At 38.0% G+C, this 72,089-nt stretch overlaps 2 protein-coding genes across 2 annotated transcripts; one reads left to right on the plus strand and one right to left on the minus strand.

Moving 5' to 3' along the window:
- Positions 1-7,342: 7,342 nt before the first annotated feature.
- MFAP3 (microfibril associated protein 3) lies at positions 7,343-25,883 on the minus strand. Its single transcript, XM_079145650.1, has 3 exons — positions 25,828-25,883; positions 14,806-15,270; positions 7,343-11,519 (listed from the first exon to the last, which is right to left on the minus strand). The coding sequence occupies exons 2-3, from the start codon at positions 15,098-15,100 to the stop codon at positions 10,735-10,737; spliced, it is 1,080 nt and encodes a 359-aa protein (XP_079001776.1). The 5' UTR covers positions 15,101-15,270; positions 25,828-25,883; the 3' UTR covers positions 7,343-10,734.
- FAM114A2 (family with sequence similarity 114 member A2) lies at positions 25,850-58,437 on the plus strand. Its single transcript, XM_079145651.1, is given in 15 exon segments — positions 25,850-25,959; positions 29,755-29,978; positions 30,339-30,438; positions 30,805-30,897; positions 34,077-34,157; positions 34,160-34,167; positions 35,473-35,607; positions 36,101-36,259; positions 36,970-37,093; positions 42,567-42,646; positions 48,749-48,869; positions 49,540-49,681; positions 49,995-50,067; positions 54,768-54,821; positions 56,661-58,437. Coding segments are annotated over 14 exon segments (1,515 nt in total). The 5' UTR covers positions 25,850-25,959; positions 29,755-29,768; the 3' UTR covers positions 56,796-58,437.
- The last annotated feature ends 13,652 nt before the right edge of the window (positions 58,438-72,089 follow it).

Below are 72,089 nucleotides of genomic sequence, written 5' to 3' on the forward strand. Positions count from 1 at the left end.
ATAAGTACTGGTATGGAAAAATGTCCAAGATATAGGATCTGAACATATGGTCCCATTTGTGCTAAACATACACAATTAAATAGAATATGAATAGGAAGGGAGATGGGAAAGATGGTACAATATTTGTGTAAGATAAAGATAATTTGGGGGACTATATGGAGAAAGAAAGGAAAAGATGGAGAGAGAAAATTTCTTTAAGAATGTATAAAATACTGCTAATATACAAGGAGTAGAAATGTGGAGCAGGAAGTAGGAGGCAAAGAAAAGATTGTTTCTTTATTAACCTACAGACCTTCTGTAACTGTTCATAGTTTTAAACAATATACATGTATTAAACTTATAATTTAAAACCCAGTTATTTAAAAATAATAAGAAAATATAGGGCTTGTGACTTGTTATTAACACCCCTGGAGTCTGCAGAGATCAAAAAGAAACCATGGAAGCTTATTTCTGCATTGATGCTCAAATATTAAGAAAAATTTGGCTTTTGGCATCATGAAAGCTCAGGTTAATGTGCTCAGAATAGACTGGAGATAGTGGCACTGAACATATTCAAAAGCTGATAAAGATATTCCAGAGCACAAAACGTTGGGCAGATGGAGGCTCAAGATGCTTCCCCCAAATGTTACAAAGTCTCCAAATGATACAGAAAAATATAATATTTAACATGAATTCCTAATTTAAAAGGGCCCCTTTTGTTCATAAGGAAATAGTCATGTGTAATTTTTTTCCTCTTGCTTTAAGTGGGTAAGATATGAGCCATTAAATATTAAGCTAGAAAGTCACAGAGTGACTCTAATATTTACTGATGGTTTTTCCAGACCATTTTAGCCCCACAGCAACCTGATGAAATAGGGTTTTCACAATTAGGCAAACTGATATGCAAAGAAGTTAAGTTACTTGTTCAAGGCCATGGGTGAGTAGGTGGTGGTGGGGTCTATCTTCTACCCTCCTACTTGCTGTGGTAAGTGCACCTCAGTATTCTAGAGAGGGGAGGGTTTCTCAAGTACTATCTCAGTCTATAGATGGTGGCCAAGGTGACACTGGAACTTAGTGCTTGTACTTCTGCTCTCAGAATCTTCCCTGTAGGCCCTGTTCTTATAGCAAGTGTCTCAGATAATGTTAAGCCAAGCTACAAAAATGTAGCAGGTCTCCAATAATAAGGTTCCTTTCTGAAAGCTGCCCTCTTCATTCCTAAATATCCACTTTTTGATTTTTGCATTTTTTTTCTCTTCCCCTCAACATCACCTGTCAATAGTTTGTGGAAGGCAGATTACTGTGGCATCACTTACTTTATCTAGACCCAAAATATGTGTGAAAGCACAGTTTTATTGGTTGTTTTCTTCTAACACATATTTTTGAAGTGTAAAACTGATCACGTCACTTCCCTCTTTAAAACCATTTAATCTGTGCTTAGAATGAAGACAAATTCCTAGGCTGGGCTTGCAGGAGGCTCTGCAATCTGGCCCTGGTCGACTCGGCAGCATCGTCAGGAGCCACGCTGTTCTCATTTGTCTGCTCAAATGCACCTTGGCTCTCATGATCTTTGCATGTGTATTTCCATCTGCCAGGAACATTCTCCCCCTGAGTAACTCCTTTGTAGGAATCAGTTAAAAGGCCATTTCTTTGCAGTGGCCTTCCCTTGGGTAGGTCTTTGAGACTCTTGTCACATTTCCTCTTACTTGGTCATGCCATGTGTTCCCTTAGAAGATTCTGGCCTCTGGGAAGGTAGGGACCACATCTGTCTTGTTTTTCATTTTGAATGTAATGCTCAGCAGCTAGCCTAGGATGTGCTAGATGCTCTACAAATAGTTGTTGATTAGACATATGCGAGAAGAGAGAAAAACCTATATAATACACAAGGAGAACTCAGTAAACCTAACTGTTCTGCACACTTATAATTTCAGAGCTGATTACTCTTTCATATCCAAATATGATAACATATGCTTATGATGATGTTGCCACATTATTGATAAAAGGCTCAGTGTGCCCACCAGAGAAGGTGGCACTGCAATTTATTTGAAAACTACTTCCATTAAAATGTTCAAACATGAAAAAAGTCTTATTACAATGGGAATATTAACTACATGAAAAAACAAATCACTTAGCAAAATATCTCTTGATGCCAGAGAAATGGCTACTCTACTTTGATTTAATGTAAACTACACTTATGAATTTTTATGTTGTAATGGTTACATTTTATTTTCCCCTCTCTCACTCAGTCCTCAGGAGGTTTGTAAGAAAATATTAGCTTGTCATTGCTATTTTCAAATGACTCCCTGCCCATAGATTCCCATATTTTTCTCATCATCATTGCTAAAGCATTCAGCCTTCCCATTTGTCTGAACCACTTTTTTTGCATTCTGTAAGAGTCAAGTAGTGTATTACCTTCATTTTTACCAGGGAAGGAGGTAAACTGAGGCAAAGATGCTAAATGATTTCCTTAAGCTCACACAATCAGAATTCACTCATCCATCTTCGTCAGTGATGCTACAAATATTCAGTGACTGCCAACCTGTGCCAAGCTCTGTTTTAATTGCTGGTAACATAGTGGGAAATAAGATGGACAGGCCTTTTTCATGGGCCTGTTGTTCTAGATGAGGGAAATAGACAAATTGACAAGCTAACAAATAATCCAAAAAATCAAGTCGTGATGGATGCTATGATGAAATTAATAGGGACATGAAATGCAGGGTTATTTGACCTTAACCCTGACCCCAACCCCACCCCAATGTTGGAAGAAGCTACTTTAGTGTGTTCAGGGAGGCCTCTCTGAAATGGTGACAACTGAGCTAAGCTGTGAACGCCAAGAAGCAGCCAGCAAAGGGAACTTCTGGGAGATCATTCCCGGCAGAGGTAACAAGCAGGACCAAGTGGTTTGACATGGCAGCAGACTTGGTTGGTGTGTTAGAGGAACAGCAAGGCTAGTGTGGCTGGGATGTAATAAGTGAGGTGAAGAGTGGTAATGGAAAAGAGAGGAAGGAGCCAGGTCACATAGGGTCATGTGGGCCATGGCAAGGAATGTGGATTTCTTCTAGGATTTTCTTCCAGTGAGGGTAAGCACTGGTTTATTAGCAGAGAGTAACACGAGGGGCTTTATGTTTCTGAAAGTTTACTCTGGTGGCCTTGTGGAGAATGGATGACCTGGGGAGAAGAGTGGAAGCTGGCTGCTTGGTGGTGGCCATCAGATAATACAAGTGAGAGATGATGCTGTCTTGCACCAGCATGCTGGAAGCAAAGTAGTTGATGGATTGGGTAGATACTTTTTTGAAGTGGAATAGGACTTAGTAACCTACTGGACATGGGGAATAAGGCAAGCAGAGTTAAAGATGATTCAGGGTTTTGGCTTGAGCACATGAGTAGGACCATTTACTGAGAGAAGATGGCAGGGGGAGAAACTGGCATAGTCTTTTATAATCAGGGAAAGGAGCAAAAAAAAATTCCATTTTTAGGCATCTTAATTTTGAGATTGAGATGTCTGACCAACTGGAATTGCCAAGTAGGGAGATGTTAAATACCCAAGTCTGGACAGGAGTATTTGGAACTGGGGATAGAGATTTGGAAGTTACCTGTGTGAAGATTGTATTTAAAACTTTGAAAGTGGGTGATGTCACCAAGGAAAAAGGGTGGCCACAACTCCCAAGTTCCTAATCCGCACAGAGACCAACAGACATGGTCACATATAACACAATTCTACTACTCTGTTCCACTAACTGGAACAAAAATTTTTAATATCTTCTATATTTTAAGATGCTCTCCTAAGGAATAGAAGCTACAAAGATAGGTGACCAATATAATTTGATGCCATTCCTCAAGTTGCTCACAAACTGATAAACAGAGAGCAACTGTAATATAAAAGGTAGAATATATTAAAATATTTCTAAGAGAGTGAAGGGGATTATCAACATAAGCTCTGGAAGATGGGAGGGAGCAGTTCTTGGAGGGTCAAGAAACTGGATTTTTTTCCCCCCCTGCTCAGACAACAGGACACTCTTGAAGATTCCTGAGTTTCCCGATCAGATTAACACCTTTCCTTTCCCATGCATGTGTTAGTCATCCGTCCATATCTAGCACCTAGTCCACCTGTATTGTCCATTCTCCTACACAGTGATTTTTTAATCTTTCAGTCCTTCTGCCTTTATTATCTAGGGCGAATCCATTTGGCACTTACGATACATGATCTCTTTCAGGTGGTTAATTATATCTTATTTTTTCAACTGGTCTTTAGATTCCTTCTAAGCAGGATCTGTGACTTAAATCCATAGCTCCTGGCTCAGGGCAAGGAACATAGTAAGCCCTCAAGCAAAGCCTATTGTTTTGAGTATCACCTTTTCCCATCTCCAATCAGATCAGGCTCCTTTGATGTAGACTCTCATAGAACCTTCAGCACACTTCTGAGTTTTTAACTGTACATTGTCTTTGTGACTATTTCAATTGGATCTATCTCCTCACAGGCTGTAAGTTTCAAAGAGCAGAGACCATCTCTGGTTTTGCTTGTGGTACTGTTCCTATTTTGTGTATGACATTTATTAAAAAAATTGAATGAATAGAGCTTCCCTTAGGTGTGAAGACGTTATGAGCAAAGTAGCTTCAGTAATGATCTGTTGTTTGCGGTTTCTGAAAGGGCAATGAAATTCACACTGCAACACTGCACCACACAGGGAGTTCCTTTGGAATACCTCCCTCCTGCTTAGGGACAAACTACATCCCGGAGGGTGGCTCTTCTATCCAAAGGAGGCCCCTTGAAAGCTGACTTGTCATCACTTAGGACACTTGAGTTCTCCCTTTCATGAAGCTGAGTAGGAGACAGAATGTTCTCAATGATCAAAAAGAATAAGCACGCTGCCGGCGGCCACAGATCCTCTAGGCAGATGGAGTGACATATGTATATTTACATATATATATATATATATATTTCCTAATCAATAGGTTCCAGCAAAAACATGAAAACTCAAGAACATGACTGGAATTTAAGGAGCTTTGAAGGAGTTTATTTCCTCAAAGAATATCAGTACAATTGTTTTTTGGCTGCAGGTTACTTCAGGAAAAAGCTAATAGTATTATTGAGTGATGATATTTTCTCCCTTAAATACGTAAATCTCCTTTTTTAAATTAGGCACTTCTAGTATTTCTTCTAAGAAATATATTTCTGGAATCAACAGAGAGAAAAAAAAAGGGGAGAGATTTGAAGTCTTCTACCCATATTTCTGGCCTCTAGCTGCTTTTCTGTCTCCTTTATCCACCCATGAGCCTATTTCTTTTGTTTTTGTTTCTTCAATAGGTCAAACTGGCCATTTCTCTTTCCTCTGCCTGGCGTGCCCCTCCTTTGAATCTTTCCATGTCTGGCTCATCATTTGAGTCAGTAGCACTATGTCCTCATTGGAGAGGCTTTTCTGGTAAAGACACACCCTGTGCCACTCTGGATCACTGTGCAGTCTGTCTCATGAGGAGCATGTGGCATAGGGTGGGTGGTCAGTAAATATCTGCTCAAGAATAAATAGGGCAAGATAAGCCAGTTATACCCTGCAGAATTCCATAACTTATCCATTGTTTAAGTCAGTGGAAAAGCTGGGAACAATTTAAGCAATGGTTTGAAGATTTAGCTTATGACTCATTGCTTCTGATTCTGTTTTTCATGCATGTGATCATCCTCAAGAACATGGAGGCAATTTTATCCACCACAGAATCACATTTTGCTCTTGAGATTTGTGTGAAGTTGACCTCATTTCATACAACCTGTTGCCTACAATTTGCATTCTTCCCTCCTTTCTTAATAATGGAAACTCAAACAGAAAAAAATGTATCCGGTCAAAAATACCCACTTATCTCTTCATGCTTTCTAATGGCTACAGAAGGTAGCCATGTAACCTGGTTCTGGGTGCTGAGGAGCCCATATTGGGTGAGGACTTGGGAAAGCTATTGCTTTCTTGATAAAAAGGTAAAGACTCAGCTGCTACATGTCTTCTGTCCTTTGACCTTCCACTGTTCTCCCTGCCTAGAGTGTGGATTCGATGCTGGATGTGTAGCAGGCGCTATCCGTGCTCTGCCCGCAGCTCCCTGACACTCACTATTCCTATATTTACCACAGCTTCCAACATAGAGCTCCTGTAAATCTCTATGGAGAGCTTTTGCTAGCTACAGGATCATGCTTAGTCTGTTCATGGAAGGCAAGAAGTGCCAGAGATTTAGTGACCTTGGGAGCAACCTTAACTAATACCAGATGAGACTCAAAGGAAAACGATCCTAGCTCCCTGGCCTCCAGGGGGACAACTCTGAGGCATGAGAGGCAACCAGTGGGATGGAAGACTACTTGCTCATGGCAGTAACCTACTCATTAATGCATCCTGATTGTCTTTCTTCTCTTTCCAGCCTCACTTCCCCTACCATTCTGGATCACCTCCAAAATAAATTACTTGCACAAAAATCCTTGTATCAGGAACTTCTTCCAGAGGAAGTCAACCTAAGACATCCTGTAATCAGGAGAATGAAAACCATATGCTAAGGGCAGAGAGGAGTCTAGAAGCCTGGTCTGAGCCACTATACCAGGGCTTGGACTTCTTATCTCTGGACTTTGTATTGAGAAAATAAATTTATCTGGGTAAGCCACCATAATCAGGTTTCTATGGCATACAGCCAAGAGGTGTAGACAAATTTTTAGTTTATACAGATGACACCAATCATCAGCTGGATTTGGCTGCTAGCAAAGCTGACACTGTGGCTGCATTACTACCCCCTTACACCACATAGCACATTACAACTAATTGTTTCCTTAACTGTTGCTACATTTACTCCTCATGTCAATTCTGTGAAGTAGGTATTATCAATTCCATTCTAAAGCCCAGAGAGGCCTGGAGAAGCTGAGTCACTACTTGTTCATGATTACAAGGGTAGTAAATTCTATCACACAAGGCAAGGGGTAGAGTTAGGACTCCAAGTCCAGCAATCCTCTGCCACTAAAAGACAGGAGCAGGATTTTCATTTTAAGGAGTCTGTGGCATTTAAGTTATTAGTCACACCTCCCACTTGTTCCCTTTGCCTTTCTCCTAAGACCCTGAGATTTTCTACACTCATTTTCTATTACCAACTTTCACACCTATGGGACTCCTAGCTGCCAAAGCTCATCAAAAACTTTTATATACTAATTAACATGCTCTCTGAAACATGTTACTGAATCTTCTTATCTCTAAGCCTTCGCCCAAGCTCTTGTCTTTGCCAAGAATGCTTTATTTAAAAAATAGGACACCATAATGTTTGGGCTTAGGAAGGACAGTCTGTTATCTGTAAGGACTGTTGTGGGCAGGATGCCCATCCCAGTAGAGCTCATAGACTAAAAATACACAGATGCTTAGTAAGTATATTTAATATTGAAATGGATAGCTGTAATGGAATCTTAAGTTGAATTCAAATTTAATCCTGTTTAAAATCATTAACATCAAATTCCATCACACAAAAATGAAATATACCATAGATTTCAAATGACATATACTCCACTGAACATTTAATAAATTAAAGTGTAACTTTTTTCCTAAAAGACAAAATTATAATGCTATTTATTAAAATGCTGAGAATTTAAACATCATCTGAATCATATCAAATATCATTTATGTTTGCAAAGTATGATAATGAGAACCTAGGAGTTTTTGTATAAGGCTGAGCATTTTCAACATTCCTGGCCTGTATGAGAAAAGATTGTGTTCTCTTATTGGTAACTCTGGAAATACAATACACTTGTGTTACCATGGCTGGTGTGTGGAGACAAGGCTAGCACCCATGACTAGCTGGACTCTAGAAAACAAGCATGCAGTACTTCTGTGCCACTCTGGGACCGGATAAAGTTTGATCAAGGGTGATACTACATGCAGGATCAGACTGGACTAAGGAGCTCACGATGGCTGGAAGGGAAAACAGCATGCAGATAGTGCTCTGACCTTAAAACAGAAGTTGAGTGAAGCAAAGAAGCAGCCAGGAGCCTTCTCACAACCATCCCAAATCAGCAAGTTGGACGATGTTTATGTCAAGCTAGTGAGTAGGCCTGACTCAAGAACGAAACCATTATAACAGATAAAACTTTGAGGACAGGGGGCTATCACACTGCCTATAAGCACGAGTCACTCAGAGGATGCCCATCTGGTTTCAGTTGACAGGGAATCTATATAGATGTTTATGTGTCAAAAAAAGCTCTGATTTCATTTCTTAAGAACAATAAGGTTCATTAAATGACAATACAAAATTTACAAATGAGATAACAGAACTATTTTAAATACATTTTGTTGGGTAAAGGTATTTTTTTTTACTAACTACAAAATTAGGTAAACAAAAAGATAACACCACAGCTACTATCAAAAGACAGAGACTGTAGTTCAAGTTCAAAAGGTTAAGGATATTACAAAAGACCAGATTGCTGGTTACACATGAAGAGTACTTAACTAGATACAGAAAATATTAGTGTATGGTTTTCTTCTTCTTGAAATCTGGCTTTACCAGCGTCTATTAAAATTTGACCTACTTAATGGTACTATAACCAGGAAGATTCAAAGTAAACCAGTTATTTTTGCCACCAATTAGGTAACCATTATATTTCTAAAAAAAGGTATCTAGGATACACTGGAGTAGCCTATGCTTATTTATTATATGGTATTGTGCAAACTTACAGATATTTTTCAGTATTCCTATGTTTTTCCAAAGTTGTTTCCTAGGGCACTGATCATTAAGAATATTTGTTAGGGTTCCAAACACTAATGTCTACTCTGAGAATATGTGGGATGACACCCCTCTCCTTAATGTAGCAAGTTATATCCTAAGAAATAATCCAGGGCAGGGCTGGAGGTACTAGCTGAAGATCTGAAGATCTGAGGAATATTAAGGAGATTGACATACACAGGGGCTTTAAACTTTTTTTTTTTTTAAATTTTTCAAGAGAAACATTGTAGGAAAGGAAAAAGTGCTTCATAATCTAGGGTATGTTTAAAAGCCCTTGCTGTCCTAGACAAATGTCCAAAAACAGTTTTACTTCAAGAAAACACCTCTAAGGGCCAAGGTAAGCTTTGGCTAATTGATTGGTAGCATTTGTTTGGCTCTGGAGGTTTCCATGGAAACAGCCTGAGAGACAGAAAAGGCAGCATTATCATCTTTATCCATAATGCCATCTGATAAAGCTGCACATTGATTCATTCATGCTGTCCAGAGCAGATATATTACCTTTGGTTAAGTCTGGACAAAGGGAGGCATGGGTTCTACAGGTCACACTTTACATTTCCTGTCATATTGTTTGAAACCTTAAATTAAAATCTCGATAAAACCCTGTTTGAACATTTCCCTCAGAAGCTTCTAGTTCAAGGAACGCTTCAATAACCAGAAACCAAATGAAGAAATATGAAGCATCAAATGGAGCTCCACTACTAAGTTCTTAAAATTATTTGGCACCAAGCTTCCTGGAGCTGAAGAAATTATTCTGAAGAGTATTTACAATTCCATTATATCAGATCTTAGCCAGGCAAGAAATGCCATGTTCAGTGTTTATTGTACACAGTTGAACCAGGTGGCATCATTCATCATTTCTCTCCCTCTGTCTAGATTCTCTCTCTGTCTTAATACAGTAACACACCAAACACAATTTTCTAACCTTATTTCAGGTAAATGCTTCTTAGAAAGGCCACAAAAGCAGACCTAGCTCAAAATTACACATCTGAAATACACAAAAATATCAACGATAAAATATATACAAATAAGTAAAATAACGAGGCATGCAACCATTAGCACCATATTTAAGACCACAGAGGGCAGGAGTGTTGACAGAGGTCTAAAGAGGAATATAAGTTCTAGAATAGTATCCCAAAGATAGAACCTACTTCTTGAGTCCAATACTTTTAAAAAGGGAAAGCCTGAGAAATTCTCAACAGAAATATAAAAATTCATGATTTAACAGAGACAATGTGATATTATTCTTATTTTAAAAGCAGTGAAAACATTATTCCTTAGGAAAAGACTGCTCATTTTGGGAGACCAGTTGGGAAACCACTGCCAGCCTCCATGAACTAAATGATGTCTCAGTAAGTTAAAAAGACGTGATATGGCCACAAGAAGGACCAATTTACTCATGGCAAGCAGTTTGCTAAAGAGCAGTTAGCTCCCCAATATCTGTACAACAGTCCACGTGATACATTAAAAAGATTCAATCTGGCACATACAATTGTACATCCATAGGCAGAACAGTTGAAAAATGTCCACACTTCTGTGTACTATGGGATCAGTGTAGAAATCTAGAGCATAAACTCTCAGCTTGGTCCTTTCCAAAAGAAAAGGTGGTGGTGGGGAGGACTAAAAGTCTAGGGAAAGGTTTATCTAGTGATGTAGTGAAGATTTTTATGATTTAAAGGTGCTCTTATCTATTGCAAATCCCTCATCTAACTGATGGGAAATTGAGAACTCAAGTGTCACATCTGACAATGGAAGAGGAGCCATGGGACAGTTAGTTCAGTCTTTTTCCATTATACTTATCTCTCAGGCTCCTTTAAATCTTAACATGCATCATCTAATTAAGCTCAAGGAAAAATAACTGAGATATATCAGATAGGAAAATGCTGCATTTTTTGCAAAGATTTTGGCAATTCATGTTCTGATGTGCTTAATTTAAAGGGAAAATCCCAGTCATCTTTTGGTTAAAATGTTATTTCCTCCAAGAAACAGGTCCTCTCCTGAGAGATGTTTTGTAGTTACTGGGACAGTTCACAGCTGTCAGTTTTCATATGCCCCATCTTTGTAGTTAGAGCTGGATTCTGCAGATCCTGTATCATCAGGTGGGATGAAATGATTGCTGTCTTGAGAATCTGTATCAATACTTTTGGTCTCTGACTGAAGGTGGACAGAAACCTGAACCGCTATCTCTTGGCCTTGCTCATTCAGAGAGCCATCATCTGAATCTCCTCCTGGTGAGTTGCTCCGCCCCATCTCTGGGTTAATGACATAGATGCCACCTTGAGCATCCAAGGCAGGTCTCTCTTTAATTCTTTCTCCCATGTCGTCAGGGTCATCCACTCTTACAGCCTCAAACATCTCTTCAACAAAGGCCCGACAGTTTAGAATAAGGGGTGGAAGAGGAACACTTCTTGCTAGTTCCTCAATGTAACGAGCAAACTCCATGGTCTTAAACTGAGTGACTTTGGCGAGTTCGAGAGTCTTGGCTGAGGTGATGATGGGGATGCGTTTTGCAATCTCAAAGGCCTTCTGCAATTTCTCAGCCCCTTCAGTTCTGAAGAACTCATTGATGGCCTTCTCAGTCTTGCGGAGATGGCTGCTCATCATGCACAGCCGTGTGACATTCAAGATGAGAGTGATTGTAAAGGCAATCAGGCACACAATCATGTAGTAGATACTCATGTCTCCTGAGGTGAAGATAACGCGTAGGGTGACAGAATAGGAGGCACGAACCGGAGAGGTGACAAAGCATGTGTAGAGCCCACGGTCATCAAAGGCTACATTGGTGATATTTAGGAAGTTATCAGAAACCAACCATTTTCCACCTGATAATTCAACAGAAATAAAAACAATTACAGCACAATAAATATTATTACTAAATAAACCAACTGCCTTATCAATATTCTACCACTTCATGAAAGTACTTTAACTGTGAGATTTTGCTGTTTGTTTAAACCATGTAAAAAAAGGCAGACTGTTGTATCCAGAGCAGAATTTAATCTGGAACTTCCAAAAAGAAATCCAGATTTTCTCTTCCGATGCTAATGACTAACTGCCATCATTTCCTTTTCACTGCTTGCCATAAAATATCTTTGAGGCAGACAGGTGTATCCAAACAGTACTAAATGACTACTCATTAAAAAGATGTTTATATGTAACATGTCTATACCACAATCACTGTCTATAAGCGTTTTAAATACTTTCTATATTCTAGAAGGATATGCCTCAGAAACATAAAACAATGGTTATCTTCAGGATAGTAGGTTATAGATAATTTTTATTCTTTTTCTTTTTTTTTTTTCAGTACTGGGGATTAACCTCAGGGCCTCACACATGCTATGACTGAGCTACATTTCCATATCTTTTTAAAATACTGATACAGGATCTTGCTAAGTTTCCCAAGTTGGCTTCAAATTTGTGATCTTCCTGCCTCAGTCCCCTAAGTAACTGGGATTATAGTGTACCACCATGCCTGGCTATTTTCTTCTCTTTATTTAACTGTGTTTGTTCATAATGAACTTATACGACAAAACACAAAAAAGTTATATTTTTTAAAAAGTCTAGCAATTTAATGCATTTATTCAATTGCTAACTGGCTAGTCTGGCAAACCTTGCACATGTTAACTTGCTTTCTTAGGAAAGGCTTGTTGATGACATCTTGATTTTCTGGCAAAAGGAACTGAAGCACAAGCCAAGAGATATATCTCACAAGACAGGGTAAATGAGCAGCTTGGCAAGGAGAATCAAGCTGCCCTTAGAATGCGTATGCTTCTATTTAAAACCTACAACATGGTGCCTCTGGTCCATGCATGAAGATATATTCCTTTAGGGAATGTGTATGCAAAGAATAAAAGTGCACAAGTAAACAAAGCATACTGAGCACTTGCACTGATTCAACATCCTTTAATAACATGGCTTACCTCAAATATAAGATGGATGGACTAACTGGGATTGTGTGTGTGTCCCAATGACTACAGGTGGTGTCCTGGGGAGACTGGGTGAGTGTATGTTAAGTATCACCTGATTAACATTCAAAACTGCTTTCATCCCTGAGGTTCTATGGTTCTGGATTAAAATAATCCACTAAAATAGTAGCAAATAAATTAGTAAGCACTTTGGATTGTGACCCTTTTTATCATCATTAAAACTGATTTCAATTCTACAGCTATATTTATTTTTAGGAGTCATTACTTCACTAATGTAAAAGAAAAATATGTAGCTAGGAGCTTTGCCATTATTCCAAAGCTTCTGTTCTATGCACTTGGAGCTATGAAAAGGACACCCTTTGAATCCAAGGTGTGATGAACTACACAGACTCCATTAATCAACCAATGCACTACGAACATAATCTAAACTCTCTAGCTCACTTGCTGATAATAGCTCAAGATTTATGAACCTTATATTAGACTGACATGCTCTTTAAACTCCTCTCACTTGAGATTCATAAAATTTAATACAATTTTCCAGAGCTGCTGCTGAAAGCATCAATGATAGATGTTAGTAGTCATCAAAGTAAAGGGAAAATAGGAAAATGAAACTGCAATTCCACTTGGCTGGTTTTGTCCTAACCTAAGGCTTTGTTTATGCAGTCAGTCTGTAATGATCACACTGAATAATTCAAACTCAGATGTGTCTGTTCAGGACAGCCCAGAGGAGAAGAGTCTAGTTCAGTGGGTCCAAACAGAGAAACCTAAATCACATTAAAAATACATATTCTGATTTAATAGGTCTATATTTTTAATAAGCTGATTAAAAATACTCTGTTCTTTCTAACAATATAAACTCTTTAATTCCTTGGTGATCAGTTATTTTATCTGTAGTAGGTTAAGATGTCTAGTATATATATACTACATATACTTTTCATCCTTTTTTTTTTGGGCAATGCTTGTGCACAAATAGCAAAATTAAGTAAAAACCTATTAAAAAGCAGAATTAAGTTTAATTATCATTTGTTTGTGTGATTTTTAAGACTGAGGAAACTCAGGTAAATTAAGGTATTGAATAGGAAAAAAAAATAAAGTGAGAAAGAGAAAGAACTAGAAGGGCTTATAGATTTTCACAGTATCCTTCTAATTCTCAGAGGTACTCCAAGTGTTATGCACAGATGAATACAGTAGGTCTCTAGTATCCATGAGTTCTACATTCTTGGATTCAACCAACTGCAAAGTGAAAATAGTTAGGGGAAAATTATATCTGTACTGATTTTCTTCTTGCCATTTCATAAACAACTACTTTCATAGCAATTGCATTGTATTACTTATTATAAGTAATCTAGAAATGATTAAAGTATATGTGTAGGTTATATGCAAATACTAGCCATTGTAGTTAAGGAATTTGACCATCTGCAGATTTTGTTACTTGTGGGGATTCCTGGATCCAATGCCCTGGGAAACCAAGGGATGACTTAATTCATTTAAAAAACATGCTGGATTTCCTCTAATATTTACAGTAACTCATTCTGGAACAAGAAATTTTTGTTTTTATAGGTCTAGCCAAAATCCTTCCTGAGGTATTCACATGGGGCTACTTCACTGGTCTAGTCACAATTAAGTGTAGGCAAATGGTACCCCTGGAGTTGTACATATACAACTACACAGTTGTAAGTAGCAGTACTCATGTCATCTATTGTCAATGAAGGAAACCAGCTCACCAAGAGGAAGGAAAAGAGCTCATGGCAATCATGTGTATACCTTTTAAATTTATAACTATTCTTTGCATTTTTATTCTTCTGGTTAAATAATTATAATTATTTATTTATTTATTTATTTATTAATTTTTGTACTGGGGATTGAGCCCAAGGGTGCTTTACCAGTGAGTTACATTCCCAGTCTTTTCTATTTTTTGAGACAGGGTCTTGTTATATTGCTGAGCCTGGCTTCAAACTTGAGATCCTCCTACCTCAGCTTCCCAAAGTGCTGGGATAACAGGTGTGTACCACTGTCCCTGGCACTTTGCTCCTTTTGATAGGCATAACAGTCTAGGCTTTTCAAAAATTGTAAGCTATTCACCCTCATATCTCATCTTTGATATTTCTTGTTAAATATGTCATGAAATCAGGAAGAATGGACAGGAAACGAGTAATTGGATTAAATTACAGCTCGACACAATTACCTCTGCCTCTGTCATCCAGTTGTTGTCCTTTTGAGTTGTACCAACGGACATCTTCGTAGTGATCAGCTGTGAGAAGACATTTAATTGAAATGCTAGTTCCCTCTTTGGCTATGATGACATCATCACCTGAATGGGAACCTGCTGTGAGTTCAAAGGTTGGGAGAAATGATGCATTGGAAGTACTCTGATTTGCTCCCAGTGGGGCCATTTGGTTGAAGTCCACATCTTCCACAACAAGAGCAGCTGGCACAATAACAATCACCACTAAAGTGAATAAGCAACAATGTGGATTCATGGGAAAATGAAAGAAAATCTTGTTTAGACACAGAAAACTCAAAAGTTGCTATGCTATAACAAGAGCACAGTGGGTGATTTATTGCTTGGTAGAAAAGTTTTCCAAAAAAGTGGTAGATCCCAGTATATTTTGAAGTCTTCAAGATTAAAAAGATGTGAGTGGAGATCAACCTAAAAGAAAGACAAATATAAAGTTTAACCAACTGAGACTCATAAGGGCGGTATGTTCCCGAAATGAATAGACATGAAATTGATTAAAATAATTGCTGCTGACATCAGGGAGTGATTAGAGAAAACTGCCTAAAAATCTCACACAGAAATGGTAGAAAATGCACTGAAAGAGCAGACCTAGATTTCGGTCCTAGCTTTGCTTACTAACTAGCTGTACGACCTTGGCAAGCAGCATTCTCTCTGGGATTCTGTTTTCTCATCTGTCAAATGAGGGAGTGGATAAGATAATCTCTAAGGACTATTCCAGTTCTGAAATGCTATGATTCTATTTCACTTTGACAAATTCTAGGCAACAGGGAGCCAGTGAAGGCTAAAATATTTAGCTTAATGATCCTTTATTTCAACCTGTACCACTGCCATCTGTTGTTATATCAATAATGTAAATGAAATGGTACATCATAATCATAACACAGGGCTCCAAATTTGAGTAATTCAAGTTCATACATATAGTAAATATAAATAATGCAGAAATACTTGAGGTAGTTTTTTGGTCTTCATATTTGAAAGAAAACTGCATTAACTGCATATACATAAATCTCAGAGGTATGGATCTCTGAGGCTATAGAACCTCTCTCTTGGGCAAAAACCTTACATGAAAGAATTTTCCTTTAATAGTTTCCTCAACATTAAGAGACAAAATACAGTGTATTAAGTAGTTTGTAAGAATACCAAATTTCTAGCTCAAACTCTAGTAAAATTAGCTAAGGGGAGAACTGACATTTTAAATGTGTAGTTGGTAGAAATGAAGTAAAAAACTCCAGGGGAAAAATATTAGACAAATTAAAAGAAGAGCAAAATATCATGAATAAAAAACAAAACAAAAGCTCAGTTTAAGAGTTTTAGTGTTTATGATTATTTTCCTGCTAATTTGATTCCGCTTTTAAATTACTGACTCTCAAGGAAAAATTTCAATTTATACTTCTATAAAATACAGATGAAATGCCTAGTTTTATTTCTTATAAAGGCTCAAGATAATTAGTTTTAGAAATGACATTTACTCTCCTTTATACTCACATGAAGACTGCTTGATCACAGAACATAAAAAGCAATGGATCATTGTATTTTGCCATTAAACTCCTCAAAGTCTGAATTACAAGAAGTTGTAAATGACATTTAATTTTTTATGAGCCCTTGAAAGAATGGTTGAATAATGACTACAAATAATCTTCCAAATCTTTAAAATTTAAGGATGGATTATTTAAAATAAAACAAAAAAATTCAGACTTTAGCTCTACATGATAGATTAAACATACATGTTTATTTCCACTTCATTTTAAAACCCTCTAAAATGACAGTGAAGGAAACAAAGACTTGGGTATTGGAGGGGGCCTAGTAGGTGATTTTATCTAATCTATAAACTTCACAGTGACTTGCTCCTTAAGATTAAGTCAGAAGTTAGTAGGAGAATCCAGATGAGCACCTAGTATTTTCTTCTTAGGAAGGGAGATGGGCAGAAACAATGGAAATAACATTTCTTGACTGATGGCCACAAGTCAGGCACTGTGCTAGGGACGTGACAAGCAAGCTCCCAAGTTCTTTCTCATCACAAAATATACAATAACCAGTGGGCATGATTTTGCCTCTTATTCTAGAGTAGTGATTCTCAATAGCAATAGGCTATGTGATTGTGCTAAAAAAGTGCTTGAGGCTCTCCTGGGACTTTGATAAGAAGTTCCTGTGGTTTAAGACAGGATTTTAAAAAATTAATTTGCTCCCTCTACTGTTTTTGCTACATCTGGGTGGGTACCAAATCATTACTAATCATGCCTTTTCTAAAAATCAACATTATTTTATGATAATACATTTTTTTTAAAAGGAAATTCTATATCATTTTTGTGGATAAGAGTAACTCTACAAACAAGCACAAGGAAAGCAAATAGTGTTAGCCTCAAAAGATACTTCCTGAGCTGGAGGTGTGCCTTCTTTGTAGGGACACTAAAACCAAACAGAACAAAAATTCTAAGACCAACTCATTCCTTATCCTATCATCTTTTTCCTCCTTTCCCCACCACTCAGTTTTAGACAAGAGAAATATCAGTAACATTTGGTGAGCACCTACTACGTGCCACTCTATTATCCTATAGACATCATCTCTGCCTTCACAAAGCGCAGTCTGGAAGTGGATATAGACACTAACTAAATATATACAAAACATGCTTAAGGCTACCCAAAGGGAAATACAGATACTACATGAGGACCTAACATGAAGGGAAACCTCATTGCAGGAAGCCTCGCTGAGAAAGTGAGGTGTACAACAGGACCTGAGAGATACAGAGAAATCAAGACTGGAAGTGCTTCAGATTGAGGGCCAGGGTACAGGGAAAAAGCAGAGGGGTCAGTGGTCGGGGGCATTCAGGAAGAAGAGCTACAAGTTGTGTTGGAGACAGGCAGATCTCATTACCCACCTTTCAGGTGGCCAGAGAATGCTGGGCTTGGTACCTGATTCTGGAGGGGAATGTACTGGGCTAACGGTGAAGTAAGAGATGGATTTTAGGAACTATAATGACTAAAGTGAGTAAAGGAGCATCTTGTTCAAGATGAAGAGGTCAAAGAACTGAGTGTTCAGAAGTGGGGGAGCTCACCGTGGGGATGGTTATGCGCCCTCACAATCAAGGCAGCTAGTGTAGAAGAAACTGAAGTAAAGGACATGGACTCCTTGCTGTGAGATTCAGGAGCACTGGGAGGATGAAGAGCCTCCGTACAGGGTTACTGGGCAAGCAGCGTCCTCACAAACAGAAGGCTTGGCACAGCATTTCCGCTGCAGACTCTTCAAGCAGTGCTACAGAAGCTCCTTCCGAAGCTGGCTGGTCTTTCCAATGGAGCCACACGGCACACCCAACCCCTGGACATGCCACACCCACAGTCCTCACCCTGCACTGGTATACGCTGCTCTGTACTGCTAGGTAGCTTACCCATCTCACCCCCGAGCCTCTTAAACACAGGGACTATATATATTTTTTTACTACTACGTGTCATAATGGCACATGCTCAATAAACATTTATTGATGGAGGTTAGTTTAAATTTGATAAAGCATGTGATAGATTTTTATAAACTGAATAATGTTGTGCAACAGAGATCATAATCACTCAAACTGACATATTTTACTAGCACCTATTATATTCCCTGGGACAAAAACAGCGAATGTCAACAACTTTCAAAGGACCTCAAAGGTGCCTACCTACAAGCTTTCTTCAAACTGACTCCCAAACCCTAAAATCTTCATTTATTTTCCTGTCCTAGAAGATAAGATTATGGTGGGAATAAAAGATCACTAGTTCAGAGTTTCCAAACCAAGATGAATGTCAGTTACCTAGAGAGTTTGTTAAAAACAAAGGATTCTGGGTCTCACTACAGACCTACTGAGTAAGAACCTCTGGGATTGGGTCTTAGAATTTGTTGTTTTTCAATTAGATCCCTGGGTAATTCTGAATGAGTGGGTCCATGGACTGGTATGGCATCCAAGGGTAACTATAATATTTCCTATTTGAAACCCTGACTAATGGTGCTCCAGATTGTTTGAACATGCTGGTAAGAGAGAACTAATCAGTCACACTTCATTCTGAATTTAAATACTCTGGAATGGTGCAACTCAAAGTCTCTGATAAAGGCAGGGTAGCACAGAGATTCAGAGCAGATTCTGAGGCCAGATTTTCTGGAATTGAATCCTGGCTCTCACTCTAACCAGCTTTGTAACTTTGATAAATGGTTTAATCCCTGTGCTTTCATCTTTAAAGTGGAAAAATAATAGTACTTCTTTTCATAGGATATTGTGAAATCTAAATGGAAGTTTATATATAAGTGTAGTAATTGTAACTACTGTATATGCTCTAGTTGTTATTATTGTTTTGTTCAGATATTGTGTTAAAATATACACCAGTTAGTTATACTTGTAAAGCACTTTCACTCAGGATACCACGTAACCATTTAAATATCTTGTGTATGTGTGGGGGGACACTATCATGCAATTTCATTTTTTAACTTTAAATTTCATATTTTTTCCTTTTTTCAATGCAAATAAATTTTCTGCAATAACATGGCACAAACAGGCATTATAAACTGAGTTTGGGTCTCAACTATGATGTTACATTAATTTTTATGTGTCCTGAGTTTGTAGTACAGAACATTCCTTGTGATCTACCCAGGCTATTGCTTCCTTTTGTGAGTCCTGCTTCTCTCTTTGAGGGTTAGGGTCATTTGAGAAAGAGGAGGAACACAAGGGGCTAAGGCAGTCACATCTGGATCACATACAAGGAGAAGCCTAGGGATAGGACAATGGGGATAGCACTGATAGAAGGGAGAGAGTGCTAACAGTGTGGGAGAGAGAGAAGGGCTGCAGGGAAGAGAGAGTCACACATGCTGTGCTGGCTCCTGACAGAATTCAACTTCCTGGCTCCAATGACTTTTTTATTTATTTTTTATTTTTAAAGAAATAAATATCTTTATTCAATTTTCTTTAAAATAATACACCCTACAAAAATGAAGACTGAGTGTACGAATAAGGAAGCAAATGGGAAAATGGATTAACTTCACCAAAAGTAACTGAAAAGTAACTGTGCATCTGGCTACCAGGCAATCCTTATCAAGGATCTCTAACTATCTCTTCACACACTGGAGTAGTGCAGACAAACTGCCTATGTGTCAATATTTGTCTCTTCCAGAAGTGCAAAGAAACCTACAAGACTGAGTCTAGAAAAACCTTACAAATACCCTGAAACTGCTCTTAGGCTAAAGGTGGGCAGAAGCAGCCTGGTATGCTGATTTCATGCCAGGAGAGGAACAGGTCTGATGATAGCCTTACACGTCCAGTCAATACTAGGTACCTCAGGTTCGCACCACAGGCATCCTGAACAAACAGAACTTTTGCTGTTAAGATTCACAACCCATAGGCAGTTAAGAGGCTATTGAGCAGGTGGGAGGGAAAAACTGGCAAAGTGTGTGCCCAAGGTGACAGAAACAAAAAGGAAGAGGAAATAAACCATCCTTGGAATCAGGATCCCTTGGCTTATTTCCTCATACAAAATCTCTTTTTACTTGTCAGCTTTAGTAGGTTTCTGTTATTTGCAACAAAAACTACATCAACTATAACCATCCTTTTCCCTGCTCTCTGCAGCAGCACTGATAAAGCTAAACAACTATGACCCTTCTGCTAATTCTAGCTTGACTTAAAAAAATCAGTTAAATCAGGGACCCATAATGTGCATGTTGGAGTACTAGGTGCCACCAGGATGCTCAGGAATTCACAAACTAGTTTGGGAGTTAAGGGCAGAAATAGCTAACTAGATACAAGGTAGTGTGAGAAGTCCTGAAGAGAAGTATAATTATGCTGCAACTGCAAGAGAAAGGAGAAATTTATGAATTTTAGGAGTGCAACTCACTTTTAAGTTTGAGACTTCCTATTTTGTATATAATATATACACACATACATGTAATATATCATGCCTGCTATCTCAATCCAGCTGAAGCTGAAGAATAAAAAGTTCAAAAAGGAAAATCAAGTGTCACCTTCCTGTGAATAATAAAAAAGGGTATATACTCTGCTCCTGGATGAAGTTACTTGGTAGAATTCTATATTACCTTTCTTCAACATTAATAAGAATGTAACAAATAGTACAATGCTCAAGCTGAATACAACTCCTTTTTCAACTTTTTGGTATGTAAAATGTTAAGCTTTGCTAGGATCATGAATAATCACAAATGTAGATGAGTTTACCCTAGAAAACCATTCTGAAAACTGACTATATTATTCTAAAAAAGTGAAAGAAAAGTGCCTATAGCTGTCATCCCTAACAGATTGCCTTGTTGCTGCTTCTGCCAACTTCTGAGAGAAGAAATATTTCCATTTGGTTCCAATTTTCAACATAAGTAAATAAGGAAGTAATGTGGCTGATTTCCGTTCTAGTGGCTCAATATTAAGTTGGCTGAGGAAACTGTTTGCAGAAATAGTTCTGGGATAACTCAAAAGAGGAAAAATACCGATGCCCAGATGGTATTGTTTTTTGCTCCAATTATACTGGGATATTAATGCTTCATTCCCCACAGTTAAGTGTGCTCCAGGCTGTATTTACAGCTTATCCACTCTTCCCTGCCTGCACTGTCACACTTAGAAAATGGAGGAGTTCCTATAAACTAGCACACAAATTGGCAAAGTGGCATTCTGAATTGGCAAGGAGCACAAAGAACAAATGAAGAGCAGATTGTTAGCACTACTCTATCCTGTGCAAAGAACAAACACAAAGTTGTTTTGCTTATAATCCAGCATTGTTATAGAGATGTGTAACATTTACAAAGTTACTAGTATTAAAACAGAAATCACCATTTTGGGGGCCATTTACTTAACAAATTTCGAATTCAAATAACCCTTATGCTTCTAGTAGTTCTCTTGGAGCCATCACACACCTCATAACTGGCCAATTGGGCAGTTTCAGGTCAAACTTCCACATATTTTCTGGCACACTAAAAAACACCTTCTGTACTCACTGTATCTTCTGGATTATATTATTTAGAGTTTTGCTTTCAACCCAGAATTACATCAGTTATACCTGAGATTTTCATCCTTTTTGCCATAAACATTTGCATATTCAGTTACTAGAGGTAAATGACAAAAATAGAGAGAGGCAGGCTTAGATTTAGCATCTCTCTGCCCCAACTTTTTTTCTTTATAGTCTGAAACATCCTTCAGTATCCTAAACTCAGTGTATCTGAACAGAATTCCTCACTTTTAGCCTCAGATCCACTTTTCTAACATATGCATAGCTTCGATGATAGCACACAATTCTTCCAGTTTCATAATATCAAAATTATAGGAACTAGGCTCAGTGGTTACGAGAACAGGTCTCAGAGTACCTAACCCTGGGTGAATCTATAAGTTTGAAAGGCCTTAATTTTCACAGCTGCTGACTAAGGTTATTACAGGGTAGTTGTATGGATTAGATAAATGGATGTGACTAAATTATAAATACATGTCCTTATTATTCCACTTCCTAGATGCTTTTCAATTAAGTCCTTCTGTACTTGCCCTAGGTCACTGTCCTTTCATCTCACCTGGGTATCACACTATCTTAATCTCTAAATGGATCTCTATAATTCTAATCTTATTTTCAAAAACTGCCTTTCTCAGATTGGTTCTAAAGATAAATTCAAGCAAGTCCAGACAATTTTAAAATCTATTAGTGATTTTTCCTCAGGGCATGAGAAAAGCTAAAATTCCAGTCTGGCATCCATAATTCTCTATTAGTGATTTTTCCTCAGTGCATGAGAAAAGCTAAAATTCCAGTCTGGCATCCATAATTCTCAGGAACAGATTCAGGTGGCACATCAGAAGTGATGGGAAGGAGCCCAACAATGTCCATATGGGTGAAAACTGTTTGTTGCATTAATACATGGATTTAGAAATTAAATAGGGACTTTAGTTGCACCTCTATCACTAATCAGCTCTGATGTTGTCTTGTGGCCTCAGATTCCTCATCAGGAGGTTGATTATCATTTCTTTCTTTACTCAAATCCTATAATCTTTTCAGCTTTCTTGCCTAGGCAGAAAGTCACAACAATGTTTGGTTTAGTCTTTAAATACTTTTTCACATTAAGTTCTGCTTTTAGTTATTCCTTTTGCTTAAAAACCCTTCTGTCCCTCCCCATTGATATCTTCTTGTGAAAATTCTACTCTCTCTAAAATATGTAATTTTCACCTTACTCAGGAAGCCCTCTCACCTAAACTCTCACCTTGCCCTCTTTATTTTGGATGAATTTCTTTTGCTGTCAATTTTCTAGAACATTGAGAGTACCCTACTGGAAGACTTACTGCAGTCTCCCTAACAGTTTTTTTTTTAAAATCTGTTCAAAAAGACTGTAAGTCTGAAACCTTTCTCAGTCTTCAGCAGAGGGCCATGGCCTGTGTCAAGTGCTCAACATTTTGAGTTCAGATACTCAGCAACTTTGTAGTCAAAAAGGTGTCTGGGGCAAACTTCTTACTAACATCCCAGAGTTTCAGGCTCTGGGAATGTTAGTTAACAGATTTGAAGGCAAGGAAACCCAGCTTTTTAAAAAAAATATAGTATGCAGAACACTCTAGAGAATTTGATTTATAACTGGTTTCTCAAACTGCAACTTTTAGATCAGTTACATCAAATTAATTTGTGGTGCTTGTTACAGATGTGAATTCTTGGCCCTACTCAGACATACTAACTTGACATCTCTAGCTAGGAGGATCTGGAGATAGATATATGTATAAATATATATATATTTATAATATATAATATATATATTATAAATATATAAATACACACACGCATATATATATATATATATTTTTTTTTTTTTTTTTTTTTTTTTGGCCTGGGGATTGAATCCAGGGCTGTTTAACCACTAAGCCACAATGCCAGCTTTTTAAATTTGGGACAGGATCTCACAAGTTGCTTAGGGCCTTACTACATTGCTGAGCCTGGTATCAAACTTGCAATCCTCTTGCCTCAGCCTCCTAAGAAGCTGGGGTTACTGGCAGCACCCATCTTGGACATCTGTATTTTTTAACACGCATACAGTTTTAGTGATTTAAAAGTCAATCATATATTCGATTGTCCTATATTTCTTATGACAATATCATAATTTAGCAATCCTTGAAGTATTGTGCAGAACTTCTGGGTGTCCCTGGGACTTTTTTTTTGGGGGGGGGGGCAGGGAGGCATTGAATCCAGGGGTGCTTAACTACTGAGTCACATTCTAAACCCCTTCTTAAAAATTTTTTTGTTCTGAGACAGGGTCTTGCTAAGTTGCTTAGGGCCTTGCTAAATTTCTGAGGATGGCCTCAAACTTGGAATTCTCCTGTCTCAGCCTCCCCAGTTGCTGGGATCACAGGTGTGTGCCATCATGCCCGGCTGGCTGTCCCTGGAACTTTGTCAAGACAAAGTGTTGGCCTTTTTCACTTTCATTCTCATAACTTGGTGCAATTTTTCCAGAGGTTTTGTGATGATTGATACTGAGAGAATGTGGAAGAAATGAGAATCTAGCTATTTCCTACTAAGAGGGACATTAAAGAAATTTGTAAAAATGTGAAACACTGCTATTCTCAATATTTTTGTTTTGGAAAATATCCTTTATAAAAATGCTAGTTATGTTATTATGTAATGGGTTTATTATTTTAAAAGGAAACATTTTTTAAAAGTTGTTTTGATTTCTAGAATGGTAAACATTGATAGCTATAATCCCCATCCCCCCAAAAAAAACAACTCTTTGAAGTTCTCAGTAAATTTTAAAAGTGTAAAAGATTCTAAGGCCAAAATGTTTGATAACTGCAGTTATAAGTAACAGCAGCTTTTTTTTTTATTAATAATTCTCAATTTATTAAAAAGAGTTCTACAACTTTACAACCAGTGCCAGACTAACACCAATATTTTAAAGATTAATATATTTAAGCCATTTATCAAGGTAAGGTAATTCCCAATTCTATTCATTTTGCATTATAACAGAAAAAGAAGAGGCAGCTATCCATTTTATACTTATATGGTTTTTGTTTGTTTTCCAATTTGGAGCAGGGATTTGTAACAAGCTCCCAGGTGATACTGATGCACCTAAATTTAAAGAACCGTCATCCAAAAGCAAACGAAAATATCTGGACTTTAGGAAGTAGCAATTATTATATCTGGACATTAAGATAATTCTGAAGGCACTAAGTGCAGGTGGAAGACCTGGATTCTTAAAAGCCGAGTCCCCACCCGGTATTCAGTTTTCCACATCTTTGCAATAAAGATGACTTTAATGCATTTCTGGCTCTGTCAGTCAGGGTTTCATGCATTCCTACTGCTCAAGGGCAAATGAAAAGCTGCATCTTTCTGATGAGGGTGAGAATAATCAAAGACAGAAATCTGAGTATGTCACTCTTCTGCTTAGAAACCTGCAATCGTTTTCCATTGAGTTCCAGACAGAAGGGAATCTTCTTACCCTGGCTCCTAGGCCTCACAAGATTTGGTCGCTAAGTCCATGACCTCATCTCCCTCCTTCTCATCCTGCTCGTTCTGCTCCAGGATGTGGCCTTTTTCCTCTTCCTTGACTTGGCTAAGTTTGTCCCACGCACATGGCCCCTGCACTTGCTATTTCCTCTGCTTGGAATGCTCTACCCTAGGTCTGCAAGCGGCTTATTACTCCCTCACTTCGTTCCATTCCATCACCTGTCTAAATTTCTTTAAAGCACTTACTACCATCTTAGGCAATCTGTTTGCTGACTTGCTTATGCTCTGCTTCTCCCACCAAAATGTCAGCGAGCAATTTGACTGCGGGGCTTTTGCTAGTTCACCAGTGGGTCCCCGGCGCCAGGGTCGTGCAGGCAGGTATTTGGCGCTCAGTAAATATTCGGTGGCCGAACTCATACGCCCAGGCCAGGCCTTCAAAAGAAGGGCGGACATCCCCGACTCCGTCACATCGGATCACCGCGCACCGGCTACCACCCACGACGCGGCGACCTCAAGCACTTCCCTCCAGGCTACCCGGCCCGACCCCTCACTCACCGAACCCGAGCGGAGCTCCTTCCGCCTGAGCGGATAGTGATCCGGAAGTGTTCTCGGGCAGGCGAGCCCGCCTCCGAGCCGAGGGAGCACTTCCGGGGCAGTAGGAGCGGCGAGTTGGCGGCCGTGGCTGCGGTGAGGGTGGCGGCGGGCTGGGCGCGGGGCTTCCCGGGCTGAGGCAGGCAGCGTGGGGTCCCGGGCCTGGTCCCTCTCGGGGGTCGCTGGGGCCGAGGTGGAGGCGGCCCGAGGGCGGGAGGCGGGCGCCTCGCGGCCGGGTGCGGGGCCGCGGAATGGCTTGGGTTGGCTGCGTTGGTGGGAGCGCTCCCGTCGGCGTCGGGGAACTTCGGAGCGCAGGTTTACAGCACACCTCTGGTTTGGGACCTGCTGTTGCATGTGGGAAGAGGGAGAGAGCTTGTCTGTCCATCTAGAGCAGCCACATTAATACCGATAGTAAGGCTGCAATCTGCCGAGTCCGCCGCGAATACCGACAGCGGCTGTTAACCTGCGAGCCCGTCGCTGCAGTCGCTGGTCCAGGCCCCTCGCCTGCGTCGTGGAGTCTTTAGAGGAGTGCATAGCCCCGTTTGACAGACGAGGAAACGGAGGTGCAGAGCAGCGAAGTTACCTCTGGACAGGGTCAGAAGAGTCGAACTCAGGAGCCAGGGCTCTTAGCTCTTAAGCTTTGCAGCTCTCCATTTCTTTAGTGGAGGTGGGGGCCGCGTATACATGCGAGCACGTATTTCTGTTTCTTAAAAATGTGGATCAACTCTTTAGTTGGGATGTTTCTCTTCCAATTTTGAAAATAACACACTTGTTATTTATACCTGGAAAACCTAGTAAAACATTAAATAGTGTAATTCTATGTACCTATTATTTATTCTTGTGTGTGTGCGTGCGCGCACGCGAGTGCTTTTCCTGCTAGATTTTCAACCTATTGAGAACCGGGATGGTATGGCCATTTAACAATGAGAGTAACAATATAAACAACCATCACCACAAAAACATTATTTTTTGGCTTAGCCTAAATGTCTGACACATTCTACATGTTCGTTAAATCTTTGCTGCACAAATGAGAAACTAGGGATAACCTGCGTTTAATATTTTGCCTTAGTCTTTTATTACATGAATTGTTTAAGCAATATGTATGTCACTACTTGTAATATGCTTTATAATAGTTAATGTGTTGTAACCTGGAGACAGTATAAGGAAAAGATACTAAAAAAGGCATTCAGCTGCAAAAACGTTGACGTTTGTGCAAGCCCTGAGTTGTCTTTCCTCCTAGGCCCCTGAAACAAATGAGGCAGAAACTGCCTTACTTACTTCCAGATAAATTGCCTTCTTTATCTCCAGAACTTGGTAAATAGTGGGAACCCAAAAGGTCTTTGCAAGTGAATGAGTGAATGAGTATTTCTAAGTTGAACGTCAATTGGTAGTTGTTTCTGGGTTGTTTTTTCTCTATTTTTTGGGAAAAAAATATATATATATCTCATACCCGCATATCCTAGGCTCCATGGCATTGACCTACCTTTCTAGACTTGTGCCTCCCTATCATTCTTAATATATTAACTACTCCAGGTAACTGACTGTATCCCCTGTGCATTTGAGCTCTCTCATATGTTGTTTCTATAACCTTGAATTCTCTCATTGGCATTTTTGTATGTCAAAATCCTAAGTTCCTTTTATGTCAGGTATTGCAAACTCAGATGTCTACAGGGGCTAACCATGTTAACGTAAGTGAGTGAAGTGGATTTAAGTGGAGATTGTGGGGCATAGGAAAGCACTGCGCTGTCTCAGAGGGCCTAACAGCTATTTAGCGTGAGGCAGTTACTATGCCATCAAATGTGGGCCCAGTGTTGCCAGAACTTTGAATTTTACAAGAGAAATTGGAAACATTTTTATATGAAGTCTGAGTTTTAAATGTTAGCAATTCATGTTTTTAAAGTTTAAACACTGTACAGATCAATTAAAAACATCTATAGGCTGGGTTTGGCACTCAGTTTGTAACCATTGCTATAGGCTCATTTCAGATATTTTGTTGAAGAATCAGATTCCCTGATTCTTATAGACATCTTTATGTTTTAGAACTTTGCATGCACTTCAATTATAGTGTTCAGTCTGAATATGTACCCAAGTGGAGTGTTTGTGTGGGGGGCGGTATGTGAGAGAGAGTGAGCGAGTGCGTGTGTGCGAGAGATTTATTTCTTCCCTGATGATATTTGGTTAACCTGGAAACTAGTGTCTGCTCTTTGTAGAAGTAGCAATGGTATCTTGGCTTCAATTGCCAAAGAGCTCTACTTCTGGAAGGAATTGAATTGGGTAACATTGCTATTCAAAAACTGATCTGACAAAAATGTTATCTGATGACTTAAATAACTGGAAAAATTGAGTTGGGAATGATTAATGATAGGATTTTTGAAGAACATTCAGTTAAAAGGAAAAATTGACAACTGGGACCTCATCAAAATGAAAAATTGCTCTGTGAAAGGCTATAAAGACAAAATCTACAGACTGGGATAAAAATATTCATTAACTATATATTAGAGGACTTGAATCTAGAATATATAAAGAACTCTCAAAACAACACTAAAAACAACAAATATAATTAGAAAATGAGCAAAAGATAGAAATAGATATTTTACTGAAGAGGATATTCAGATGGCAGGTAAGCACATGGAAAGATATTCAACATCCTCAACTGTTAGATAAACGCACTTTAAAAGCCACAGAGGGTTGCGACCACATACCTGTTAGAATGGCTTAGATAAAAAATAATGACAAACTGGTGAGCATACAGAGAAGCTTGATCACTTACTTACATGTTGCTGGTGGAAAAGTTAAAAGCTATACCACTGTGGAAAAAAGTATGACTATTTCATAAAAAACTAAAGGTGAGCTTACTGTAGGTTCTAGTTGATTATGATCGTGGTCATTTATCACAGACAAAAGAAAACTTATGTTCCTTTATGAACCTGTATGTGAACTTCCGTAGTCATTTTATTTGTGTAATAGCCCCCAAATAGAAATGGCCCATATAACAGTTGGTAAATAGTTCAGTTGTGATATGTTCATACCATGAAATACTACTTAGAAATAAAAAGGAACAACCTATTGGTACAACCTAAGTGGATCTGGAGGAACTCATTGCCGAGTCAAAAAATTCTCAAAAGAACATGTTATGATTCCCTTTATGTAACATCTTGAAATGACAAAATTTCAGAGAAAAAAATCAGTGATTGGTCACTTACTATGGGTTGGGAGAAGTATGGGAACTGGATATGACTAAAAGATAGCAGAAGGGATTCTTAATGATTGAACTTTTTTGGTATCTTGATTGTGGGTAATGGCCACAAACATCTATGCAGGTGATGCTTCAAATGCATGGGTTCCACATCTATAGATTGAAAATATTTGGGAAAATATATCTCTACTGAACCTGTACAGATTATTCGTGTCATTATTCCCTAAACAATGTAGTTTAACAACTACTAACAGCATTTATATCAGCTATTGTCAATAATCTAGTGATGATTATATGAGAGGAAGTATGTAGGTTATATGCCAATATACGATTTTATGTAAGGAACTTGATCTTTACTTTGTTATCATCTGGGGGTCCTAGAACCAGTTCTCCAAGGATACTAAGGAATGACTGTATATGGATAACATTTTGTAAAACTGTGTACACACAAATTAGTGCCTGTAAAACTGGCGAAATCTGAACATGATTGGTGGGTTGTATCAGTATCAGTTTCCTGATTGTGATATTATTCTGCACTTACACAGGTTGTTACTAGGAAAAGTGAACGAATGTATATGGAATCTTATTTCTTACACCACATGTGAATCTATGAAAATCTCAAAAGATCTAAGTAAGTAATTTATATCAAAACATCATATATAAGTAAACTTTTTCTTGGGCTTTTCTTTTACTAGGTGATGTTCTAATCATGTCGGATAAAGATGATGTTGAGAGTAAAGTGATAACTGAAGCAACCCCCATCCTTGAAGATGGAAACTGTGAGCCAGCCAAGAGATCTGAGTCAGTCAACCAAAGCACTAAGCCAGAGAGTAAATCAGAACCTGTAGTGTCCACTCGGAAAAGGCCAGAGGTCAAACCTTCTAGTGACCTTGAAACTTCTGAAGTTCTCCCTGTTCAGGTATTACAGGCTATAGCCGAAGTAGAATATCTATTAAAATATTGGGATTTTAAAATGTTGAGGTTAAAAGTGACTTGGATTTAATGCTAATTTAAGGTAGCACTTATCTTTTTCTTTGTAGAACCATAAAGTGCATTTTTCTCAATTGTATAAATGCCTTTAAAAGTTCTTGTCTTTGCTGCTTGGTGCTTTCATGGTGATAATATACATCTGTTAGTAAAGCAATATATTTGTTCACTCATACTTTTGCTAATAATTAGATATCTTGTCTATACTCTGATTAATTTTCCTATTTTATTTTTTTCTTTTTATTTTTTCCTATTTTTTTCTTTTGTTTTTCTTCTTAACTGGGAAAAATAGGAGCCCATTTCCAAAGATGTACCCCAAACTGGATGGGGGTATTGGGGAAGTTGGGGCAAGTCCTTACTTTCTTCAGCCTCAGCTACAGTAGCCACAGTAGGTAAGTTGTCAGTAGTTTCATTATTTTATATGTGCATTTTGCTACAGATTTATGTTACAAATGATTTTGATAATAATCCTTCCTTCCATGATTACTCAGAGACTTTATAGTTTGATGGTGATTAAATGATGGTTTGGTACATACTGCCACTAGAATTTGAAGCATTTTCTCATTAGAAAGTTGAAGTCTGGGAATTGTTAATGTAAATATATGAGTTAATTTTTTTATATTAGTTTTGTATTGTTGTTATGTATTGTTAAAATAACATGTCCTATGACCATAATAATTTTATAAATATGTAGGTATGATTTTTGGCTTGTTTCTTCAGTTTTGGTAACAAATAGCAAAAAATGTTTTTCTTGTTAGGACAAGGTATTTCAAATGTCATTGAGAAAGCAGAGACTTCTCTCGGGATCCCTAGTCCCAGTGAAATTTCAGCTGAAGTCAAGTGCGCAGCAGGTTAGTAGACAGAAACATTAAAGCCTAGGATTTTGGATTAAAATGGAACAGTTGAACTAATTTTTCAGTAGATGTTTATTGAACATCTAATGCTCAGGGCATAATGGGACTGTGGCATGAAAGAGGATTTGGAATCTTTAGCTGCCTGTGTCCTTTAACCAATCATGTGTCTCTTCACTTTCCACATCTACAAAATGATTTCAAAAGACTGTTATAACCATTTAATAAATAAAGCCATGAATATAGAATATGAGAATTGTTTAACATTTTTCTTGGTATATTTCAGTTAAGTGACCAAAGAGTTGGCTGAATTTAAATCTATCAATGGCAAGAGAAAAATATTTTAATGGTTAGTTTGGGGTTGAGTTTTTTTTTGCATTTGGATTTTAATGAAGGTGAAGTTTTATTCTGGAGACTTGCCTTGATCAAAGGAAACATACTCTTACTTAAACCATAAAGGGCAGGATTATCACCAGGAATCAGGAGGGCCTGGGACCAAAAAATAGAAAGGTTTTCAATACCTAGTTTGCTTTCTCCATCTGTCAGGGACCTTATTTTTTTCTCATTATTCTCTTTGCTCATCTATGTCATTTTTCTTTCGAAGCAAACTGATTCTCTGTGCTTGTTTTCTCCAGTTCCAACGTTATAAATGAATCCTGGTATTTATGCCCATCAGAGACCAACTGAAATCAGTTATTTCTGAGTTCTTAGGAGAGGCAATTAGATTGGCCTAAACTTGGGTCAGTTGTCCATGGCCAGGAGATGAGATCACATTATACAAACATGTCTGTAAAGGACTGTGTATGTGAGTTTGAGGCATTGTTCTTAGTGGTGTTCTTAAGACTACTCTGCTGAAAATAACAGAATATGTGACTAAGAGTGAGTTTATTTTTCTCACTGAAGAACTCCAGAAATACTCTGTTGCAGAGATAGTTCATTGATGTTAGGGTCTGGGTTGGCTTCTCTCCTGTTTTCTTTGTTGGTTGCTTAATGGCTGCCAGATAACTGAAACTCAAAGTATGATTTTCTAAAACAAAAATGCTCTCAAAGTCAGGAATTAAGTGGAAAGGAAGTATCATTTCTCCTTCTGCATCTCTTTCTTTAAATGAGTAGTTTTCCCAGCAACTCTGAGCATACTGCTTCTCAGATACTGTTGACTGGAACAGTGTCTGATGTTCATGCTGTAGTAGAGAGTGGGTTTTGGCCATTATCAGAAACTTCCATATCAGGAGTTGGATTCAGACAAGGAAAATAAGAGTTATAAGTGGCTTTGGATATGGAAATAGCAGTGTCTTCATAACACCTGGAAGAGGTTTACCACACAGGGCCATGAAAAACTGGAGTGAATCCTGAAAAGTTTGAACTGTGTGATGAAATATCTACAGTTACTGTCTTGGAAAGTTGAAGATATTATGGGCATTAAATATGAAAATCTCAGGAAGAGAGACTGAAAGAATATTGTGGTTCTTTTTACATCTCTGAAGACTAGGGCAGAGAAGAGGGCTTATGTTTATTATTTGTGGCTCGTGGGGAGGGAATGAGTACCACCCAGTGAACATTACATGGACTTCAGTTTTAGTTTTAGAGTTTGATGGTGAGAAGTTTCCCAAATTAGAATGGACTGCTTTTTGACAAGTCCTTTCTATCTTTTAAAGTTCCTAAGGAAGGAGGTGAATTCCACTGTTAAGGATATTGTCACTTTAAGCAGAGCCTGCAGGTGAACCTTATTTGTTCATCTTTTAGGGATTTTGCTGTTTCTTTAAAGGTTGTTGTCTTTGGTTGTCCTTTTGTTGACAAAAGGACAGGTAGTTACAGGTAGCTTTTCACTATTAAGCTTGTTTAGGGTGAGTTAGAGTAGCCTTTACTCTGGTGAAGGACTTGTATTAACTTTACTGCTAAGGCCTGACTTCTGAGGTTTTTACTCAATCCCCAGTTGTTTAAAGATGTCTTTTTACTTTGGTTGGTTGAAATTCAAATATCTCTGCTCAACATGCACTCTGAGATGGTTTAACTTACCACTCCATAGCAGCCCCCCCCCCCCGCCCCAACTTTGTGGAGTCTCCTAGTGCTTGAGCAGTGTAGTGTTCGGCTGAAGACACAGGGCACACCTGTGTAAATTCTTGTAACTCTTTAACATATGTAGCTGCATCCTCTCTAGTTTTTTGACTTTCAGTTTCCAGCTGCTTCAGTCTTTTCTGGCTCCAGTCTTTGTTCTACTCATTGTGATTGCTGTGCTCTGCTTACTTTTCCCCTCCTTGTGTTGTGGTTTGTTTAGAAAGTTCCTCTAGACAGTTAACCCAGTTATAGGGTTCATGTTGTTTCTCTTTTCTCCTGTGCCAAAGTCTTGTACTGCCTCTTGTCCAGTATCTGCAAAAGGTTGTTTCTTATGTTTTGTGCAGCCTTCTAGTTGCTGTGGTAGGAAGGCAAGTCTAGTACCAGTTAATTCATTGTAGCTAGAAGTAGAAGTCCTCCCTATAATAGAGTATTTGATATAGTTAGATTATTTGATGTAGCTGCTCTCCTTAAGATTTTTAAAATTAATAAAATAGAACAGTTTATTTGAAACATAATCTTTGTAATCCATGTCTGATTCCTATTAATGGGCATGATTTTCTAGGATAAGGTTGAGTTATAAATTACATACAAATTTGCTTTTTTTAGCTATGTAGATTTTTGTGCTTTGAGAGGTACAGTTATGTTTGTATACTATGTAATCATGGTACCTTGTGGTTATACAGATACAGCATATTTCCTATGTCAACATAGACTATTGAGGTATAAAAATATTTTCAATGAGCAAGTTCCTTCATGCCCCTTTGTAGTCACTCCTTCCATCTGCTATCAGTCCTTGGCAAGCAGGGATCTGTTTTCTAAAGCTATAGTTTTACCTTGTCCAGAAAATCATATCGCTGAGATTATTCAGTATGTAGTCTGATGTTATGTAGAATCAGTATTTTGTTCAGAAGATTGGATTTTATTTTTAAAATGAAATGAAAATTTAAAAAAAGATACCTATTCAAACTTTCAGTTAAAATGGGCAAATTGTTTAAAATAATGAAAAGACCTAAGGTCTTGAGTTTAGGAAACTGAGTCTACATTTTAAAAAGTCACATAGATGCTAGTAAAGCCAAAACAATTAGTGAACCTTCCTTTCATGTTTACACGTTTCCTCCCTTTAGGAGAGACAAATGCCAAAGAGAATGAAAATTCCTCCCCAGCGACTGGGCCGTTTGGTGTATTCTCGACCATTTCTACAGCTGTTCGAGCACAGTGAGTAAAAAGTGCATGGTAGCCTACTCTCTTCTATTTTATAATGGGTTTGCTTATCTTTCTCCTTTTTTTCATTGAAAAACCTTGAGAACTAATTATTCTTAAGGGAATCCGAAATAGAGTAAGAGCTATGTGAAGACTTTCTTTAAAGAAATAAAGGAATATAAGATGAAGAGTTATGTAATATGCATGATATTTATTTTTTCTTTTTTATTTGTACATAATATTTTATGGACCAGGAATTCTTAGTTTGGTGACCCTAGGAAATGTCTCTGCTTTTACAAAAATAATTTTTCTCATATTTGTATCTTAAGTGGGCGGGGGTGGGGGCTGGAGGTAGTGTGTGATCTTTATGGCAGATACTAGTAAAACTACAGATGATAAAAAACATTTAAAAAAGAATAATATAGGACACTATGTTTCTTATAGGAGGGTAGATAGCTAGTACATTTTTAAAAACTTTTTGTTGAAATATCGCATGCATACAGAAAATAAAATTGTAAGTGTTCTGTGTGAATGTTCACCTTATGAACATACCCAGCCCCCCCACCAACTTGTGCTCTTTCCCCCTCCAAGGTAATCACAGTCTTATACTATCATAGGTTAATATTGCCTGCTTTTATGCTTTATAGAAATGGAAGTGTGGAGTATATACCTGTTTGTGTTTGGCTTCTTTCCCACAACATTATGTTTGTATATTTTATTCATGTTGCAGTTTGTATAGATTTTCTTTGCTGTATTCCTTTTTATGACTGTCACTTTTTTGTTTTTCAATTCCATCATGGTAGACACTGGGGTAATTTCCAGTTTATAGCTATTACAAATAGTGCTGCTAACATCATTCTTTTTTTAAATTATTTTTGTTCTAATTAGTCGTACATGACAGTAGAATGCATTTATACATTTCGATAGATCATACATAGAGTGTAATCTCTTATTTTTCTGATTATACATATTGTAGGATCACATCAGTCATGCAATCATACATGTACATGAGGTAATAATGTCTGTTTCACTCCACTATCACTGTTCATATTTTCTGATGCCTTTCTGTACATATTTCTATTAAGTATATAACCATGAGTGGAATTGGTGGTTCATGCAGCTGTAGTAGATATTGAGCTATAGTTTTTCAAATTGGTTACACCTATTTACATTTCCACAAGCAGTGTATAATTGCTTCACTTGTTCCACATTCTTCTCAATCTTTGTTCCACAGTCTTCTCAATCCACTACTTTTCAATAACTGAAATATGCAAATATATTTTTATAACATTGCTGTAATGAAGTTTCTGTGTTTTCTAGGGAAAGAGTGTTATTAGTGGGGGTTTGGATGCCTTAGAATTCATTGGAAAAAAGACAATGGATGTAATAGCAGAAGGGGATCCTGGGTTTAAAAGAACCAAGGGTCTGATGAACCGGAATTCTACACTATCTCAGGTACTGTTTTCTTTACCTGTTTGATTCTTGTTTCTGTCTTGATTTGCATTTTGCCTTTGCTAACCTGGGGCCTTCTTGGTGTTTCCTTTTGAAGAATTTTCAGTGATTTTTTTAAAAATTAAAGCTACTGGGGTAGGGAGGCAGCCAGTGAAAGCTTGAATACTTAGAAAAATGCCCAGCTCTTTTTTTTTTTTTCCTCCTTTTTTCATTCTGTAGGAGTTTCTTGTCAGTGAAATGCTAAACCCTGTCAAAGTTGTTTATTAGATTAATGTTTAAACCACTTTGGGAGAAACACCTATTCCTTGGGTGTTATTTACACTGTCTAGCATCAAATTATGTTTTTTTTTCCAGCATCTCCTGAGCCTGTTGGATTTGAATTGCAATGCTAAGAATGAAAGGGCAGTGCTCTGTACTCAGCTTTGCTTCCCTCCGCTTTCAGAACTCACCCTTGAGCTCTCATTTGCTGCAGTGTAACGCCTCCATCTCTTTTCAGGTTTTACGAGAGGCAAAGGAGAAAGAAGAGCTATGGACCGCCAATGAGGTTACCATGGAAACAGACAAGAAAACTCATTATGGGCTACTCTTTGATGAATTTCAAGGCCTTTCACATCTAGAAGCTCTGGAGATGCTTTCCCAAGAAAGTGAAATAAAGGTAAATCCAAACTAAAAATCCCAACTGAGAAAAGTCTTCAATAAAGGAATGTTACATAGCTTTTTTCTCTTTGCACATTAGGAAGATGAAATGTGTTTCCAATGGAGACTTGAGACCTCTCTGGAAATACTATACCAGAACAAACAAAAACTGATTTTGAACAAACTGCTAGAAAGAAATTGGATGAGTCCAGTGTTTCTGTAAAATTACATGAAAAAGGGCATATTGATAAAGAGGTCTTAATAACACATCTGCTATTTTTCCTATATCTCAGTCTTTCTTTCTTTCTTTCTTTTTTTTTTTTTTTTAACCTTGTTTCTTTGGCTTTAGCTGCCAAAAACCTATTGACTTAAGCTGTTAATTTGTATACAGTTACCTGTTAGCTTTTAACTTATTTAAAACTAATTTGTATACAATTACTGATAGCTTTTAATTGATTCAAAATGATCTCATTTTCCTCCCTGATTTTTAAGTTGTTTTTATTAACTAAACTTCCAGATATCTCTGGCCTTTGTTACTTTTGGAAGTACAGATTCTCCCTACCTTCCTGTAATAATTAGCCTCTTGTGTTAAGCTTCTTAAGAAATAGCTTGTGTTTACTGGTGAGCTCATAGTTCTGACTTCAGTTTGATCTATTATTGTGTCTTCTCCCTTTGAGAATTTTTTGTCCTCTTCATATTCCTACAATTTTTAATCTTAAATCCATTTAGGTGAAATCTATTCTTAATTCTTTAAGTGGAGAAGACTTAGAGGCACTAAAGCTTGAATTAGAGCAACTCAAAGAAGCATTTTCCTTAGCAGAGTTTTCTGAGGAAGATGAAGAAGAGAAAAAAGGTAATATGAAAATTCATTATCTGAATGTAGAGGATACAGTGTGTTTGTATGCAGTGCTTTGCCCTCAAGATAAAATGTTTACTCTCTAATTTTACTAGTCTGATTTTTTTCAGTCAGAATTTTTCATGCAAACTCCTTTCTGCAGCCTTTTCCCTGACTAGGCATTGAAATGGGCAAGTTATTCTCATGTCCAGGCCTTCTCTTCTCACTACCAGACTCTTTGGAGCTTCTCCAAATCTTTTGTGTGTGTGTGTGTGTGTGTGATAGTAAGGATTGAACACAGGGCCTCATGCATGCTGAGCTATGTTTCTGGTCCTTCCAAGTCTATGCTGGCAGAACACATCTCTCTCTCTCTTTTTTTTTTTTTTTTTTTTTTTTTTAACAATTAGCGATGCCTTTGTCAGATTCCCTCCTCAGTTTGTCAGGCCCATCCTTTTGAGCATCTGTATCTCTAGGTACTTTACCTATGCTTCTCTGACTTCTGTGACCCCTGTCCCCATCTTGAATTGAAGCCTGCAAGATGGCAGTTATCCAAAATGAGGATTTTTTTTTTTTACAAAGTTTGTCTTAAATTTTAGTATTTGCATTCCTAGGGAAATATAAATGTCGAAACTACTCATTATTGCAAAATTATCAGGAAATGCCATAGTTTACATAAAGCACAATTTCTAGATAACTGAATCTTAAGCTCTAAGAGTCGTTTTTAACATTTTTAACTGGAAATATTTCTAAGATATAAACTGCACTGACTTCTTTTAGAAACTGGAATGAATTAATACAGTTTTGTCTTTTCTTGATGAAGCAATTAATTATAAATATTATTGAGTAGAAAAATTCCCTTATGGTTCATCAAAATATAAAGGGCCAATTATCCATGTGGTAGATTAAATCAGTGGTTCACGAAGTATGATCTGTGCATTCTTAAGTCCTCAAGACCCTTTAAGGGAGTTCATGAGTCAAAATGTCATAATGATATCAATATGTAACTTAATTTTACAAATTTTTGTTTTTACTTTTCTCTGTTTTGATACTTTTACTGACAATGAAAGGCAAAAATGGATGAAATTCCTGGTGCCAAAACATGGATCAAGATAGTCACATCTAACTATACTAAGATTTTCAAAGCCAGGTACTCATTGTAAAAAAAAATAAAAGAAAAGCCAGTTTCATTTAACCTTGTGTTTAGTGAAGTAATAAAATTACTAATTTTATTAAATCTTAATCCTAAAGTATACTTACTTTAATATTCTCTGATGCATACTGAAGTATGATGGGTCCTCTCAGGAAAAGCATATGTATTGTTCGAACTATAAGCTGAATTATTCTTTTTAGCAGAATATTTTGTTTGTATTTTGTCACTCAAATCTCTAATTTTAATACATGCTGACTTTTGACTTAGGTTATTTTTTATGAAAAAAGTTTTTACAAAGCAACCAGCACAATCTAAGAGTCACAGGTCCCAAATCACATGAGCTACTGATAATAATGCAGATTCTTGGACCCTGAGCTGAACTACTTTTGTCATGGAATACCATTTTCACTTAGAAGTGTAAATAGTCACACAGATTGTTCAGAACACAATATTGGGTCACTATTTTCTTGAAAATTAATAAAATTAGCTTTTACTTCAAGGAAAGCAACTATTAATGACTCATGATAGAAACTCAAACTAAGTCAAAGTTAGAATTTTGTAAAATGTTTCTCTGTTGAGTTTGACAGTTTTCCAGTGCTGTTTACGGATTCTTCTGATGAAATCTGTAGTTATAAGTCTAATAATTTTTGAATGTTTTACAGTGAAGTGTGTGGGCATTTGGAAAATCTGCATAAATCAGAGAACCAGTATTTTTCTTATTGACTAATGTGTGATGTTATAAAATTACATATGGGCAAAAGATAGACTAATGGATTTTAATTTAATATAAATAAGTACAAAATTTTATGATATGGTTTTAGGTTTATTGCAATATCAATAATTGCTACGACCCTTTAAGAAATGACCCCTTGAGTTTTGTTGTAGTATTAAAGAATATCTAAAGGCAATCTTTAGATTATCTGAAAAAGCTATTAAAATAAGAATATATCACAACAGACTGAGTGTCAAAACTGCTATCTTCTCTTAAGCTAAACATTAAAGAGATTTGATACATATGTAAGGTAATGGTATTGTCACTAATTTTTTTTTGTTTTGGGAAGATGTGATTATTTTTCTTCAAAAGTATGTTAACCAGTAGTGAGTTTATTATGATTATCAATGACCTAATACTTTAAACATTTGTTTAAATTTTAATATGATACTATCTCTATTTATTATAACTTATATTGAAAGAAACTCTTTGGAATTCTCAGTTTTAAGGATATAAAGAGGTCCTTAGACCAAAATGTTTGAGAACTGCCATATTAAATTACCCTAAACCGCAGTGCTTTTAATAATGTCTGCTTTTGAGAGTTGCACAACTTTATTTCCTTCAGTGTGTTAGTCTCTCCATCTTTTATATGTCTTCACTATCAGTGAACTTGCCTGAGTCTCATTTGGTTTTTATTTCTAATTTATATGAGTAGGAACCCAAACAAAAGTAGTTTTATTAAGTTGTCTGTTGAGAGCAAAGAGCTCTGAGTGTAAGTTTTAGGGTCTTGTCTGTGAGAGGAGGACAAAAAATTGAGTCTGTAGATTCTGCATAGACAAGGACTTTTTCTCTTTTGTTTCTTTTTGTGTTCTATATTGGGTTCTAGGTCAAGGTGGCTGGTTATGTAACATCTTGCTAAATCATACCTTATTCCATGTAAAGGTACTTTTTTACTGATTAGAAAATGGTTTTTAAATGTAAGTTTTTAAAGCTGTGCTGAGATATTGAGATGGTGGTTTAGCTTAATGAATAAAAGAATGACTTTCTGGGTTATACTCGAGTTCGAATTTACTAAACCATGTAACCTTGAGAGATTACTTAACACCGAACTTCTTTTTCCTGATTGTAAGAATAGGATTTAATTCCTCTCAGGTTGTTATAAATATTACATTTAATGTGTGGCATATTAGTAAGCATCCAGTAAGTGATGGTTATTATTATGTTCATTATTAGGAAGATATAAATAAAAGGATTTTAAAAGTCTCACTTAGCAGGGAAGCAATAGCTTAATTTTGATTTGTTCCATTTGCTCCACTGTTCCATGCCATTGTATGACATTTCCCAGTTATTTATAGACTTCTAAGTTATTTGCACATGTATTAACAGTAGTTGTTCAATTTAGTCAACATCTGGCTTTACATATAATTAGAAATTCCAATCTTTATATGCCAGAGGACTCTAAGGAGTTTTATAATCAGATGGTTTTGTATCTCTGATACTTTACCCCTGCCTGTATGCCAGAGATCAGATCTTTGAAAATAACAGCAGTGAATTCTAGGACCCCCATCCCCTACCCTGCCTCAGCCCTCCTCATTAATTTTGATTGAGAATGCAATAGTGTCTTTTGTATTTAATTATAGCTTAATGAAGTTGTTAAAAATAATGGAGGTTGCATATAGGAGAGAAAAATCATAGAGTTTGGTTCTGGTGATGTTGGTCATCTTTGTTTTCCATCAGTATCCCTAACCCTTGCCCCTGATGTGTCTGATCCCTTTACATAAATAGGAGTCATCTTGCTTGGGGAGAGTCCAGCCTTTCTCATGAGTTCCTCCAAAGCACCAGCCTTGTCTCTTTTCCATCTTTACAGAATTTTATTCCAATGTAACAACTACTTTTTTTGTGTTCATTTCTGTGGAGAGTATGTGACTGTGATCTCTAAACCCTTTTTGATCACAAATCTTGCCAATAAAAGTTCATAGACATAATATCCATCTTTACACACATAAAGATACATATGTATAAATGTTTATAAATTAAATACATATAACTACCATATTATTTACATTCTAAATTATATCCTAAATTAGAATTTTTAATAGCATAAGATGGATATCCATAAATAAAAGTCCATAATTTTTTTCCTCTATGCCTTGGGATTATTTTGGGAACCCTTTAAGATTCAGATTTGGAACCCCTGGATTCAGATTCATTCCCTGCACCCCAAAAATTTAGAGCTTAGTTGGGAAAACACAATGCCTGAAAGTCAGATTTTAGATTTTTCATAGTAGGATATGATTAAGGGTTTAGATGAGCTATATAGGTCAGAGTTGTATCAGTGAGATCAGCTTTTCCCAAACCATGTTGTACTTGAGATTATTAAATCAATTTAATTCTCTACCTTAAATGCCAAGAATGAGGGATAAAATAATAGTGGATGAAGAGAGAAGAGCCAAGATATACTCCCCCCGGGGATTTTGGGGAGAAATACCAGGCATAAATTTGGTAATAATTTGATCTTTTAAACCATTGACTGGTGCTTTGGAAATGCTCATATAGATTCTAAGTGCTAAAGATTTCTTTATACAAAAGTTCTCTTTATAAAGAGTTTATTTCATGTTGCTTGGGGACTTGGGCTGAACCTCAAAGGGGAGAATGAATAGAAATTTGATGGGTAGAGAGGGAAAGAGATTCTTGCCATTCATTTAGATATCTTGACTCACCCATTTGTTTGTTTCTTAAGCATAGGTGTTCCGTATTCCCATCAGCTTTCACCAGGCTAACTCCAACTTCTTCCTTAACCATCTTTCCAACATTCTGGAATCCATTTTTCTTTTCTTTTTTTTCAGGGTCTACCATTATCTCTTTACTGGATCATATGTTATTACCTCAGCCTTGTCTCCCTTTTTGTTCCCCTTCTTATCCATTCTTCACCTAGCAGCCAAAGTAATCCTGTAATTTAAATTTGATCATATCTGTTTGCTTAGAGTCACTCAGAGGTTCTTCACTCCCTCAGTATAAAGTTTGAGTTCCTCATCATGGCATACAGGTCCTTTATTATCTGGATTCTGCTCCCCTTTCTAACTTCTTTCCACTCTTCCTGTTAGACACTTTTCACCATATTAAACTTCTTGTCATGCTTTCTTATACTCCTGGATCTTTGCACTTGTTTTCTCTCCCTGAAACTCTTTCCGTTCTCCTAACTTGAGCTCATCTTTCGTGACTCAACTTAAATTCTGTTTCCTTGGAAGCACATGCACAGTCTCTGTTCAGTGCTCTATCTTCACCACTTCTTCATTCTGGGATATAAGGCAGAGTTCTGTGATGGGGAGGGCCAAGGTTGGACCACTATTGCTCTGCAGTCTTGGGAGAAATCTTTTCAAGTGTCATTTCTTCTTCTCTAAAATGGGGTAATGACACTTCTTTTATAAGCTCATTGAAAACATTCATTGATATAATATACATAAAAAGAGTCTGTGTGAGCACTGAAACTCCAAGCTCATGTAACTTGCTGCTGCTGCTACTGTTGTTATTAAGACTAATGTTACTGCTACCACTCTTTGTCCTTCTCACCCTCCACATGGTCCCCAGCAGTCTTTCTGGAATGTTTTACATGGGACTTGGTTTTTTAGGGGATGAAGATTTTACCAAAGAGATAACAGAGCTGTTTTCCCAGCTGCACGTCTCCTCCAAACCAGAGAAACTTGCCAGGGTAAGTTGTTACTTCTTGGTAATTTTCATTATTTTATCTAAAAGAATTTAGTAGGCAAACAGCATAAGATCTTAAATTCTGGTCAGGGGTATCATCAAAATTGAAGATATATTATTAATCTACCCAGAAAGGGATTCCAACACCTTCTTGCGTTCTGTTCCCCCAGGTTGTTGTGCTGAACCTATATCTGTCCTCCCCCCAACACATGTCCCGTCCTCACCTTTTTCTCATTTGGGGAATGCTTTTGCTTATCTGAAAGCTTAATTTAGGCCACAGTGTTGGTAATTTGAAGTTGGCACTATGACCAAACTTCATTATACCGAAGAGCCAGGCTCCATTCAGGTCTCGTTGATCTCAGGGCTTTGAATGATACAGAGATGATGAAGTGTAGCTTGAGGTTGTCATTTTCCAAAGCCCAGTGACTCAGATAGTGAGCATTTAGCATGTGGGAATGACAGTCTCAGGCCAAGATCTTAGTCTTTGGTAATGGCTTCTGAGCTGTCTTCATACATCTGGAACATACACTTTAGTCAAAGCTCAGAGTGAATAGGGAAGTCTTGTTTCCAGAGAGATCCATTTCTTCCCTCTCTCCTTTATAAAAATAGAATATTCCTTATTTCAGGAGTTTATCTGATGCTTTCTCATGCTTCAAGTTAGACTGTACATTCCTAGGACCAAAATACCCTCGGAATGGATCATGCCCAATTCCAGTGAATCATGGGCTTCTTCCTGCCTCTACACCCACCTCTCCCAGTCTTAACATTTCAGGATCAATCAGCAGTGGGCACACATTGCTTCTTGGACAGAGAGCTGATAGCTATTCTATCTTCGGCATAGTCATCTTCTTTCCCATCCCCAGGGTAGGGAATGTGATGCTTAGTGTTTTGTCTCAGTCTCCCATGCCCAGTGGAAAGGTTATATTCTCCAAGAAAGTTTTTTGCACCATTCCTAAGCAGCCCATCTTCTTCATCTCAATTGTAGTGCCTTACCATAGTACTTTCAATCTTATATTACAGTATTTTTTTTTCAAAATAATATGAAACAGAGAAAAGTTGCAGAAATAGTGTAAACAATGTTCATATATCTTTTATGCAGATTTACTATTGTTAACATTTTATCTCATTTATTCACTCATTTCTATTTGCACATACACATACATATGCGTGCATGCACATACCACCCATTTTTGTAGCCATTTGGAAGTAAGTTGTAAACAACATAGCCCTTCACTCCTAAATGTTTCAGTATATGTTTCTTAAAGATATGAATGTCTCCTTCCATAGCTACAGTATGGTTACCATCTTCAGTAAATTTAATGTTAATACCATACTTTTGTTTAATCTTTTGTTCTGGTTTCATTTTGTCAGTTGATTCAGTGATGGTCTTCATATCAAATATTTTCCTCTAATACTGGAGCCAGTTCACGATCATAAATTGTGTTTAGTTATGGATTTTTAGTCTCCTTTAATCTGAAATATTTCCTCAGCCTTTCCTTGTCTTTTGTGACATTGACATTTTTGAGAAATACATACTTCCTTCTCTTCTTTTTAAAATAGAATATTCCTTATTTCTGGGGTTTACTGATGCTTCTTGTGCTTAAAGTTAGGCTATGTATTCCTAAGGCCAGAATGCTCCATAAGGGCTGCCCTCTCTTGCCCAGGATATCTTATTTAAAGACTCATGATGTCCATCTCCTCCTTATTAGTGAGGTGTTACCTGATTTCTCTTTGGAGAATTACTTATTTTTCTTTGCTTTCAGTAAGCTTTCTGTGGAGATACACTTTAAGACCCCACAAATCTCCTACTTATCATCATAATTTCCCTCCTGAGTTTAGCTTCTATTTGTGGTTCTTGTTGCAACAGTCTTTACTGTGAGGATTGCAAAAATGATTCTTTCTAGCCTCAGCACTGTCACCACACTCACAGTCGGTTTTCAGCATTCTCCTGCATTTTAATGAAGAGCTCTGTCCCCATTTTGTTTGCTTCCTTCCTTCCTTTTTTTTGGGGTCTGTTTGTTGTTGGTATGATTCTGTGGACTTTGACTTTCTCTCCATTGATTTGTAGTTCATCACTGCCCTCAGTTATTTTCATGTTCATGTTGTCCTTTAGGCTGGCTCCTCTATGACATGCTCCATTACTTGGGGGCAATTCTTTATTTTCTGGCATAATAAAGTAGTATAGACTCATCTTGTGCCCTCTGTTTCTTAGCCCTGGAATTAGCAATTCTTTCAAGAAAAACTTTTTAGTATTGCAGATCAAGACCTGGGTACTAGGTGTCCTCATTGCTACTCGGGTGACTGTCTCTAGACTCTGTCAGTAGAGCTAGAAGATATACTTAGGTACACACACACATGTATATATGTAGATAAATAAATATGCTCATATGTACACATACACATATTTTAGAAATTGAATTCACACCAATAACCCCAATTTTAATCTGCCCCTACAGCCTTCTTCCTTGCCTTTCCCTATACCTTGTTTATGGTAAGAACATTATTTCCCAACATTAGCACATTTCCTTAATCATATAATGCAGTTGAAATAATTTTATTATTTTGCCCATACTATTATAAAATCAACCTACAAAAAGAATTTGTGATTTGTTTGCTGTCCCCCATACTAATTTAATTTTTGAATATAGTATTAACATGCTTCCAGAAGTCAAAACTATATAAAAAATATATTCAGAAAAGTGTCATTACCTTCTAAGTCCCTGTTATTGCCTTCTCTTTTCTTCTCTGGCTTGTCCTCCCTATTTCTTTTTTCTAAAGATAAGCAGATATATTTTCTTATCTCTTTCTCACACAAAAATTAACATACTGTATAGGTTCTTTGGCAGTATATTTAACATTGTATATATGCATTTCCCTAAATTTATCATAGTTTCTTTCTTTTCTTTTTTTTTTTTTGAAGAGTAACGTACTAGGGATTGAAACTAGAGTTGCTTCTCCACTAAGCTACATCTCCAACTCCTTTTTTGATTTTTAACTTTTAAGACAGGGTCTCACTAAGTTGCTCAGAGTCTTGCTAAGTTGCTGAGGCTGGCCTCAAACTTACGATCCTCCTGCCTCAGCCTCATGAGCTGCTGGGATTATAGACATGCATGCACCACTGCATCCAGCTTTTCATAGCTTTTTAAAATATTTGTATTTTACCTCTAACATAAATCTTAAATTTTTTGAAGTCAGGATCTACACATAATTGGTTCTTAAAGTTCCAGCTTTATATCTCTTATTTTCTTTGTGACCTTGAGCAAGTTGCTTAACCTCCCTTTGCCTCAGTTTCTCTTATGAGGTGGAGTAATATAGAATTCTTATGAGAATTAAATATGTTAATATACACAGAACTCTTAAAAATGCATGTTTCATTGTGAGTAAGTGCTCACTTTGAAGGCATCACAGAAGCTAGCTGATGTTCCATACATATAGATGTCCAATAAACAAGCATATGTTCAATTAACCTCCATTATGCTAGGTATTTTGCTAGGTGTTAAGGAAATAATAATGAGAAAGACAATTTCCATGTTCATGTAAATCACACTAATAAGCAAATATGTTTAAAAGAACAGTTATCTGTGTGTTAATTCTAGCCATTATCTGAAAGCACTCTATTTAAATTTCAGGGGCATTGAGATTTAAGATGTAGGATGATTAAAGATCAGCCAAGGCCTGATTGTCCCTGTATGTATGATACAGGGAAAAGAACACTGAAGTAGAAGTCTGGGACTAAGATTCCATTTCTCATTTGGACACTCACATATATTATGGCCTTGGGCAAATCCTGTTCCTTCTTCAGGCTATACGTATTCTCAGTTGGAAAAAATTAGTTGTTGGAAAAGCTAAGCTCAAAGGTGCCTTTTAATTCTAAGATTCCACATCTCACCAGTGGGAAGTTCTAGGTTGAATCATGGGAGTGGATGACAGTTTTGGAAAAGACTGATAAATGATCTAAGCTGGCACAGTAGTTCATGACTTCACTTAATGTACTGTAAGAGAGGTCACTTTGGGTATGTACTATGCCTACTAAAATATCTCATTCAATGTATTAAATGTATGATACCAGTTTTCTCTTATGTGGTTTTATTGCTCCCTATTTTTCTTTCTTTTAAAATCTCAGATAAATTAATCCTTAGGTTTTTTTCACCTCATTTTATCTCTTCAAAGAAATTACAAAAAATGTCACATACCGTTTGGACTATTAGTTAACTGTTAGGATTCCTTCCAGTTTCCTGTGTCACTCGCTGTTCTGTAACTCACCACTCTGACCTCATCTCTTTTCATGTTCTCCCATCCTCTGTGTTCTTCCCATACTGGCCTTTGTTCTGTTCCTAAAATATTCCAAGCTGCCTTCCCTGTGCTTACAGGTGTCTTTGCATAGGTATTTGAATGTCCAACTCCTTGTTACCCTCCAAAGTGCAACTCAAATTTTACTCCTCAAAGACCCTTCCTAACCACCCAAACTCAAGCCACCCTCTGCTTACCCAATCCTACACTCTCCATTAACCCGTTTTATTTTCTTTATGCATATATTTATTTGCTTACATGTTAACTGTCTTCCCTCTCATGAATAAAGAAGAGCAGATCCCTAGTTTGGATCATTTATTAGTGAATCTGCAGCAACCCAGCACAGTATGCAGTATGTATTTGTAATAAATGAATGAATAAATGCCTGTGTCCTATGTACTGTGGTCTTGCTAGATATCTCAGAGTTTGCTCTGCACTTTGACTTTTCCTGATTCTGAACCTTTGTATTGTTCATTCTGTTTGGTTTTGTGAGTCTGAGAGGTTAATGCTTAAGTAATGGGAAGATTTAGATTACAGCCAGATTGTTCCTGTAAGTTCTTGTTAGAGGTTCTATGCTATAGTGAGTAGAATCTTGAAATAAATGTCTGGATATGCATTTGTTTTATAGCTTGCATGCAACCCTACCTAAGGTCCTTAAAGGCTAAATGATAAAACCTGTGATTCTCTGTTAGAATAAATCTCAAGGTTGTCTGCAAATTCCTATTCTAGATGATAGCTTTGAATGTATGCTGTCTGTATAAAGTTAATCAAGTGAATGCTTTCATTTAATGATAGTAAACATTTCTTGAGAAACCAGGAGACTTTCATTTACAAATTATAGAAAGTCAAGTCAGACTGCTGAAAGAGGAGAATTCAGTTGCCAAAGACAGTCAAGGGGAAGGCACGACTGGCTTCAGGCATGACTCTACTCAGGAACCTGTATCTTGGCTCTGCTTTATTTTGCTTTGGCTGAATTCATAAGGAAGCTTTCCCACATGGTGGTAAAATAACCACTAGCAGTTTCAAACCTGCCCCTGTTTGAATAACTCCAACAGAAAGAGTGCTTTCCAGCAGGCATTTGGAATACATTGTTTTCAGCAGAGGTAAGGGAAAGATGGAAGGGTCTAGGAGTCAGCAGCAAGTCAGGAAGAGTTAAAAATCACTGGAGTAGAATAAATGGAGATGCCCAAGGACAGGGCATCCCTTGGGCAGATGATAGTGGTGTTACAAAAACCAAAGAACTAGAAATCAGGAGAATGGATAAATTATGGTGTATGTATAAAATGACATACTACATAGCAATAAATAAGAATGGACTGCAAATAGGTGCAATAGCAAGGATAAATATAATTGATATTTGTTGTGCATTAAGTAGCCACATACAAATTAGAATAAATAAACTTTTTGAGGGTATAGAAATGTTAGTTTCACAGGCATGTGTGTGTGTGTGTGTGTGTGTGTGTGCGCGTGCGCGCGCACCCGTGCGCACTGGTGATTGAACCCAGGACCTTGAGCTGCATCCCCAGCTCACATGTAACATTTCTTGAACTGTATTCTGAAGGTTTGTACACTTTATTATATGTAAGTTACACCTCAGTTGAAAAAGAAAAGCCAAGGAATCAAGAGAATTTTGAAAAGAAATGAGTGTATGTAGTGTCAAGTGTCAGTAGTTCTTGTCTGATAAGATAAGGACTGAAACACTAGGTGGTGTATTCAGCTGAGAAAGAGTGCTGACTTTCTGGATGCTTCATAGGCACAGAGTAATCTTAGTGAGCTGAATTGAATTGCTGGTGTGAAATAACCTTTCCTTATTTAGGCAAGAAATACTGCCTACAAGTGGATCATGGCATTTCCGACCACACCATTAGCAGAGAAAGAAGAAGAAAAACAAATTGGAAGGCAGAAAATACTAAGAAGAAGTCATACAAATTCAATAGAGGAACTAAAGCACTAAGCTCTTTTTCTCTCTCTCTTTTTTAAAAAATAGATTTGAGATGTAGATATGACAGGTGAGACCCAGTCTCCTTCTGTTTTATTGAACAGACATTTCAGCTTTGTGAAGCCAAATTGTAGTATCTTAGTGTCAGGCAGCAGAAGTAACAGAGGAGAGAGAGAGAGAAAAGAGAGAGAGCTGAGCGAGAGAGCTCTCTTAAAGAAATAACAAAAAGGTGCATGTGTCTTTGGTCCCAAGGAAGGTTCCCAGGAGGTGCTACCAGATACTTCATGTAAATCTTTTTCTTTTTTTGTTTTTTGCGGTGCTGGGGATCGAACCGAGGGCCTTGTGCTTGCAAGGCAAGCACTCTACCGACTGAGCTATCTCCCCAGCCCCATGTAAATCTTTTGGCAAAAAACTTAGTCACACACCCAACTGTAGGGGAGCCTGCTTTTTTTTTTTTTTTTTTTTTTCCCTACTTATCAGCCAGCTGTAAAACTATATCACTACTGTGGAAGAAGACTAGAAAGTTTATTAAAGGGCAACTCTGCTTTCAAAATATTGAATTCTTCAGAATGAGAGAAGCAAGATGGTGTCATTGCCTCTCAGATTAACAAAACAAAACAAAACACTAAAACCTTTATTTTGTTATGCTTTCTTTTGTTTCTCCATTCAGGATATCCATGCATTTGCAATCCGCAGCCTAGCAGAGTTGACTGCCTGCTCAATTGAACTGTTTCACAAAACGGCAGCATTGGTTCTGCACGGTGGGAAGCAGGAAGTGACAGCCATAGAAAGGAGCCAAACTCTTTCCCAGTAAGTTTAATGAGTATCTCTTAAAGATAAAAAGGGTTGGGAATGTGGCTTGATCCTTGGTATCTAAATAAATAAATAAAATGATGCAAATTGCTGAAAGAGTTTTCTTGGCTTAATTTCCAAAGTTTTTTTTTCCCCCCTCCAGATTTTTTTTTTAATTGGTGCCTGATAGTTATATAAAATTTATTGCCAAAATTTTTAGAATTGTTTGTCTTAGTTTCAGACAGTAGAAGTAACATAGGAATAAAGGGGGGCGGGGGAGAAAATAAAGAGAAAGAAAAGAACCCTCCTGATTTTCTCCATTATTTTCTAGGATGACAGTTGTATTGTGTAAAGAGTTGTCCTCTCTGTCTAAAGAGTTCACCACTTGCCTAACAACAGCTGGGGTAAGAGTTCATGCCTCTTACGGGCTAATGTCTTATAAATGGGTTTTTAAAACAGCTTAATTGAGATATAGTTGATGTGCCGTAAAAGTCACCTGTCAAGTATACAGTTCTATGGATTTTAGTATATTTGCAGAAATGTGCAATCATTATTACAATAGAATTTTAAAACATTTTCATCATCCCCCTGTCAATCCTAATATATTAGCAGTTTCCCATTTCTTTCTCTTACACACTCCCGCAATCTTAGGCAATACAAATTTATTTTCTTTCTTTTTAAATTTGCCTATTTTGGACAATTTCATGTAAATTAAATCATAATATGTGATATTTTGTGTCTGATTTCATTCATTTTGTGTAATGTTTTTGAGGTCTATGTTTTAGCATATCAATCAGTGTTTTTATTACTGTACAGTACTCCATTTTATATGTAGATACATATGTATTTGTGTGTGTGTATATACACTCATTTACATGTATATACCTAAATATATATGTATACACATACATATATATACCCATTTTTTTAATCTACTCTGCAGTTGATAGACATTTGATGTGTTTCTACTTTCTGACTGTAATGAATAATGTCATGAACAAATATATGAGCTTTTGTGTAAATTTATTTTCATTTCTCTTGGGTAGACAGTTAGGAGTGGAATTGCTCTGCCATATGGTTGATAACAGTTCATTGAGTAGCTGCCTAATTGCTTTTCAAAGTGGCCGCACAATATTACATTTTCACTAGTGATGTATGAGGGTTCTAAATTTTCCAAATCCTCATCAACACTTGTCATTATCTTTTTAATTTTGGCCATTTTAGTGGGTATGAAGTGGCATCTCATTGTGACTTTGATTTGGCTATTGATATTGAGTGTATTTTCATGTGTTTGTTTGTCACCTGGGCAGCTTTGGAGAAGTGTCTGCTCAAGTCCATGGCCCATTTTTTTCCCCCTCCTTTTAAGAGATGGGGTCTTACATGTTGCCCAGGCTGACCTAAACTCATGGGCTGAAGTTGACCCTTCTGCCCCAGCCTCTCAAGTACCTGGGACTATAGTTGGGTGCCACTGTGCTCACCTGGCTTATTTTTTAAATTTGACTGTTTTGTCTTTTTATTATTAATGTATAGGAGTTCTTTATCTTTTCTGAATGCAAGTTTCTTACCAGATATTTTCTCCCAGCCATGGATTGTTGTTTCACTTTTCTTGTCCTTTGCACAAAAGTTCAAAATTCTTGATGAAATTCAGCTTCTCAGTTCTCTTTTATCTCTTGTGCTTTCGATGTTATAGTATGTAAGAAATCATGAAGACTTACTTTTGTGCTTTCTTCTAAAAGTTCTGTTTTAGCTCTGGTGTCTGATCCATTTTGAGTTAATTTTTGTGTGTGATATGAGGTGTAGGGTTCCAGCTTCATTCTTTTGCATGTGAATATCCAGATGCCATTTGTTGAAAAGACACTTGTCCCAACACCATTTGTTGAAAAGACTGTTCTTTTACCCATTGAATTGTCTTGGCCCCTTTCTGGATTCTGATTTATAGTATGTTGATTTCTATGCGAGTATCCTTATGTGATTACTATGTTGTCTTAATTATTGTAACTTTGAATCAAAAAGTATGATTCTAGCTGGGTGTGTGGCACAGGCCTATAATTCTGGTTGCTCAGAAGAATGAAGCAGGAGGATCACACATTTGAGGCCAGCCTGGGCAACTTAGTGAGTACCTGTGTCAAAATAAAATAAAAAGAGGTGGTGATGTAGCTGAGTGGTAGAGCACTTGCCTAGCTCGTGCTAGGCCCTGGGCTCAATCCCCAATACCACTCCCTCTTCCCCCTACCCTGCAAAAATGTGTTTTCTTTTTCAAAACATTTTGGTCATTTTGTGCCCCAGGCATTTTGATATGAGTTTTAGAATCAGGTTTTCTGTGTCTAACTTATTCTCACAGACTTTTGTTCTCTTTTTTTATGAAGCCTTCACTATGCTTTATGCTTTCACTGGTACCTGTATTGGAAATATAGACCTTAATAAAACAAAAACCCCAAATTTTGACTTTTTTTCCCTTTTTTAATGAATTTCTATATTCTATGTATTTTTTTTTTTAACAGTGATTAGGCATTACTTTTACAACTTTTAAAAAGTGCTACTTCCATTAGCAAAATCAAAAAAACTAGACCTTGAAAAGGTGAATATGACATTATCTCCTGCTATACCCCATCCCTGTTCTTTAAATCTGTGGGCAATATTCCTATGTATATGGTGGACCAAAGAGGGAATGCAGCACTGGGGGGTGGGGTGATCCTTTTTTTATTGATAGAATATGAGTACTTAACCTTTCAAGGCTAATTTAAATATAACCATCGTGCTAAGTGAAATAAGCCAATCCTAGAAAACCAAAGGCCGAATATTCAATGCTTATTCACAATAAGGGGTGGGAGCACTAGGGAAGAATAGAGTTACTTTATATTAGGTAGAGGGGAGTGAAGGGGGTGGGGGAAGGGGTATGGGGTAGGTAGGATAGTAGAGTGAAATTAGCCCATGTACATATGACTGCATGATCAGTGTGATCCTACAACATGTACAATCAGAAAAATGAGAAATTATACTTCCATTTATATATGATTTATCAAAATGCATAATGCTTTCTACTGTTATGTATAACTAATTAGAACAAATAAATGAATAAAGAAATAAAATGAGAAAAAAATGTCATTGTTAGTCAGCACCCTTTAAAAAAAATCTGGTAATTAAGGAAATTATAAACACTTTTCTGCTGAATCTTACTGGAAGCATAGCTTCTTAATTAGACACTGTTAACATTCATATTATATAGTTGCTAGTCAGTGAGAGAGCTGAAATTAAAACTAAAGTTTTTTTTTAAATTGGAATTATAAAAATTTACTGAATGCCTGTGAATTATGGAAGGTGATGAGAAATCAGTAATCATGAATTAGGATGAACGAAGGGATTTTTTTTTTTTTTTTTTTTTTTTGCGGTGCTGGGGATCGAACCCAGGGCCCTGTGCTTGTAAGGCAAGCACTTTACCAACTGAGCTATCTCTAAGGGATTTTTTATTGGTGCATTATCATTATATACAATACTGAAATTCATTTGTCCTATTCATACAGGTGCATAATTTGATCAGTCTTACTTTCCAGTATCTCCCCTCCTCCATCTCCCTGATCCCTTTACTCTATTCTACTATGCTCCCTTCTGTTATTATTTTTTAATTAGTGCATTATAATGACATATAAAAGCTGGATTGTGGTAAACTCAAACGAACATAGCATAATTGGGTAGTTTTGCTTCCCATTCCCTTCTTTTTCTCCTTCTCAATCCCCTTCTGTATTGATCTCCCTTCTGTTTTCATGATATCCCTTTTTTATTCCTTTTTTTCCCCTCTACCTTACACATATGAGAGAAAATATTTGACCCTTGACTTTCTGAGTGATTTATGTCACTTAGCATGTTGTTCTCCAGTTCTGTCCGTCCATTTACTGATAATTTTATTCTTCTTTATGAAATGTGTATATACACCACATTTCCTTCATCTGTTCATCTTTTATAGATACCTGGGTTGGTTACATAACTTACCAAGGGCATTTTAATCAAGTAAATGAAAATAACTTTATAGTAAGTATAAATTGTGGTGGCAGAGTTACTGTGGGGCCCTAAATTTGTTTAAATTAAGAACATGGCCCAAATTCTTAAATTTGAGATTAGATTATTCATATAAAGGGTAATCTTAGAATTTAACTCTTCTCTCTTTTTAGTATTCTGTATTTACTGAAAAATTAAAAACATTGAATTGTGCAGTGTAAAACATTGAATATGGAATGAAATTTGCTTAATGGCATTTACTCTGAAAATGTGTGGTGTGTATGAGTGTGTTATGTGTGCATATGTGTGTGTGTAAGTTCCAGATAATGTTAGTATTTTTGGTAAATATATTTGAAACTGTAAACTTGGCTTCCTTGGGGTCTAAGTCATGGAATAAAAATGTTCCTTACTTGGCTGTTGTGGTCTGAGAGAGGAGGGGAGAGGAGGGAACTGCTGGAGAGGAGGGAACTGCGGGAGGGAGGCAGCATTTAACCAGAGGTCCTATGAAGATAAGAATGATGGGAGATGAAGGATTTTGGCACTTAAGACATAGGGGAATTTCCTGAAAGAGTGTATGTGCAAACTGGAGTTAGTATTTTCTTTAAAAGATCTCTGGTTTCCTGAAATTAATCTTATAAGGCACAGCCTTTTCATATATTGTACTTTAACAAAGTGAATCATCTATGAAGTGCTAACACATGTATTACATTTGCATGCTTAATTTGCATGAAATGAGACTTTTCCAAATAGCCTGTCTTAAAAAAAATTTAGTTTTTTGAGCACATGTTCTATATCTACATGTTTTGTTTTAAAATTGTTCTAAAGTTTGTGGTCAGGGATGTACCTTTCCCACTGCCTCATCTAAAATGAGGGATACTTTTTAAAGTCTGTAAAAAACTACAAAGAAGAGTAATCCCAATTTGGATAGCAGAGAAGTATAGAGAAAGTTTAAAGCACTTAAAATTTCAGTTTCCAGAGATGAAATTTTGGTCTCTCTCAATCCTGACATCCTATGTTTATATTTATGTGTGTGTTTCAAAGTGGGATTATATTCTACCTGTTTTTTTTTTTTTAAGGTTCTCTTCTGAAAACATTGTATCCTTTATTCTAGATCAAAGAAAAGGCAGATGTCCTGAATCCATTAATCACTGCAGTCTTTTTAGAGGTTAGTAGTAATTGTTTTTAAGTCTTTGATTCCAAAGACATTATGTATTAATTAACTCTTATTAAGTCTTTAGCTTTTGACTTTTTTGTTTTTTTCACCAGATTAGTGGCTTGGTGCATATATGAACAAAATGGTGTATGTTTGAGGTGTATTTCCTGCTTATTAATTGCACAGCATAGAAGTTGAAGCAGTAGGGTAATGTGGATTAGAAGGAGCAATTGACTGTCATTACTTAGTCCTTTCCTCTTGACAACTTAATGTACAATTCTCAGGAGTGAAACACCTTCTGGAGACCAGAAGCTGGTAAACATGAAGGGCTGAAAATTACAAATAGGCAAGCACTGCTTTCTAAAGGGACTAAAGCTTATGAAGGAGAGGTGTCACAAAACGAAACAGTTTGTCATTTCCTTTCCAAAATATCTTACTTTTTTGGTCAAATAGGTGCCTATGTTTACATAATCCTCATCAGTCTGTTAGATTTAAGGAGTGGAGGGTTTAAGTTCCTGGAAAAGAGGGTGTTGCAAGGATCCCATGGTTTAGTATATTGCCTCCATATGTGATGGTTTCTGGATACCATGTTTGAAGAACTCTTGTCTTATAATCAGTTGTACAGACAACTTTATACTTTTGATGATCTTTTAAAACATATTTATCTTAGTCTCGGGGGACAAAAATATTGATAATTGGTTAGGTATTAAATATGAATTTTTATACTACTAACTATTCTCTAGTTTTAAATTATTTAAAAATTACCATTAAAGAAATACTTTTAATTTCTTAACTATACAAGTTTTTCTTTCAGCAGTCTGAGGAAACTCTTGAGCATTTAACAATTTTTTAAAAGTGTAAGTTTGTGATTTAGTAGATGGCAGAATGGTAGGGTTGATAGAACTTTGCAAACCAGCATCACAGTCCTGTCCTTGATCATCTTTGATTTGCTATATAACATTGGATTAGAAATTTGCCCTTGTTGGCAATCTTACTATTTTTAAGTGCAAAATAAGAGATTAAACTAGATGATCTTTGAGGTCTTTTGGTGGAAAATGTATTGTCAAATGTCATACAAGTTTATATCAAAGTACTAGCCATTGATAAATTCAGAAAAGATCTCACTTAATACACTTGATATGGGTTGCCTTTTTTTTTTTTTTTAAAGTTGATTGTTCTTGCTTACAGATATGAAACACTTTTGTCCTTGAAGTAATAAATTTTATCTTAGTCTAATGAAGTATCTGTTGTTACTCTTCTGTAAAGTGAGAGCTTGTCAGATATAAATGAAGTCTGGAAACTCTTGAGCATAGTGATTCCATAGTACTTCTCACAAATACGTCTGTTGTGCCAGATAGAAATATATCTAGACTGTTTCATCTTTGAAAGCACTGTTCCTTGTTTATGTTTGTGAGCAGCTATCTTGTGTTCACTGATTGCATTGAGGCCATTGAAGGAGAGCTGTCATAATGGACTGGAAATCCCATAGGTGCAGGATTCATAGTCTTCTGAAAGCCTGCTTCAGTAATTCAATGCTATAACAAACTACCCACTCAGTTAAGGAATAAATAAACCTTGCATGCCAAGTTTGAGCACAGTGTCAAAGATCAGCTACCATTTCTGATGGGCAAGTTGGGGGAAAAAAATGCTAACATTCTATTTTGGTACTGTTGTATCATCTCAATAGTTAGGTTTTTTGTTCTCTAAAATAGAGTTTATTGCAATAGTCAGGTTTGTGATCTTACTTGGCAAGCTACAAATTCATTTAGATTACAAATATTAATCTGTTGTATTATATTCTTTTACATGACTGTGATTATTTTCTTTTTCTTGTTTTCTCAATCCTTCCAGGCATCAAATAGTGCCTCCTACATCCAGGATGCCTTTCAACTACTCTTACCTGTGCTGCAGATCTCTCTCATTGAGAACAAGACAGAATTACCCAGGCAGGAGCTACAAGTTCAGAGACCTTTGCCAGGACATTGAAGAATAGAGAAGATTTGGCCTAGGATTTGTGATGGCTGAGAAGTGCCACTTTCTTCAGGGTACCCCTGTAGAAATGAATGAGAAAGGTTATTTTAATATATAAAAATTCAGGCAGGAGAAAAGGTTTAAAGAGGAAGTTAGTTTCTTCACTTGGATGAAGTATTCAAGTCCTTACACTATTTCCAGTTATTATAATTAATAAATTATTTGAAAAGAAATTTTTGTAGAAAGTCCAAGAATAATAGCTCTAGATAAAGTTTAGTGGGACACTCAGGCAAAAAATATGGATCTATTTTTGACATGTTCCAAAACACTAACAATTTTGTCATGAATATAATTTGTAGCCCATGGATAAAATTGGTGGTAACACAGGAGAAAAAGAACTTAATTTGGCATTCTAAAATTTGCAACATACTTACTTTATTAAAGCTATGAATTTTCTCCATTCTAGAATAAAATCTGTGACTTTAAAAAAACTGAGCATGTATAAACTCTAAAATGATTACCCTTCATCATGTGAATTCTTGGGAATGGTTAGGAAGTTTCATCTACTCTTAAATTCTCAGTAGATATTTGACATTGAGGAGAAACTTGCAGTATTATACTTTTTCAGGCACATGAATGAGCTATATAGCAAAGTTCCCTTTGGCATCAAATGACTCCCCCATCCCATGAAGATAAGCTTCAAGTCATAGCTGATCCCTACTCAACGGGATTTAAGACCAGTAAGTGCAATTTAGAGAAACAGTTTCATATTTTAGATACTGTCTTTAGGTTGTTTTTCATGCATACCCCGTAAGCAGGATAAATTCTGTCACAACCAACCCAAAAGGAGTGTTGAGGCTCTTTTGTTAGTAGAGTTTTTGTTGTTTGAATATTATTAAAGTGAGTCATAGAGTCCCATAGAGATGATATTCATTTAAAACAGGATTTAACTTCTAACACATTTTTCTTCTTTGTTTTAATTTATTCTTTAGCATGCTTTTAAATACAACTTTTATCCTCTAGATCTTATGCCATTTTTGCTTTCTTCAGCAACTAAAATATATTTTGGTATCTGTTCTTTTTTAAAAAAAAGTTCTCCAACTCTGTGGATTTTAAATGATTCAGGTAACTTTTTTGTGAACTTTGCCCCCCATCTTATAAAAGGTTTAAAATAAAATATAATTGTATCTATTCACAAGTGTGATACTTCACAAACATCAAGGATGAAATCCGTTATGTACTCTGATATAAATATGATGTACATTTTCATAAAAGGCTTAAAAATGAAACATTCAAGAAGTGAGGAAGTTCTAAAAATTCAAGCCTCTTAGTTAACATGTCATCAAAGCCTCTGGTGAATACGTAAGAGGAATTCTGAAAATCTGCCCACTGACTTGCCCATCTTATGCCGCCTGAAACAGCAGTCTGCTCATTTCTCCATTTAACTTGAGACCCCATCGGTGCTTATTATTATATCATCTGACCAAAGTCCCATCATGTGTCACTATCACTTTTCCTATCAGGAAAATTCCAAAAAAGAAAAGTTCAAATAGTCTCCTATCTCTCTTGTTCTTTGAGTTAAAGGCAAAAATAAAAAAGGCTACCTTGATCACTTTACCCTCACAGATCAATGTTGAACTCTCTAGAAAGTTTTTGACAGGCTTACCGTTCTACAGAGACTGCAAATTGAGTGAAAAAAGCATAAACAAAAAAACCATCATCTGTTTCTACGTGTTAGCCCCACATTTGTCCTTTTCTGTACACATTGGCCATTGCTGTGCTCTTAAACTAGTTCTGAAGTTAGGTCATTTTCCTAACTTTAGTGTGAATGCAGCAATATACTAAAAAGTTTTAAGTACATTTGTAAATTGGAATGGAGGTAGTTTGTCATAAAGTTTTTACCTGCCAATCTCATCTGAATAACTGTTGAAATTTGCTTGGCAATTTCAACAAAACCGAATTAAGCCTAAATAGTCTATGTAGTTATTATAACTGTTTTTGTTAGAATTGGACCACTGTTTAGTACAGCTAGATCTTCCTTTACCTCTCCCACGTCATTGAGAGTTATTCAAACTGCATAGTTTAACTCATGTTGAAACTAAAGTTTCAAAAAAAAACTATTGAATATTACAAATTATTGGCATTCAGTAAATTAATAGACATGTAAGTGACTTTTGTATTCAGATTGCTCACCATTGAATTCCCAGCTTTCTGGCATTAGAATCTGGCCTGCAGTAGGAAGTATTTGTTGTTTAGCTGGAAGAAAAAAAAGGAAGAAATGGAAGGAGGGAGGCTGTGATGAAGGAAGTAAAAGAATAAATGAAAAATAAAAAAGATAGCTTAGTACTTTTGTACCAGCAGAGAAAACAGAGCTGGAAGAGACTCTGGAGTGCATTGTGAAACTCCTGGTTTCATAGCTAGTGACACTGAGGCCTCATAAGAGGAAGTAACTCCCTGAAGTCACACAACTGCTGGTAGACTTAGCTGGGACCTCCACCCGGGTTTTCTGAACCCAGTTTGGGCCTCTGTTAGGGAGTAGATACAGCCTCCCAGACACTAGGTTTGATGCTGGGGAAGCAGAATGTAGTGTGTGGCTCCTGTCCTGTAGGAGTTTACACTGGTGCTACTGTCTGAGCAGACTCTACCTTGTTGCGATGTCCTCTGAGGAAGGAAGTGAGGCAGCTGCTGTTGCAATTAATTCTGGCTCTGTTGGATGAACTTGGTGCAAATCTGATCCTGATTGAGTTAGGTCAGTACAGCAAATGTTTGCAGATGCATCCATCAGTATTCTCAAATTGCTTCTTTTATTTTTGTGGTTTAGAATGTTTTGAAGGGACAATTTCTGCAGTGTATGGCACTGCAGAATCATCTACTGTTCATCCACCACCAATAGCTAAGAGGAAAGCTTCTGGAGCAGTTTGAAGTCCCAGCACCACAGATTCTCTGTGATCCTCATAGCTGCTCTGGGAGGCAGGGCAATGGCACCCCCAGTTTATGGGCTGCAGGATGGTGCAGACACACTCATAAATGAATCTTGTTTTCCAAGGAGGAAGTGACTTTGTTTTCTTGTGTTTTTTTTTTTTTTTTGGTACCAGGGATTGAACCACTCAACCACTGATGCGCATCCCCAGCTTTTTTTTTTTTTTTTCTTCTAATTTTTTAAAAATTTTGATGTTACAGAGTCTTGCTGAGTTGCTGAGGCTGGCTTTGAGCTTGCCATCCTCCTGCCTCAGCCTCCTGAGCTGCTGGGATTACAGGTGTGTGCCACCATGTCCAGTATGACTTACTTTCTTAAATTCAATTTTATTATCTGTGAGATCAATCTCATAGCAATACTTGCGTTGTGAAGGCATTCTTAGATTAAGTTATCTGCAAAGTGCATAGAATAGTGCCTGCTGCATAGCAGTATGAGCTAATGCTTAATAAGCACTACATGCCACTGTTCTGAACATGTATTACTTGTACTGATCACCTGTATTTAATCTTCATAACCAGCCCACAGAACAGATATTGTTAATGTGCTATTTACAGTTAGAAAAACCGTGGCACACAGAGGATTAAGTAACTTGCCCGAGGTCAAAGATCCTTCAGTGATGGGATCAGAATTCAAACCCAGACAGACAGCTTGGTACCAGAGTTCCTGCTTCTAACCATTATGTTACACTGACCATAAACTTCCAGTGAAGAAATCTTAGCAACTATTAATTACTTTATTATGATGATTAGGAAACAGATTCAGAGGGTTAAGTGACTTTTTCAGGTTTTACGACTATACGTGAGAGCCTCTGCAGTGTGAGCCTTGGTTGTGTGGTTCCCAAACTATTTTATGCCTTTAAGGTGAAAGGCCCAGAGGTGCCTATCTAGTGATAATATCCATATGGAAGCATCTGGTTGGATTAGTCAGAACCACTAGGATTTGGCATAGAAAAGACGGCAGGGTGACAAGTCATGTTTGCCACAACAGAACAAAGACCTAAGTAAAATAGGAGCATCTGTACCAATTAGTGATCAGAAAGGAAAGAGGAGAACATGAATGTGCATAGCAACTCTGTGATAGCCCTAAGCTGGAAATGATGCAGCTCTTACATGGTTAAACAGTTTGTGTTACATCCATACCATGGATTGCTCTCAGCAATTAAAGGAACACACTATTGATACTTGGGTGACTCAGGGAATTATGTAGAGTGAAAGAAAATCTAATTCCAAAAGGTTACATACTGTATAATTCCATTTATATAACATTAAAATGAGAAAATTATATAAATGGAGAACATAGTAACAGTTTCCAGGGTTAGGGATGGGGTGGGAAAGGAAGGAAGTAAGTGTGGTTTTAAAAGGACAATAGGAGGGATCCCTATGGTGATGAAGTGTCTTGACTGTGATGGACCCAAACCTACACATAAATGTAGACACACAAGCACCCCACAAATGAGAACAAGGAAAACTGAGGAATCTGAATATCAGTGGATCATTATCAATGTCAATATCCTGGCTCTGAAACTCTTTAGTTTATTAGATGTGACCTTTGGGGGAATTGGGCAAAGGGTACACAGATTATCTGTTTCTGATAACTGCATGGGAATCTACAATTATCTGAATAAATATTTTAACTTTAAAAAAAGGAGGAGGGGCTTTGGACCAAGGGAACCAAAGAATCAAGAAGCATTGCCCACTTTCTGGAGTTTAACTTTGAACCCAGTGGTTCATGTCCTCATCATAGGGACTCAGCTGGAGAAATGGTGGCAAGTGAGCTCAATTTGCCTCTCAGTCAGTAGGTAAGTGTTTTGGTAATGGGTTTGAAGTGGAATGAGATAGTGCAGGAGGGGTTTGGGGTTTTGTAATGAATTCCTGTCATTTTTTATTGAAATCCACCGATTCAATAGAAGATCCTTGCAGAATTGTTTCTATAAGCCATGTCCTGAATCAAATAGGTGATGAAAGCTCTCCAAATTAGAAAGAACCATGTGTAAACAAAGGTTTTAACAGCAGCTACTCAGGACAGTTGAGTTCTAATTTTGGCTTGGTCCATGGCTTAGCCTCTGCCTCACAGGATTTGTACTGAGGCACTTATATTGTCTTCACAATGATCCTTCAAAGCCAAAACTATTCTTTTATCTTCAGATGAGGACCCTTGTGGCCTGCGGAGGTTAAGACATTAGGCTAAGGTCACAGTGTCCAGGTGATGGAGTGGTTTCAACACTAACTAGTTCTGCTTGTGTTTGAACCACTGCATTAACGGCTTCTCATTCTCAGCCATCAAAAAGAGGAGATTGGGCCAAGAGCTTTGGATTCTCCATGGCTTGAATGAAAACAGACAGCTAATTTTGACCTGAGGTACAGGGGTTAGTAAAGAAATAAGAATTGCCAAATCCTGCCTTATAGGAGAGAGGATAAGACTTGGGCAGGTTGAGGGATAGAAGCAACCATCACAGAGAGGGTAACGGAACAATTGGTCATCCTTGGAAGGGATGTGACCTACTTAGAACTTCAGTATATCCTGATTGTGAAAAATAAGCCCTTCTCTCCAATAGAGTTTAGGTTCTCTGAAGAGTCCTGTTGGATGAATGCATATTCTTAGCCTGTCTCTTTTGATTACCTAAAATACAAGCAGTGGGGAAAATAAAACACCTGTTGTGCTGACTCATTCAATTCACTAGAGCTCACCTGAAAAAGAAACTGGTGCTGTTCAGAAACCACAGAAAGGAAACCCAGGATTCACTAAAGGTTGAAGGTGGAAGAGAGATGCCAAGACCCAAAGTCAGGAGAGAAGCAAACTCGCACAAACAAAACAAATGTTGCTGAAGTTTGTATCTCTGCATCTCACAATTGTTTGGGGTTTAGTGAGATATTGGGAGGGAGGTTCTTGGTTCTTCCATATCTTCTGGGTTTGTATGGACACTCAGATGGGATTGGGGTGAGGGACTATTGGGCACTTAGCGTGGGTGGACCTATCAGCTGTCAGAGACCATTGAAAATCTACAGTGACTTTCAAGCCTTCCTTGCTTACTTATCCTAGGGACGCAGAACAGCAAAATGTTAAGTGAGAGTGACTCTGGAGCCTGGTTCCATCTCCTTGCTGACTGACCTACATGTCCACTCTGCACCTTTCTAATCTGTATAATGGGGAAGCACCTGCTTCACAGGGTTGGGTGAGGTGATGTACACCTGTTCTTGGCCAGTGCCTGGCCATAGTGCTCACTCCATTTAGTGATGATTCTGACTATAAAGATGCAGAGGATATTTTTCAGCTTAAAAAGTATTCTGCTATTCTGCTGGCCAGATATGCTCTGTCTTATATGATGGCTGAGAGTGAGGAAACTGGGCTTCTTGCCTTAGTCCTTTAGTTTTTCTTTCTGATCCTGTTTCCTTAAGTCATGAATAGAGCTGTCTCATCAACTGGTCCTTGCCGATGCAGGCAAGGCCAGACAGTGTCTACAAACAATGATGTCACCTTCCACTTTTATCAGATTCGTAAGGGACTTTTCCATACGTAGTTCCACTCATTTTAGGATGGGGCAACTGAGGGCTGTGGGAGTCAGGAGGAGTGTTCACAGTCACTTGACCCTTAGGTGGCTATGCTGAAATATGTACCTGTGGAGTTTTTGTTGGGGGGAGAGGCACTCACCTTCATCTCACACGGCAGATGAAGCCCTCCTCTTTGGATCAGGCAAACATCTCTCAGTTGACAGGAGTTATTTCCAGGTCTCAGGGCTTTCCTGACTTCCTTGCAAACCCGAGTGGGCTCTGCCTCCTGTATCCAGGTAAGAGACCAGCTGTGGTGCAAATAGTGACAGTCTTTGATTGAGGTTAGAGGACATCAGGACACTTCTCTGATTTCTCATGTCATTGTCTGATTTCCTATAGCACAGTGCTCAGGCCACCAGCTCTGAGGGTCAAATTGATAAGGATTCAGATTCTGACTAAGCCACCTCCAGCTGTGTCTTCTGGGGCAGCAGGCTTTATGGACTCCACTTCCTTTCTTGTAAAATGGAATAAGTGAGCACTATTTTACAGGGATGTTATGAATTTACTATTCATGCATCCATATAGCTTCCTGCTCAGTTTGGAGACTGCAGTGCAAAATGCAAATGTGGGGCTCCTGTTCAAAGCAGGAAAAAAAAAAAAAAAAAAACAACTTTTCTCCCATGGTCTCTTTCTTGTCCCATCGTGCTATTTTTTTATTTGCTATTTAATGTCCTCCCTCAGGCACAAGGATACGTGCCTGGTAAATGCAGACCCTTATGGGTGCCTGAGACCCCACCTTAGGACTAAGGGTACTGAACCATGCATGAAAGAGTTCCAGGTCCACAGCTAGTCATTGTTCTATTGGACTTCACTTAAATTCAAAGATGAAGTTATTAAACATTACAAGATGGAACTACAGAGATTAAATCCTTAAATGAGGCCTTTCTGATTGTGGACATGTGACAATACTGCTTGCATGCCTGTGAAGCTGGCCCTGAATGTACCTTCCAACCATTTAGTATCTCTGGCCTACCCTAAGGATTCAGTAAATGGTCAGTAGAGAGCCAGTTTTGCTCACTCACTTAAGAATCCCACAACTCAAGCTTTCACTTGAGATTTGCATCTCTAGCCTGGCTCATGGGAGAGTCAGAGAAGTTTTATCATCAACCTTGTTCAATGGGGAAACTGAGGCCCAGAGGGAATGGAAGTTGGTTGTTAGCCTCGTCACTAGTAACAGAGTCAGAATTCAATGGTGATCTCTAAACTCCCTGTCAATGCTGGAGCATTGGAGCTCAGAGCCTGCTCTTGACCTTGTTACCTGGGGGTCATGAGTGGCAATAGCTTTGTCAGGGATTGCAACCCCTGCCCCAACCCCTTATATAGTTTTTCAAACCCTGGTTCAATGTGAGCTGCCTCTGAAAGCCTTTCCTGTTAAGAACCTTCCCATAGTATTTTTTCTTTCATAGGCATATTCATCCAAAATTCACTTATATGGAATATAGGGTTTTTTTCATAATGCAGATTTTTTTTATTGTGTTGAGAATCACACAAGAGAATGTATGCAGACATTTCAATTTGTATACAATTCTTAATACATGCACCAAAAATCTAAGAACCTTGTATTATGATTCTTTTTCAAACAGTTACTTCAGTGACTTTCCAGTTTCAACTTTGGAAGCAAATTTTCTCTAAGAGGATATCAAGTACCGATATCTTCACATGCTGCTAAGCTGTTACATAAGTTCCACCAATTCACAATTTTATATCATATACACTTGATACTGAAGTTCATTTTAAATCTCTCACAGTACATTAGCAAACTTATTGAGAAACTAGACTACCATGACCAAAGATGTCACAGAGTACACAGAGCAATGATCAAGGAGTGGTTTTCTTTAGGAAAAAATTCTACTAAAAACAACATGGAGATAGAAGCCATTAAAAATATTCAAGACATCAGATGCAGCACTCTGACTCCAAATAGTTGCTTAGTATGTATTGTATTGTAGAATATAAAACTAACTTCCTACCTATGTTATGTTAAGCCAACACCCAAGACTGTCGAAGCCTCTTCTAATTCAATATCCATGATTTTCTGGTTGTACCAAAAAATAAGCAACCAGTGAATAATCTCACCTCTGAAAAAATAATTTAAATTAAAAAGATGAGATGAGGTGGAATTCCTTCCTTTTAAAAAATGTTTCTATACTTACTAAAAAGCTTCACAAAATAGGTGCTAAACATATTTCTCTGGATTCTTCAAGAGGGGAGATGGGATTACTGGTAAGACAAGCTCTGTGATTAATCACATTTGGCTATTTATCTTTTGCTCCATCAGATGCTGGACTCTCCTGGACTTTAGTTTTTCTTTTGTCTGCAGGCAAATCTTTACTTTCTTCATTAGTCACTTAGCCTGGCTAGCCTGTGTTCCCTGTCATTTATGCTGTTTTGTGCAAAGATCTGTTCGTTTCTGCTGCCTTTTTTGGCTTTGTTTCTACTTTTTCAGGGGCATGTTTAGCTGACAACCTTGATGATCTCCTCTTGGGCTCCTCCTTTGCCACCCCTTGACCTGAGCTGACTTTCTTTTGTGCATCTTGGTGGCTTGGAGGATGTGTATAGGTGCTACAGGCCACAATGCCTGGCACTGCCACTCCTTCTGAGTGCCACTCCACCTGAGCTGCTGGGACTGAAGTATAGCTTCTTGTTTTATTATATTTTTTGGTATGCACTGGAATAGAGCTTTCTGTTTTGCTTTATTTTATTTTGTAGTATTGGGGGTTGACCCTAGGGCCTTGCACATGCTAGGCAAGTGCTCTGCAAATGAATTACATCTCCAGCCTTTCAAAAAGGTATTTTGAGGCAGGGTCCAGCTAAATTGCCCAGGCTGGCCTAAACTCGCCATCCTTAAACTCTGCCTCAGCCTCCAAGTAGCAGGGGATTGCAGATATGCACCACAAATGCTTGCAGAATATAATTTTATTCCCTGTGCTTTTTATATTACTAAACATTATAAGCATTCTATGGACATTCTTTTTCATAGCTTTATGGCATTCTATTTTAGGAGAGCTACATAACCTATTCAACCAATCCTGTTTTTGGACACTCAGGTTGTTTCCAATTAGTTTTCAGTTACTGAAAGACAATGTACCAAATTTTAAAAGCATGTTCTCCTAGAGGCAAACTGCTTGGGTGTAAGTCTATACCAACTGTGTGACTTTGAGCAGGTTAGCTTGCGTCTTAGAGCCTCAGTGTCTTTGCCTATGAACTCAGCATAATCTTAGTATGTAGCGCATAGGTTTTATGAGGATTAAATAAACTTGAACAAACCAAGAACCGAACAAGTATGTGCCATATATGAGTTAGCTAATATTATTCTGTTAATTATTACTTTGATAATGCTCTAGTTGATAGAGCATTTTATAGACATCTTTCAATGTATAGGTGATTCTTTCCTGGAAGTTGCAATTCTGGATCTGAGGGGTGAGCATTCCTAAGGCCAGCATAGGCAGTGAGATCCAAGAGACTAGAAGCCAGGGTGGGTTTGGGGATTGATCCCCAGGCTTTGGCAGGAAATGTTTGTCATGAAGTGACTGGTGTTTAAAGACATTTTGACAGCAACTTTTCCCACTTTAGTGCTGAACCTAGGAATGGAGAGAGCATAATAAGGTTCAAGAAGGCTCCCGAAAGTATTAGATAACCTGGAGGAGAGAGACAGAGAAAATTCTCCCTCCAGCTCCAGAAGGCTAAGTGGGTTTTTTTCCTCTTTTATTCTTGGTTCCTGCTATAAGTAAGGAATTTGAGCTTTGAACACCAGGGAGTTGAGATGAAATTGAATGGGACCACTAATCTTAATTAGCCAGGGATTTTGATATTAGGGCTGTCTTTCAGGTATAGCAACAGGGAGGATTGACAGCTGCTTTTGTGATCTGCTTGCTCCCAATTATCCCTCTGTCAACTGTCTTTTATTATGAATTTGTGACTTAAAAGTAATTTGTCTTTCGGATGTCCTTGTACAGGGCAAATGCCCAGGAAAGATACGAATCTCATAGGATGATAGAATCATAAGAGTTTCAGAGATGGAAGCGAACCAAATTCCATGTGATATTCTAGAGTAGAAATTCCCAAAAATTCATTTGTGAGTCAGAATCTTATATCAGAATCACCTGGAGGCATAAAAAGGTAAATTTCTGGGCCCACACTTGGGGGCTGATTCAGTGGGTTTTGGATAAGTTCTAGAAACTGCCCCCTAAAGAGTTCCCACAGAATATTCTAATGTAAGTGGGTTGTACTTTGAAGAACTCTGTCCCATAACATCCCCAGCAAGTTGATTGTCTCTGTTGTTGGGGAGCTTACCACTTCAGGAGAAAACCTGTGCCAGTTCAGAACAGGCCTGACTATAGTCAACCTTATATGGAGCTGGAATCTGTCTCTCTCTAAATTCCACCCCCTGGTCCTAATTCTACTGACTAAGACCCTATAGAGAAAGCCCATCCTTGGATGGGTAGTGAGACTTGATGATCATGCACTGTGACAATCTGTGATTTGGAAGTATGTTGGTAGAGAGAATCTAGGGCTGTGCTTTGAGAAACTCACCTCCCCTTATTGGGGTAGATGCCTCCTTCTAGACTCAGGCTGAGTGCCCTCAAATCAATGGGACAACTCACAGGGGAGGAAGAAAGGAAAAATTGGGAAAGTGTAGGGGATGGTGAAAATGGATTCCTGTGATCCCAGAGATGGTAGGGGACTGAGAAGATTCTTGGCAGGACAAGATGGTAAGTTTGGAACCTCAGTTCTTGTTTAACTCTTCAGTGGATTTTGGGCAGGTCCTTGCTCCTTTGGACCCCAGTTTTCCTGTACACAAGCATCCCTTCCAGTCCTCACAGAAATCCCATTTTTAAAGCCCTGGGATCTTCCAATTTTAAAGCTACCTTCTTTGCTATCCTGGCAAGTTTCATTTGGGGGCAGGAAGAGGCAGGTGTCATGGTCTCAGGAAAGAATCATGACAACCAGGCTGAGAAGGAGAAATTTGCTTACCTAGTAGAGCTGCTTTTGCTAAAGGTCAGGGCTGGGATGGATTTAGAAGGAACGGAGGGGGCTGGCATCCCTGCTGTGAAACAAGATGTTTAGGGCTATGGATCTCTGGAGCCTGTGCTCCTCAGGCTGGAGGGACCTCTGTCTGATGGGCTCTGTCTGAGGGGAACCATGGAGAAGTCCTCCTTGTGGAGTGGAGTCCTTCAGGCCTGTGGGCTCCTGTGGCCAAGGCTTGATGAACGAGATGCAGAATAGGCAAATAAGGAGGGTCTGTGCACTGTCCAAGGATCCTTATTCTGTACACACCATGGGTCTGTGTGTGACTCATCTTCTTTCATCAAGACATATCTGAGGAGATTATGCAAGCACTGACTGTGGGTTCTTGGGAAATTCCTCTGTCTTCCCTGAGCCTCCATTTCTTCATCTGTCAGATGTGCTAATGACATTTGTCTCCTAGTGCTTATGTGCTTGTCATATAAACTAATGACCATAAACACTTGGTGCTCTGCAATGTGCCAGGAAGATGCCAGCCACTGTTATTCTTCTATTTGTCTCAGGTTGATGAGTACTGAAGAACAACATCTCTGTCCAGATGAATTCTGTCCTGAAGTGTGAGGTCATGGGTTCTGGTTTACATGGAATTTCTTTCTCTGTATCCAAGACATGTCCTTCAGGATACTATCGGAGAACTTGCCAGAGGTCACACCTGGAGTCAGACTAGAGCTGAGTTGGGACCCAGAGCTGCCAAATCCCTGGGTAAAAGTGAACTGGACAGGAAAGCACAGGATGAGCTATGGCCAAAAGGCTGACTGCAAGGAGGTTCAGTGTCACATGGGGCATCAGAGCAGGGTCAGATTTTGAACCAGGGTCCCTGAACTCCCAGCACAGCCCTCCTTCCACTTTTCTGAGCAGCATGAGTTCAGACCTTGAAACTAACTTCTGTTTCCAAAAGAGAGGTTTGGGTCTCTCTAGAGAAACGTATACCTGCACCCAGTAAAACTCCATTTACACACTAGTCAGGTCTTTTAAATGAATCTTCTTTGAGCATCTAGCATATGATAATTATGATGCTTCACTCTCATTTGTTAAAACAATCCTCAAAATGACCCAAAACTATCACTGTCAATTACAGATAAGCCAACTGACTTAAGGTAGACTTACCCAGAGTCAGCCCAGCTGTGGGAGTTAGGGAAGGGGGAGAGGCGAGCAATATGTTTGACCATATTGCCTGTCCACATGCCACAAATTCATTAAAATTCCAATCCCATTTGCTTAAAGGTTTGATGTCTCTGGTGCAGGGCTCTCCACTGTAGGCAGGTACTTTAAGTTATCATCTCAGAGATGCAGATGAAGAGTGAGGAAGGGACTTGGGACTTGTGAAGTTGGTTATGGGAACCGAAAAATTCTGATTGGTTAACCTGGATTCTCTGACCGGTGACCCCCTTCCCTGGTCTCCATCAATCTATCACAAGTGAGCTATGATCAGATTAGATAGATCATCTTGAGACAAACTCAGCTTGGCCTAAGTCCTGCAGCAGAAGCAGAGGAGAATGGGATTGAAGAGATGGGGCTTGTTTTCAGCCCTGCTAATGATCAGATGGGAAACCCGAGTGTTTCTCTTACTTCCTTTGTTGCTTGAGTTCAGCACCTGTAAATAAAAACTCCTGAAAATAAGAACTGTAGAAATAAAACTTATTAGAATTCTAGGGCATCTGGCTCCATCTTCTGGTCAGTTTTGATCACTACAGCTTTTTGCAGTATTGCCATTCTCTGAGGCCATTAGGGCATTTTGAGGCTTCTAGGAAATTTCTGTCTGCTCTAGGGGGCTGAAGGTATGGGAGGGCAGCAACAGAATGGTCCTGAAAGTCAGGAAATTGCTGTGGTCTCTGGGTAGCATTGATGCTTCTTATGCAGACTTCTGCTACCAGTGGCTTGGTGGAGACTCGGAGGTGGCTTGTGATGGAGAAGCTCCAAATGTCAGAATAGGGAGGGACAGTGGAGACCATGGGAATTAACTTTCTCCTGGGGAAACTGAGGCCTGTGGAGAAGCAGGGACGTATGCTCCAGGTTTTCTGACACCCAAATTCGTACTATTTTTCCCCACAACCTTCTCCTTGCTACCTCCTCTTTCTCCAAAATTCCTATCACGTTTGATCACCTCTGCCATTCTTCCTGAGACAAGGTCATCTGATTAGTAAGCACACTCTTCTGTCCACTTACTGTCATGATAGCCTACCTCCTGTTCTTAGATCCAACCACCAGGAGTGGTTCTTTTATCTCTCCAAGCCAGAACTTTCCTAAGGGATGATGATGTGGAAGGAAGAGGGAGGCAGGGACCTGCATTCTCCTCCGGTTTGTTTTTCTCTTTCAGCTCAGCCTCTCTGAACCTCAGTTTTCCTATCTGATAAACAACCAATCAGCTCTGTGGGATTACTTACAGGCAAAATGGATGGTGGGTATAAAGGTGCTTTATGAATTTAATAGCTCACTGTTAAAGTATTAAATTTCTCAACAAGCATGTGGTCTTCCAAAGCCTCCTAGAAACCCAGTTGCTAATTGACACCCAGTTAACTCAAATGCTATGGAACCCCAGAGGAGGACTAGAGTAATTTGAAAGGCTTCAATGAGGAGGCAGGATTTTATCTTCCAGTCCAGAAACTCTCCAGAAGATAGCTTTTAAAAACCCAAGAGCTATAATGGGAGAAGCCAAGGAGGATCAGTTCACCCTAGTATCCTCTTCATTGTCTGGAGGTAAATCTACAATCTCTAGTTTAAAGAGTGAGGCCCAGAGAAGGAGGCAGAGACTGAAACTTCTTGCTTGGGTCTTGAGCTCCCAATGCAGACTTCATTGGGGGTGGGCAGAGTGAGAGAGGGAAAAAGAGAGAGAGAGAGAGAGAGAGAGAGAGAGAGAGAGAGAGAGAGAGAGAGAGAGAGAGAGAGAGAGAGATAATGAAAGAGTCAAAGGAAGACAGAACCTGAGCCCCTGCCCAGTTTTTTTCAAGGTCCAACTTCTTGCTCTCATCTTCTCCAAGATCCCCTAAATCTTTTCAACAACCACCTTGACTCTGAGGCAAGCTTCAGTGGGTTTCTGTTATTTTTGAAGACATGGTTCCCAACCCACTAGGCCCTGGGAGAGGGTTTTGGGGAGGGAGCATCCTGAGTTCTGCAGGGGAAGCAAATGTTGCAAGATGGGGAAGCAAATGCTCCCTTCTGTTCAACAGACCCATCTGTCACTTCTGGTCACCTCGAGGACTGGGAGATGACTTTATTCTTCCACAAAATATCAACAGAGCTGCCAACTCCCAGCGGTTGGTTTGTTCTGTTGCCTTTCTTGGTACAAACTCCCTGTTCACATGGAGCTGAGTTAATAAGGCTCAGGCTGTGCTCACCTGTACCTGCAGGTCTTTGCTGACTGCTGCTGATCTGCCACCCCTCTCCAGAACTGCCCAGCTGCCTTCCTGCTCCTGCCAAGCCCAACTCACCTTCAGCCTCCCCTAGGAATCCTACCTGGACGCTCCGGTCCCACCTCTTCTAAACTTTCCTAGAACCTATTGTCTCTCTTTTGTCCGTTAGTGCACATGGCTCCATAATTATGTCACATAAAGGGCTCTCTTACTAGGTTATAAGCCCCTTAAACTTACTGTGTGAGTGGAGAAGGAAATCACTAAATTCAGATAAGAATTGTTATCAGATAAGAATTGTTAACAATACAGAAGGTTATTTATCTTCCAGGTGCTGGTCTAGGCACTTGTTACGTAGTAATTCATTCCATCCTTACACTATTAAAGAACAGGAACTGGGGTCCAGAAAAAT

Source organism: Sciurus vulgaris (assembly GCF_902686455.1).
Source record: "Sciurus vulgaris genome assembly, chromosome: 6".
Classification (NCBI taxonomy): domain Eukaryota; kingdom Metazoa; phylum Chordata; class Mammalia; order Rodentia; family Sciuridae; genus Sciurus; species Sciurus vulgaris.

What these genes read in the sequence shown, in the direction of transcription:
- MFAP3 (XM_079145650.1), bottom strand. Translation starts at nt 15,100, where the DNA reads ATGAATCCACATTGTTGCTTATTCACTTTAGTGGTGATTGTTATTGTG. An exon ending in ACTGGATGACAGAGGCAGAG is followed by an intron (nt 11,520 to 14,805) that starts GTAATTGTGTCG and finishes TTGAATTATCAG; the next exon opens with GTGGAAAATGGTTGGTTTCT.